Source organism: Perissodus microlepis, chromosome 6 (genome assembly GCF_051167445.1).
Source record: "Perissodus microlepis isolate ML-2025 ecotype Zambia chromosome 6, ASM5116744v1, whole genome shotgun sequence".
Classification (NCBI taxonomy): Eukaryota; Metazoa; Chordata; class Actinopteri; order Cichliformes; family Cichlidae; genus Perissodus; species Perissodus microlepis.
The window spans coordinates 40,934,246-41,006,334 of NC_140466.1; the positions used below are offsets into that span (position 1 = coordinate 40,934,246).

At 40.3% G+C, this 72,089-nt stretch overlaps 1 protein-coding gene across 1 annotated transcript; it reads left to right on the forward strand.

Annotated features, from left to right (window-relative positions):
• The first annotated feature begins 34,093 nt into the window (after positions 1-34,093).
• hand2 (heart and neural crest derivatives expressed 2) lies at positions 34,094-40,485 on the forward strand. Its single transcript, XM_084930069.1, has 2 exons — positions 34,094-35,211; positions 39,368-40,485. Exons 1-2 carry the CDS (start codon positions 34,597-34,599, stop codon positions 39,488-39,490), a joined length of 738 nt encoding a protein of 245 aa, XP_084786195.1. The 5' UTR covers positions 34,094-34,596; the 3' UTR covers positions 39,491-40,485.
• The last annotated feature ends 31,604 nt before the right edge of the window (positions 40,486-72,089 follow it).

Here is a 72,089-nt window from a genome sequence, read left to right on the forward strand (position 1 = left end):
CAAAGGAAGATACATGGGAAATGCAAGATGAAGCGTGAAGTCAACTAATATTCTGGCAGCAGCAGACAGATTTGATTTGATTGAATCTTTATTTTGAACATGTTGAAAAAGTACAACAACATAGAATTAAAAGAGACAAATGAACAAAGCAAAACAAAAGGAAAACGAGCAACCACAACTACAAATAACTTTCATGTTCAAAAAGGAGCAGGAAGAAGCATAAGCTTATTTAATCCCACCCCTTTTCCACTATCTAGTAATCAATAGACTACAGAAATACCTCCTTGCAATTACATTATATGTCATGTGTATTTTTTTTTATTATTCTTTTTTTTTTATATATATATATACATATATGTTTCTATCTATCCATACATACGTATATACACATACGCACATATACACATTTTCAATAACCCCAGTAACACCTCAAAGGATACACAACCTACAGATATATATATATACCCATACCAACATACCCGTGCACCCGCACACACATGAAAATATTGGACAAGAACACCCTATCAAATCTCTACCTCCTCCCTGTACCCTGTAAAAACCATATCCTTAAACTGCTGTTTAAACTGCGCCATGCTCGGACATTGCTTCATATCTTTACTTAGTCTGTTCCACAGCTTCACTCCACACACAGAGATGCAAAAACTTTTTAATGTTGTACGGATACGAGGATGTTTTAAATTTAATTCCCCCCTCAAATTGTATCCCCGTTCCCTTTTAGAAAACATTTTTGTCAGGAAGCAGGTTATTTATTGCTTTATACATAATTTGTGCAGTGAGAAAATGAACCAGATCTGTGAATTTTAGAATTTTTGATTTTAAGAATAGTGGATTTGTATGATCTCTGTAACCAGTTTCATGGATTATCCTTATGGCCCTTTTTTGTAATAGAAAGATTGATGATAGCGAACATTTGTAAGTATTGCCCCACACCTCTGCACAGTAATTCAAATACGGTGCAATCAGGGAACAATAGAGAACGTGGAGTGATTTGTGGTCCAGAATGTGTTTTACTTTACTCAAGATTGAGACACTTCTTGAAATTTTGTTATGTATATGATTTATATGAGACTTCCAGTTTAATTTATCATCTATAATCACACCAAGAAACTTGGTACTCTTTCAATTTCCACACCATCTATATGAATCTGCACTTGTGCCTTTCTAAGGGAATTCCCAAATAAGATTATTTTAGTTTTACTTAGATTTAGCGATAGTTTGTTCCTGTTAAACCATTTTTTAATTTTGCACATTTCTGAAGTAATTGTATCCAGCAGCTCCTTTAGATTCCCCCCAGAACAAAAAATATTTGTGTCATCTGCAAATAATACTAATTTTAATATATCAGATGCCTTACAAATATCATTTATATAAATAATAAATAATTTTGGACCCAGTACAGAGCCTTGTGGAACACCACAAGCAATGTCCAAGCATGATGAGGAATGGACACCCAGCTTCACAAATTGTTTCCTGTCACTTAAATAATTTTTCACCCAGTGCAGTACAACCCCCCTGATCCCGTACCGTTCCAGTTTATTAATTAATATGTCATGATTGATTGTGTCGAATGCTTTCTTGAGATCCAGAAATACTCCAGCTGCATACTGTTTCTGATCTATAGCATTCGTAATCTCCTCAATTGATTCGATTAATGCCAGAGATGTTGATCTTTTTGATCTGAATCCATATTGACTGTCAGAGAGTAATTTATATTTATCTAAGAATTTGTCTAATCGTTTATTAAACAGGTTTTCTACACAGCAAAATCTCCAGTGTTAAATTAACACTAGAGAGTGTCTATATGGGTCCACACCTCTGAGTGTTAAATACAACACTGTTGAGTGTTAAATTAACACTTTTGACAGTGTTATATGTTTAAAAGTAACCTAGTCAGTTTTGAAGATTAACAATGGCTAACACTGAGCAGTGCTGATTTTCTAACACTGGAATATTTCTAACATTTTGAGTTATTTTCCAGTGTTAGAAAATCAGCACTGCTCAGTGTTAGCCATTGTTAATCTTCAAAACTGACTAGGTTACTTTTAAACATATAACACTGTCAAAAGTGTTAATTTAACACTCAACAGTGTTGTATTTAACACTCAGAGGTGTGGACCCATATAGACACTCTCTAGTGTTAATTTAACACTGGAGATTTTGCTGTGTAGGATTTTGGAGAATTGTGGTAGTAAAGAAACAGGCCTGTAATTTGTGAAGTGGCGTCTATCCCCAGAAGCACAGAGCTCTGTATATATCTGTACTGGAAGATATTGTTTTCATTTCTATACACTTCCTGTTCCTGTTGCATGAATAACTGCCATGCACTATAAACCTCTCAGTTTTCTGTAAGCTCAGTAAGACAACACCTGCTCTATTAGTAGTTATTGTTATATGGAAATTGATCTTGGTAGGAGGAATGATTTGAAGACTGTCCATCTGCCAGATTTAATTGTGTAGAATTTACAGCCACAGGCAATAAATATTAATGTTGCCAATTCAACTTTATTAATATAGAGCCAAAAGACAACAACAGTTGCCTCAAGATGCTTTTTTAAAGGTAAAAAGACAATGGAATAATACAAAGAAAACAGAGAAAACTACAACAATCATATGACCTCATATGAGCAAGCGCTTTGGAGACAGTGGCAAGGAAAAATTCCCTTTTAACAGGAAGAAACCTTCCAGCAGACAAGGCTCAGGGAGAGGCGGCCATCTGCTGCGATTGGTTGGGGGACATTTAATTATTAGTTAAATTCATGGAGCTGTATAAACACATAGTGAGTAAAAAACTGACTGAAGAAGAAATACTCAGTGCATCATGGGAATTCCCCAACAGCCATCAGCATAGCAGTGAAAATGTATGCTACGTCTTCTAATGATACTTCTTAAGGGAAGCATGTATAATGTAAACAGAACTGGTCCTAGCACTGAACCCTGTGGAACTCCATAATTAACCTCAGTGTTCATTTACATGAACAAACTGGAGTCTATTAGATAGATATGATGGTTTGGAGGAAGTAATTATTGAAGAAGTCAGTTGAGTCCACCCTGAAATTCCCAAGACTGGCTGTAACTGAGAATTTTACATCCATATTGATACTGACTCTGACCTCTTTTGTTTGGAGTTTTATGAGTACCACATTTAATTTTATCCAGCATGTGTCTGGCCCAACTTACACCAAAGGGCACACTTTGCACCTTGTTCTTACTTTGTCTCTGAATGTTGATTCTATTTGTTCTAAGGACATTTTTATTATTGACCACAGCTGTGTTATTTTTTAATTTATCTGCAATTGTGACAAGGTTTTCAGCCTGCCATAAGGTCTGCTCTTGCTTCTTAAAATTCTCCACTGCCGGCATGTTTTCTAAGGCTTTTAATTCATTTTTATCCCCTTATAATGATGTTGGTGTCCCAACAGGTCCTTTTAAGATCATTTCCTTTCTATCTGTCCTTGTAAACGAGTCCCAATTTTACAGTCTTCACCATGTAAAACACCACTTATCGATTCTGTTTTGGTGTACCCCAAGGTTCTCTTATGGGGCCTCTGTTGTTCTTGTTATATTTGCTCCCCCTTGTGCTCATTCTATCCCCCTTAAAGGACATCTCTTATCACTGCTATGCAGATGATGTTCAGTTGTGACCTTGTTTCACCCAAATGAAATGTCTGAACTCCATAGTTAATTAAAGTGCCTAGACACTGTTAAACATTGGACGGCAGACAGTTTTCTTGAATTAAATCAAGATAAAACTGAAATAATTCACTTTGCACCAGAAAAATGCATGTCGAGGGCCTGTTGAGGGTGCTGCACCTGAAAACAAAAGGAGACAGCCTTCTGTTTAGTGCCCCTTAGACTCTAACTGTCTCTTGGTTTTGCGTTGTGGCTTCGAAAGGTTTTGTTGTATATCTTGAGAAATTACCAGACTCATAGAAATGTAGTGTGTGGACTTTTAAAAAAAATATTGTAGGCAGTGCTTTGGAGCCATTTTGCAGTGTTCAATGACCAGAGCAATAAAACATGAAAGCTCTCATCATGTCAAATTTCATGAATTTTAAAGCTTTCCAAACACGTTAAAAACTAGCCTGTGTTCCATGACTGCCATTCTACCAGGGTTTGCTGGTAAATGAAAAATTTTCCACTGAAGAATCATCAAGGTCTATTCTTTTTTTATTTATTTATTTTTTTTGCCTGTCCCATTTGGTTCTTTAGCCGTCAGAATTGTTGTCTGAAGACCAACAAGGATACCCAATGGATTTACTTTGCCATCACGGCCTTGCCATATTGGTCCATTTGATCGACCTTTGTTGTTATCGTTTACTTTATTTTATTTTCAGTTGTTACAGACGGGACAGACATGACTGAGGGATAGGAAAGGGAGAAAGAAAGATGAAGGAAAAGAAAAACAGAAGGGAAGAGGGACAGTGAGAAAGGGCACTTAAAAAGAGAGAGAAGAGAAAAAGAAATCTCCTGGATCACCTGTTGAGAGAAAAAGAAGAGAAAAAAAGCAAAAAACAAAACAAAACAGAGCAACATACTAAACACAACACCATCACGTTAATCTAGCTAAGTGTAAACAGCAGTAAATACTAAATATTGAATGTTGTTGTGTAGCAAGCAGGACCGACGGCGCACAATGTGCTTTGAAATAGCACCAATAAAGGTGTAGTTTATGTCTATGAACAGTGAACACCCGTGTGCACACCTGTGTGGATCAGCGCGCTTGTATTCAAAAGGTTTCCCCATGTAATGATCTGCTAGAGGGTGTAGAGAGCCATAGCCCTGTCCCCCAGGGCATGAAGCAGGCATGGAGGAGATCCAGGCTCCAGACATCCAGAGGCCCCAGAGTGCGAGAGCCCAAGGAGGACCACCGGAGGGGCATCCGTGCCACCCTCCTGGGAAGAGCTGAGGAGAGCCCCAGATGAGGGGTCACCCAGTAGCCACAGAGCAGAAGCCAGAGGGGGCTGCAGTGGCGTGCCCGCCGGCTCTGCCGGCAGCCAGCTGTGCCAGAGTGAACCGAGCCGCAGGCCCAGAGGCCGGAGGCTCGAGGGCCCCCTTTGCCCCGGGAGAGGCCTGACCGGGCAACAGGCACCAGGCCCCGCCAAGTAGTCACCGGGAGTGAGCTGGTACATACCTGAGCGCCTAGCTCCGGACACCAAGAACCACCAATGCACCGACCCCTGAGGGCATCAGTTACCGGCAGGGAGTGTGGTGAGGGGAGATAGGCCTTTGGAGGGCCTGGGAGTTCCCAGAGAGGTGGAGTGTAAGACCCAACCTGACGTGGGTGGCTGTATCTCAGGAGGTAGAGCAGGTCACCTACTGATCGGAAGGTTGGAGGTTTGATCCCAGGCTCCTCCAGTCTGCATGCCAAGTATCCTTCTGCAAGATACTAACCCCAAGTTGCTTTCCGATGCATCCATCGGAGTATGAATGTGTGTGAGTGTAGTTAGAAAGCACTCAGTATAGAGGTAGTGCTTGTGAGAATGGGTGTGACTGGGTGAATGTGGCGAGTACTCCGGGAGAGTAGAAAAGTGCTATATAAGAATCAGTCCATTTACCATTTACATATAAACACAGACAAACAGGCACACACAGACACAAACATGCATCCCCACCCTCATGCACACATATACAAATACTCAGCACTCACCCAACGTAGGGATAGACATACATGGACACTGTACACACAATCACACTCCCCAAACAAACTCTATACCCCAGGTCCAGGAACCCTCACCCCTGGAGGGGGAAACGGCACCTAGACCCAGGAGATGTTACCCTTTCCCCCGGGGTGGAGGCAAGCAGACCGGCCCAGGCTCCGCAGCAGCAGGGAGGCCCCGCATCCCAGATCCCAATCGGACGGCCAACACCTCCTCCCAGCCCCCCCACCCCGATGGCCAGCAGAGAACGGGGGTGTGTGAAGACCCCAAACCTCCCTCCTCTCGCTCATGTGTAGTGTTGCTGCGTGTTGTTCTAAGGTGCATTTAAAACATGGGAGAGCATGGTGCTGCTGCCAGAGAGCAGCAGGTGTTAGCACGGCAAGGTCTATTCAAACTAATTTAGACCTGGATGTGGTCAACCTGGGAGGAGCTGAACATCAAAGTACCTATAGCTAGCTAATAGCTAACTAACTGAAAATGTAGCTATTGCTACAATTCCTGTTTCTGTGAAGGTTCTCAGTCATCCAGGTCATCGTAGTCAAAGGAGCTTGCAAAGAAAAGGAAGCACTCAAAACGTGCGGTTATCCTAAATGGGCGTTCTTAAAGTCAGCAAAGAGGCACAGAAAAGAAGATCAGACACCAGCGAGGGAGGATAAGAAGGACAGACGCAACAACATTGTCATCCCCTATGTGTATCAGAAAAACTCAGGAGAGTTTTCTCCAAGCATGACATCCCGGTGCATTTCAGACCCAGCAACACACTCAGACACAAACTGGTTCACCTGAAAGACAAAACTCCAAAACACAGACTTAACAATGTGGTGTTTGCTGTACAGTGCAGCGAGGAATGCCCAGACCTCTACATTGGAGAAACCAAACAGCCACTTCACAAGCGCATGGCACAACACAGAAGAGCCACCTCCACAGGACAAGACTCAGCAGTCCATCTGCATCTTAAGGACAAAGGTCACTCTTTGAGGATGCCAATGTTCACATTTTGGACAGAGAGGACAGATGGTTTGAAAGAGGAGTGAAAGAAGCCATCTATGTCCACTGTGAGCGACCATCTTTGAACAGAGGCGGTGGTTTACGACACCAACTGTCTGCCACCTATAATCCAGTTTTGAGTTCCCTCCCCAGACGCCACTCACATCCTGGGCCATCTGACCTCAAGAATTCGCATGGTAAGGTGGGGCCAGGTTTCACAATGAGCTCACCCGAAACCCTGGCTGATTGGGACCCACACCCAGTTTCACACCTTGGCTCAGGCGATTAGAGGATCATCAGGGGGTCCTTTTGTCCCTCTGCAGGGGGATACTCCCACTAGGTTTAAATCTGGGACTCCCCACCATTTGACCTTAGAACTGAAGAAGATTCTCGGATGAGAGGTGAAACGTCTTCAAGCAACTTAAAGAAGTCCAGACGCTTTTCTTTGCAAGCTCCTTTGACTACAATTCCTGTTCTGTTTCCTGATCACAACTGGCATATCAATTTGTTCAGGGCCAGACACTTATTACACCTGAAATGTTTTGCGCAGGTTGGACAACAATTCATGGCCTTTGGTGAAAACTCAGTTTTCAATGCAAAGTAAAACCAACTCCTTGAGGCTTTCCTAACCAAATTTAGGTAGTTCTTTACCTCAAAGTAAAAAACATATAATTTCCTGTTCCCACTAGGTGGAGCTGTGATTACTGTTAAATGTTACAATTGAAATCTGTGACCCTTATCACACTGAATGACAGTAAAATTATTATTATTATTTTTTGTAAATTATCAAAATTTGGCAAAAAAAGAAAGAAAAAAGATTACACGCCTTTCAGCAAAAACTAAAAACCTCCACAATTTAATATGGCCCAGGAATGTAGTTTAGACTGACCAAATATGAAGCTGAGCTGATAAAATGCCTTGGAGTAGTTAGAAAGACTAGTCCAAGACCTGGGATATCTGCAAAAACTGAGCTAAAACCATCTTCAGTTCAAAATAGCAGACTTCCTGTTGAGGACATCTTGAGACCTTACATGAGACTGCCAAATTTTGTAGGTGGTGCTGTAGAGGAATTTTGCAATATATAATTACCTAATGACCTAATCTGAAAGTGTACATCATCACATTGGAGCTGATTTCATGGTTAAATTTCATAACTTTTCATACTTTCCAAACCCTTCGTTAAACAGATTTTGACTAAGTTTAAGTTTGAGTACATCATTTACAGTTTAGAAAAGTTTCAGTTTAAATCACTGTATATGTTAATAATCAGCGTAAAAATTATTATATCATATTGTGAGTGAAGTATTATATCGTGAGCTGTTGGTAGTTCTCACCTTTAATAAACAGGGTCTTATTATTTTATTATACAGTTGGTCTTGCTAGGCATTGAAGAGCTAATCCACTAGCATGGGAAAAGCGACACGGTAAGGTGTGGATGTGGATGTGCTTAACTTTTGAGTGTGATTTCAATGGTCAAAACTCTTCCCTGGTGCAACGTAGAAATGGAAGAACTGCTCAGCTGGAAACAAATAAAAGAAATTGCAGTTTCAGGAACATCTCCATCCATCCATCCGTCCATCCATCCTCTTCTGCTTATCATTACATGGGAAATCGTGGCTCAAGAGTTGGCAGTACATCTTGTAATCAGAAGGTTGCCGGTTCGAGCCCCAGCTTGGACAGTCTCGGTTGTTGTGTCCTTGGGCAAGACACTTCACCTACCGCCTACTGGTGATGGCCAGAGGAGCTGATGGTGCGATATGGCAGCCTTGCTTCTGTCAGTCTGTCCCAGGGCAGCTGTGGCTACAACTGTAGCTGCCTCCACCAGTGTGTGAATGTGAGAGTGAATGAATAGTGGAATTGTAAAGCGCTTTGAGAGTCTTGAAAAGCGCTTTATAAATGCAATACATTTTTATAATTATTATTATTATTATTACTAGGCAGTGTTGGGGAGTAACGGAATACATGTACCGCCGTTACGTATTTAAAATACAAAATATGAGTAACTGTATTCCGTTACAGTTGAAATAAATGGATTACACAGCGGTATTTTCCTGTTTCATATTGTAACGGGTCAGGATTGTTTGGGTTTTGTTTGACAGCTATGTTCTGTTGTTCCAGGCGGCAGCGTTACGGTTGCCATGGTTACAGGGCGACACTCTCTGCGACTGTGTGTTTCCTGGGTGACAGAGCGCCTTTTTGTTGTTGTTGTGCTAAGCTAATAGGCAGAATGCTACAGGCATAGCCCTAAAGAATGTAGCCTCATGGGCAGTGTAGTCCGTGTTGCAGGGAGAATGGACTGCCATACCTGTTATGTGTCTGTGAGCGCGAGGAGGGAGAAAAAAGAGAGTGGAAAACTACGAGTTGTCACCGAGCAGAAACGGGAGCTGGAAGCATGTAAATATAATAATAACCACTGCAGCCAAGAAGAGAGCCTGACGAGCCCAGCTGTAAGTAAGCTATTAAGACTCGACTGTACACCGTGTTCGTGTTTTCCTCCGAAACAATAAGTTCCGTTGGAGCAGCCTTTCAACGCCTCTCTCTGTCTCTCGCTAGCAAACTTAATCCAGACAACAAAGTAAACTTACGTATTAGCCAGAGGTCCCTTTACTACGGTTCGGAGCCGCGGACCTTCAGTAATAGTAATAAATCACATTCAAGTAGTTGTAAACAGCATGATAATATATTAAGTAATCCAAAGTATTCAGAATACGTTACTCTCATTGAGTAACGTAACGGAATACGTTACAAAATACATTTTGGGGCATGTATTCTGTAATCTGTAGTGGGATACATTTTAAAAGTAACCTTCCCAACACTGTTACTAGGTCAGCAGGGGGACTGGAGTCTATTCCAGCTACCATTGGTCAAGAGGCAGTGTGCACCGTGGACCGGTTGTCAGGCTCACACTGAGAACCAAACAACAATTCGTGCTCACATTTAAACCAATGGGCACTTTAAAATCCAGGAACATCTCATGAAACATAAAATGAGCTTTTTCTGTATCAGATTTCCAAACAAGAAAGTGCTATTCCAGTTTCATGGTCTCTGACATTCCAATACAATAACTGGTTGTATCACACGATGTAATCACCAGCTATGATGCCTACCATCTTGTTACAGTTTAGGACTACAAGCCAGTAATTCCTATATAACTACAAGAGCACACAAAAATTGTGGAACAAGTGAAACACCGTGAATGTCTTGCAGACACTACACAGTTTTGCACCTGTGTAACTGCGCACCAAAAAATATAAAGTTGGAATAAAATAAATATGGAATGTTATATAATCTATATAACATACAATGTTCCCTCGGTTATCGCGGGAGTTATGTTCTAAAAATAACCCGCCATGGGTGAAATCCACGTAGTCACCTTTATTTTTTACAATTATTATAGATGTTTTAAGGCTGTAAAACCCCTCACTACACACTTTATACACTTTTCTCAGACAGGCATGAACATTTTCACACTTTTCTCTCTTGTTTAAACACATTCAAAGTTCATACCTTCGTGGAAAATTAGGTCCAGAAATGGGAATAGAGCAGCTGCGAGAGAATTCAACATGAATGAATCAAAGGTACGGAAGTACAGGAAGCAAAAAGAATGAGTTGAGTAAAGTTTGACTTATCTGACTGTTTTGTTCTGCTTAATGTGCCTTATAATCCAGAAAATACAGTAACTTCTACCTTCCTTTAGCATGTCCAGAAGTCCAACTTTTTGTTTGATGGTTAGCATCTTCCTCTGCCTTTTGGGTGCTACCACAGGAGCCCCTGACAGTGCAGAACGTTTCATTGACATTGTTGTGTTTGTTGGGGAGAAAACTTACAAGCATACAGTACAGCACTTCAGAGTCACACTGCTAGGATCGAAGATTAAGTCTGACAAGCTGAACACACTCTGTACTGTACAGGAGACACGGCACAGAGGAGATTGATTGACAATGGTCTACAGCCAATCAGGACGCAGAACACAATGCGCTGTAAACAAACCAAAAAAAAATCTGCGAAATAGCGAGGCCGTGAAAGGTGAACTGCGTTATAGTGAGGGACCACTGTAATATTATAACAAATATAATATAAAGAGCGCTACACAGTTCATCCTTCAGTTCATCCTTAAGAACTTTAAAGTGCTTTACCTCTTTTTATGGTATGGTAAACAGGAAAAAGGTAAATTTAGTAAATTTCATCCATACGAATGAAGCACATTGCAGTTGTCTTAAATGCAATGCTATTTTAAAGAAACTGTATGTGATTACACTGTGATTCGGGTCACACATCAACAAGGTAACTCCTACTTAACCCATTTAATACTACTAGCTGACACTAGCTAGACAAGTCTGAATATTTCTGTGTATTAATCGACACACAGTTGTCCAGTTAGAGTTAGGGCTAGGAAGAGGATGATGCATAGACAATCTGGCAGTGCAATTACAATGATCACACTACTACTTTGCCATGTACAGTGGCTTGCAAAAGTATTGGGCCCCCTTGAACTTTCCCACATTTTGTCACATGAATCAATTTTATTGGAATTCCACATGAAAGATCAATACAAAGTGGTGAACACGTGAGAACGAAAATCAGACATGATTCCAAACATTTTTTACAAATAAATAACTGCAAAGTGGGGTGTGCGTAATTATTCAGCCCCCTGAGTCAATACTTTGTAGAACCACATTTTGCTGCAGTTCCAGCTGCCAGTCTTTTAGGGTCTGTCTCTACCAGCTTTGCACATCTACAGACTGAAATCTTTGCCCATTCTTCTTTGCAAAACAGCTCCAGCTCAGTCAGATTAGATGGACAGCGTTTGTGAACAGCAGTTTTCAGATCTTGCCGCAGATTCTGGATTGGATTTAGATCTGGACTTTGACTGGGCCATTCTAACACATGGATATGTTTTGTTTTAAACCATCCCATTGTTGCCCTGGCTTTATGTTTAGGGTCGTTGTCCTGCTGGAAGGTGAACCTCCGACCCAGTCTCAAGTCTTTTGCAGACTCCAAGAGGTTTTCTTCCAAGATTGCCCTGTATTTGGCTCCATCCATCTTCCCATCAACTCTGACCAGCTTCCCTGTCCCTGCTGAAGAGAAGCCCCCCCAGAACATGATGCTGCCACCACCATATCTGACAGTGGGGATGGTGTGTTCAGAGTGATGTGCAGTGTTAGTTTTCCACCACACATAGAGTTTTGCATTTTGGCTAAAAAGTTCCATTTTGGTCTCATCTGACCAGAGCAGCTTCTTCCACATGTTTGCTGTGTCCCCACGTGGCTTGTGGCAAACTGCAAATGGGACTTCTTATGGTTTTCTGTTAACAATGGCTTTCTTCTTGCCACTCTTCCATAAAGGCCAGCTTTGTGCAGTGCATGATTAATAGTTGTCCTATGGACAGATTCCCCCACCTGAGCTGTAGATCTCTGCAGCTCGTCCAGAGTCACCATGGGCCTCTTGGCTGCATTTCTGATCAGCGCTCTCCTTGTTCGGCCTGTGACTTTAGGTGGACGGCCTTGTCTTGGTAGGTTTACAGTTGTGCCATACCCCTTCCATTTCTGAATGATGGCTTGAACAGTGCTCCGTGGGATGTTCAAGGCTTGGGAAATCTTTTTGTAGCCTAAGCCTGCTTTAAATTTCTCAATAACTTTATCCCTGACCTGTCTGGTGTGTTCTTTGGACTTCATGGTGTTGTTGCTCCCAATATTCTCTTAGACAACCTCTGAGGCCGTCACAGAGCAGCTGTATTTGTACTGACATTAGATTACACACAGGTGCACTCTATTTAGTCATTAGCACTCATCAGGCAACGTCTATGTGCAACTGACTGCACTCAGACCAAAGGGGGCTGAATAATTACACACACCCCACTTTGCAGTTATTTGTAACAAATGTTTGAATCATGTATGATTTTCGTTCCACTTCTCACGTGTGCACCACTTTGTGTTGGTCTTTCACGTGGAATTCCAATAAAATTGATTCATGTTTGTGGCTGTAATGTGACAAAATGTGGGAAAGTTCAAGGGGGCCGAATACTTTTGCAAGCCACTGTATGTGTGTGTGTGTGTGTGTGTGTGTAGGTGTGTGTGTGTGTGCGTAAGAGAGAGAGGACGGAACAGCTTTTTTTGTACAAGTCCAGGATTGTTATAACATCACATGGCATGTAAAACAAAACTTTTAATCAGATTTATGTTTTTTTATGAAAAAAAATATGTGCAGAAAACTGCTGGTAATCAAAAGATGTCTGTGAACCCACAAGAAAAGGTTTAGCTTAGTTTGACAAGGCATGTTATACTGTAAGGTAAAGCCCTACAATAATACAGAGAAAACTGTGAAAATCCCAACAATCAGGTGACCCTCTATGAGCAAGCACTTTGGCGACAGTGGGAAGGAAAAACTCCCTTTCAACGGGAAGAGACCTCCAGCAGAACCAGGCTCAGTGAGGGGGGGCCATCTGCCTCAGTTGGTTTGGGGTGAGGGGAGGAAGACAGGACAAAGACATGCTGTGGAAGAGAGCCACAGAAAAATAATAACTAATGATTAAATGCAGAGAGTATTTAAACACGAGTAAGTGCGTGAGTGGGGGTGAGTAAAGGAGAAACTCTGTGCCATGGAAAGCCTGAAGCAGCCTAGGCCTATTGCAGCATAACTAAGGGTCACCCAACCCAGTCCTAACTATATGCTCTGTTAAAAAGGAAAGTTTTAAGCCCTTTATCTTAAAAGCAACAGTAGGGCATCTGTCACAGAAGAGTGGTCTGAAAGCTGAAGGCTCTGCCTCCCATTCTGCTTTTAAATATCTAGAAACCACAAGTAAGCCTGCAGTGAGAGCAAAGTACTCTATTGGGGTGATATGGTACTATGAGGTCTCTATAATGAGATGGAGCCTGATTATTCAAGACCTTGTATGCAATGAGAATATTTTTTAATTAGATCCTGGATTTAACAGGGAGCTAGTGAAGAGAAGCCAGTATGGGTGAAATATTTCTAAATATTGCTATTTCTTGATTAAGAGATGATTAACTTGGGAAGACCACGTGGCGCTAACTGCTTGCAGTAATATCTATTTGCACAAACTTATTTGCAGCAAGGATATGGATGCATTAAAAGGCATTGCAAGCAATTGTTCTTTCCCATTTTTAATTTCTAGGGTAAGGAGTAGTCTACAAGGATACATTCAAGATCTTGCTCCTGTCAGAAAGCAACAGAATCACATGCTGTGAATGTCTCTCTATTGGGCTACATAGAACTAGCTTGGCATATTATCCCATGCTACAGTGCCTTGTACAGCAAGTTCTTGTGTGTCTTATTTGTCTGCAGGCTACATGTTCATAACGAACACTAACGAAGAGAAATTACCCTTTTAGCTTTAAGTTCTCTGTGTGGGCTACACAAAGACACATACATCTGACATGTAACTTACCAGTGGAAATGGCTTCTCAGCTACATTTTAGGTCTTTCTTTGTCAAAAGCTTAACAGACATGGACACTAATGCTGCCACACAGCACAAAAGGCTGCAGTGTGCTTGTGTGTCTGTGTGTGATGGTGATCTGGCAAATCTTTAACGGCTTAATGAGGTAAGCAACAACATGCCTGGGGCCATGTTGGAGACAGAACACACACACACACAGTCACAAAAGCTTGTGAGCTAAAGATAGTTGCTATTTGAGTTGTCAAACATCAGTGAATCATAGGGTCACACAGAGTTGACCTTAGGGTGGCAAGACACTGATGAGTAAATTTCTTTATTACCTCTAGCATTTATTCTGCTGTATGACACAGTTGCAAAACAATAGCATGATATTCAGTTGTACATTATAAAGCAGAGCTCATGCAAATTGTCAGACTCGTTTTTTCAGGTTTTTAGGGAAGACAACTCTCACCCCATTGGAAACTACCATGTCTGTACAAAAAAGCAAGAAAAAACATGCACCTCTTTCTGCTCTAGCCAGCTGTCTGCAGAATCAGATGTTGTGATATCTTTATTGTAAAAAAAATGACAATAAGATCAAAACACACTCATGTTTTAGCTATTTTTTGTTCTTTACTGGCTATCATAGCTTCCATAAACTTGGTAATACTGACAGAAAACCATTTAAGGATGTGGAATATACTCACTGACTTTGAGCTATGAGGTCATTAGGGGTCATTAGCAGTGCTGGCGCTGTCCTGTACCATGAGGTCACTGCTAATTACGTTGGCCTTAAGATTAGACAGTACAACACACACACACACAGGCCCCATACAGTAGGCCCATACAGCAGGATAGAATGGATAATGTGATTGTACTAATGGCTGGACATCAAACATGAAACATGAGTTAATGGATGGGACCACCATGGCAGGCACACAAAGTCAAAAAAGAAGAAGAAAGGACACAGAGACAGGCATGTGCTTATACAGATACTGTACATTGCATGAATATTGCTTTTCACTCGTTTTTTTGAATGGAGTGACACTGAATTAAACTTTTTTTGGTGTAATTGATTCTAGATTTTTGTAGTTGACTGTAGATTTTAAGTTTGAACAGAAATTTGCAATTGCAGTATTTTAAAACATGCCATTGAGGCTTTTGAATTTTTTTAAATAATTTTTTTTATCCCTTTATATAAATTGTTAAGACTGTTAATTGCTAAGTCTTTGAGCCAGGGAAACAATTCCCATTTGGGCTTGTGTCAGGAAGGACATCCACCAAATCAAACATGTGGAGCTACTCACTGTGGCGGTCCCTGGTGACAAGGGAGCAGCTGAAAGTAGCATGTATAAATTAAGTTCTAGTCAAGTTAATGCAAATATTAAGGTTAATATTCATACATTCAGCTGTGCAAGTGCTTTTAAACTGATATGAGAGGAAAATGCATGTACAAGACGATAAAAAAAATTAATCAAACACTAATAATATAATGCCAAGAATGGAGAGCGTGACTTCACTCAGACTTGTGCAGGCGCAGTGAGAACACGTAAACTTTACATAGAAATATCCCAGGGAGATTCTGACCCAGACCCTGCTGTGAGCCAACATGTCACCTGTTTATGTTGGCAAAGTTACAGAAGTGCCAGCTGAATTGGAACGTTTCACCCAATAAAGCTGCAAAGAAGTTTGGTCTGACTGAATACGGGATATCAGTGTTGCTGAATATGGAGGACTAACTTTAACTGAGTATTGCCCGATCGACCTATCACTGTGAAGTATGCTTTTCAGTAGATATAGAATTATTTGTACTTTATGAGACAAGAAAATGTTAAACACTGATTTAAAGCATATACTAGCACTTCTGTCAGAACTCTGTTGTCCTGTCTATAATGCAACATAGTTATCAGAGCAGGAGGAAACCAGGCTTGACCCACCATCCTTTTGGATCACTTCAGTGCTGTCTTAACTCCAGTTCTTGCTGAACTGAAGCAAAATGCCAAATTCCTCCTTGCAGCAAAGTCAGTGTTATTGCTGGCTGTGACCCAGCTGCACTCTGACCATACAATTCATTTGTACTAGTAGACTAGAAGGTCCAGGATGGGACAGGTTAGTGTCCCAAACTGAGGAGGGCAAAATGAGTCATTGCTGCCCTGCCTATGGAAAACACTTTTAATTTGTTAAAATATCAGGTGCAGATCTTTCAGAGGCTCATTATTGTTACTCTTTAATGCTGAGCTTCCTTCTTGCTGGCCTGAAGGCAAGGGCTGCAGTACTGTGTAGGGTCTTCTCATCAGAGATCTTTCAGAGTCACAGCCTGGTAAAAGGAAAACCCAAAGAAGCAAGAGCAAAGATGTGCAAAAGAGGCCACTGGAGCATGGTGTAAACTAGAGCATTTACTGATTTAACCCTGATAAAGATTTTGTTAGGGCAGCAGGGTGGCAGGGTGGTTAGCACTGTTGCCGCACAGCAAGAAGGTCCTGCGTTCAATTCCACCATCAGGCTCCGGTGGGAGTGAATATAAGTGCGAATCGTTGTCTGTCTCTGCGTGTTAGCCCTGCGACAGACTGGCGACCAGTCCAGGGTGTACCCCGCCTCTTGCCCTATGACAGCTGGGGTAGGTTCCAGTGCCCCCACCCCTACGCGAGCCTGAAAAGGATAAGCAGATGGATGGAAGATTTTGTTTAAAAATAGGCATGCTTAAGAAAAAAAATTGAAATACTGTTAAGGCTGCAGCTTTTTTTGCTCTACAAGCATGTATGAGATGGAGAAGTAGTGCTAGCCAAAGATAGAGAGGGAGAGAAGAACAGTGTTAACAAACCGTGTTGGACTGCAGCAATTTATCAGAGTGTCAGACTGTTTATTGAAAAGACTGCTGCTGGAACGAGAATTATAAACATTGTCTGTACTGTGTCTAACCAAAAGGAAATAAATCTATTTTATTCTATTCTTGTCCATAGGTAGGCAATATAAGTGGCTTTTACAATAAACAAATATTTAACTGGAAAAGGTGAACCCTAGTTTTCTGTCAGTAAGCTCAAGAAAAGCATGACCTGATACGAGTAATTTTAGTAGTTTTACTGCAAAAAAAATCAATAAATAAAATAGTAATAATAATGAAATAATAGTCTCATTTGCATCAAGTGCTTTAAGGCAACTGAAAACTGAAGTAAATCTTTATTATTTGCCCTTTAGCAAAGAACCAGCTTTAAATGGCGGCTTTGGGAACTTTTCACTAGCAGCCTATTGCAAAAACTGATAACTTTTCCCAGTTTGACAGTCATAAAATCATATTTTTATACAAAGATAATCTCAGCATGGCATGCAGTACATGCTTAAAAGACTTTTTGAGGAAAGTAGATGAAAGTCATGTCCTTAAGATACAGATAACATTTTTGCTGGATAAAATCCTGCAAAATCCTGACACTGAGAGATGCATCCAGTCCTTAAATTGATGCATCTGCTGTTGGCCAAAACCCCCCAGACATGTTTACTTTTAACAGATTTAAATAAAATAAGACTTTTTATTGCTACTGTATGTGTATGAACTGAAATATCATTCCAAATGAAACCAGGAGCTGCTGGTTTCTTTTACACACAAATGTCCTCCGGTGATGTACGAGACTTTCATAATAATTTTTTAACATGAAGGCTTACTGTTATGAATGATCCCAAACCATACATTTTTCCTAAGCAAGTAGTTTTTAAGTGTTTAAACCAACCAGCAAGTAAAACCAAAAAGAAAAGGCAAAAAAGATATTATTCAAAACAACAACTAAAGAGTAGCAATTGATGCAGGGCATAACATTCCCAACTAGACTTTTGGCTGACAAACCTGCAACTGACTACTCAACCAGTGTGCAGACTTTGTAGAGCTTCACATGGATCTTCATCATTTTAGCTAACCAAAGAGTCTCATTGCCCCTTTGTTGGTGTACATCAGAACATAGTTGACTTAATAGTGATTTAAATCAACTTAATACTGAGTTGACTTAACACTTGCCAGTGATACCAAGAATCTTAAACAATGCTTAAAAATGCTCTTGGCAGAAATTCCGAAAATATACAGTCTACATTTACTACTACTACCTCTCTCTCTCTCCCTCTCCCTCTCTCTCTCTACCAGCAGACAAATGAGATTTCCATTTTTTTAGAGCTTTATTTATGGTCAATTGGCTCTGTGCCAGAAACTCCAACATCACTCACGCACTTATCCACACATCCATATGCACATGCTACTCTATCTGTAGCACTGCTTTAAGAATGGCTTCCTGTAGTCCAAACAAAATGTAAACACAGGGACAAGAAAAAAGAGGGCGAGGGAAAGAAAAAAAGGGAAGGAGACAAGGAATCCAAATTGTACTTTTCACTGGTTGACTCATTCAGTTTATAATCAGTTAACATGTCTTTGTATTGTTGATAGTTCACTTGTATTCCTGACATTTATCCTACATTAAAGTATAACAATTCTGAATGTATATATATTTAATATCATATAAAATGAAAGTCAGATTTAAATACAATCAACATGTACTGAGTCAGGCACATAATCCTAAATAATTATTTGAATAATAAATTGATGAACATGTACAGTGTATAGTGTGAGTGCTGTGAGCGTGGTTTTGTTCAGGCTGCAGAGAAATTAGGCTTGTTTCTGTTGATCTCCATGGAGACAAGTGTTTCCAAATAAAAATAATCAAAATAATTTCCATCAAAGTAAAATTGTAAAGACTTCCTCTAAAGGACATATCACTAAAAGATTAAGAGAATTTGGACAAGTATCTGTGTACAAGGGACAAGACACACACATTAACGCTCACACTAGACGGGATAACATTTCTCTCCAGAAGGCCAAAAACTGATCTCCTGAGTTCCCAGAATTGTACAGACAAAAAGGAGGGGATTCAACTTTGTGAGATGTGCTGCTGCTCGAAAATGGTACATTTTCTTGGTTTAAACCTTTGATATTTTCTCTGTTCTTCTGTTCTGTTGTATGTATTTTACAGAGCATACCAACTTTTTTGAATGTTGGGTTGTAAACCCACTATTCCCATATCAAGACTTACTTTGTCTTCAATGACAATACTTTTTTTGGTCATGGTTTTTGATGGTTTTTATACTGTCAGGTCCAACTAATATCACATAGCTCAAAGAAATGAAAAATGTTAAAAATGGCTCCCAAGTAAGAGACAAGGTCTCAAGGAGTTACAGATAGCTTGTGATAAATTCAAATAAGATGTTTTTTTGGAATTTGAGATTTTTAAAAAATGTGAATGTGAAGGAAACTAGTTTGTTTTTCCACATCTTTGTGACTTGTGCTGCTGCTCCTAGTACCAGATGCTTTGTTCTCCATGTAGTAACTTAACACACAAAATAGTGCATTTTTTGCAGAAAGTGTTGCCAGGCATAAATCATAAAGCAGACTATGGGATATGATCGACAGAGGCACTTAGCTGGGTGAACACACTGTGAGAGCAATAAAAGTGAATTTGAACCATACTATTTGCCTGGTAGTCACGCTTTGCAGAACACATCTGCATTGCACCAAAATCCACTCTCTGGACCAGTGTGAGACGGTCATCACAAAGGAGTGAGGATGAAATGGATGAATTTGGCACCTCAGGCCCTAACTGATGTCTATCCTTTACCAGGCTCACCAAAGAAGCAGAGTCTGCCTCTCTCCATGCTTTGATAAGGTTTAGGTAGTATATTTGTGTGGCTCCAGTTCTGCTCCATGGCACAAGTTCATAGTAAATGATAAATGGATGGTAAATGGACTGGTTATATAGCTTTTCTATTCTACCTGAGCACTCTAAGTGCTTTATAAAGTATAGTGTACGTCCCGGACTCACTGGGTGACCACAAAGGGTGAGTACAGACTACTTGGTGAGTAGTTTGGAGCTGGAAGAAAGACTGTCTCCTGGTGTCAATTGTCTCAGCCTAGCCCTTCTGTTGTATAGGTGCTGCTGGCATTCCTGGAGCAAATCCTCCCATAGTAGTCTCCCCAGCGTGTGTAGTGTTGCTTCAGGTCCAAGACGAACTGAATCTTGGATATTCTTCCCAGCTTTCCTTAAATAATACAATGATCGACAGTGCGTCCTGCCAAACAATAATGGTACAAAGGGAGAAAAGATCAGTCTGAGGAGGTAGACGCTCATTCAGACTTATTTAAAGCCTAGTAATTTGCACGGTTGTTTTACCAAGCGACATGAACAATGTGCCCTGACAGTCAGTACCTCTTTCACGATGCTGATTTAGGAGATGACCTGAAACAGCCCCTGACTACACTCTTTGCAGAGACTCTGGGCAGTGGTACTGTTTTGGGATACTGTGTTGCATAAATAATACAAAGTGATATCCCAACACACTCTGGTGAAATGGCATGATCGAGTCCATGCTCAAACTGGACCTCCATTAAAGGTAGTGTGTTGCCAGCTGACATTCCAGGCAACATGTGCACCACCAGCACACATCCCCCCAGTTGCAGGAACAATAAAATTCACTACAATTTTTGCTGTATCTCATGTGACCAGCCATAATTATAACCCCTCCTCTCTGGAGCAATTGGCAGACTGCATGCAGCACAAGAATCACATTTGCCTATCTGTCGTCAGTACACCCTTACACATTGTCCCACCAAGTTTTTAACCCACTGGACCAATCGGTATCGAGAAGTAAAGAGAGCTAACCAAAGCCTTAACTCTATACTTTTTGCCCTTGTATTTAATTTCTACTGACACTATGGGATATTTATACCTGCATCTCCAGCACTCCTGCCCTGACATCTGCATGACTCCCTGTGACCTGGATGCAGTCCCTGAGTTGCCAGGACCTGAGGAGATGAGGCAGAGAGAAAATGCTTAGTATGGTGTGTCTCTGATGGACGTTCTAAGGAGCCCAACAGACATCCTTGAGCTTGTCTCACGACGCATGGCCTCTCTGGAAAGCAGGGGCGTTATCCACTGTGAACACTCTTCCGTGGCCACTGGCATGCCTACACCGAGAACTAAGGGAGAGAGAGCTTTTGTCTCTGTGGCCCACAGACTCTGGGACTGTCTTTATCTGAGCTTGAGGTCTGTGGACTCAATAGTCTCTTTTAAAAAAAACAATTAAAAACTCATGTTTTTGGAATTGTGTTTGTTAACTTTTTTTGTTTTTATTTGTTTTAAATGCTCTGGTATTTTTTTATGATGCACTTTGTGATTTCTATCTTGAAAGGTGCTATATAAATAAGATTTTGCTTACTTACTTACCTCCGTGGCCTCGAACATATCCAGAAAGGATTCAGGATCATCCCACTCCACATCTTGTGCAACGTGATCACTGGTAGCGGCAGCGCTTGATGAAATGACTCAGACAGAGTTAAAGTCTCCAACAACTGCACTGTCACTCCGTTTGGGTCCGTAGCATCTCAGGCTGTTGCTGGTGCACCACCACCTACTTGCGATGAGTGGTGGCTAGCTCTGTCACATCTGTGCCACAGCCTGGCTGCAGGTCCTATGGGTCTGACATGTGTGTCAGGAGGGTGGATGCCACTGTAGCAGGAGTTATGTTACTGGGATACCCAACATGACCCTGGAGGTGCTTGGTTCATATTCAGTTTTATTGCACTTACACTGGGTTTGCTCAGCTATTTCCATTGCTGGTCTTCCTCCATCTGCACTGTTCTCTGCACACTAGCTCAGTCCTTATCTTCTGGTTCTAGCCTGCTTCCCTGTAGAAAGGGAAGGCATCATGACTCATCATTTGCCACTATGGAGATAATTTTCAGAATAGATACTTTAACTCAGTGAGAATCAGGCCAGGTGCAAATTATATGCAGTACAATTGGGCATCTCACTGCTGCCAATATAAGTTACAATATTCTTGAGTCTATTTGAGTCTGGCATATTTATGGGCAAATTTTCTACCAGTCTCTAAAAGAACTGGGCCAAGTGTATGGCTCAAAGCTGTGCAGTGCCAAAACAACATATTTCTCTTCTCCATTACTTCTTGCAGTCTGATGAACAACATCCAGAGCCTTCAGGAACTCAGGGCGGACCTCATCCAAACCAGGGGGTCTACCACCAAGGAGTTGTTTAACTGCCTCAGCGACCTCATCCCCGGAAATTGGTGGGTCATGCCCCTCATCCCCAGACTCTGCTTCCTCCTCAGAAGACGTGTCAGTATGATTAAGGAGGTCCTTGAAATATACCTTCCACCCGCCCGACAATTTTCTCAGTCGACGTCAGCAGCGCTCCGCCAGCACTATACACAGTGCAGGTAGAGCACCGCTTTCCCCTCCTGAGACGCCTGATGGTTTGCCAGAATCTCTTCGAGGCAGTCCGAAAGTCTTTTTCCATGGCCTCTCCGAACTCCTCCCACACCCAAGTTTTTGCTTCAGCCACTGGCCGAGCCGCATTCCGCTTGGCCTGTCGGTACCTGTCGGCTCCCTCCGGAGTCCCACAGGCTAACCAAGCCCGATAGGACTCCTTCTTCAGCCTGGTGGCTCCCTTCACCTCTGGTGTCCACCATTTGGTTCGGGGATTACCACCAAGACAGGCACCAACCACCTTGCGGCCACAGCTCAATGCAGCAGCTTCGGCAATGGAGACGCTGAACATGGTCCATTCGGACTCAATGTCCCCAGTCTCCCTCGGAATGCTGTTGAAGCTCTGCCGGAGGTGTGCATTGAAGATCTCACGGACTGGGGCCTCTGCTAGGCGTTCCCAGCACACCCTTACTACGCGTTTAGGTGCACCAGGTCTGTCCAGCATCCTTCCCCGTCACCTGATCCAACTCACCACCAGGTGGTGATCAGTTGACAGCTCAGCCCCTCTCTTTACCCGAGTGTCCAGAACATATGGTCGCAGGTCTGGTGATACGATTACAAAATCGATCATCGATCTGCGGCCTAGAGCGTCCTGGTGCCACGTGCACTTATGGACACTCTTATGTTCGAACAAGGTGTTCGTTATGGCCAAACTGTGATTTGCACAGAAGTCCAATAACAAAACACCACTCGGGTTCAGATCAGGGAGGCCGTTCCTCCCAATCACGCCCCTCCAGGTCTCGCTGTCGTTACCCACGTGAGCACTGAAGTCTCCCAGCAGGACAACAGAGTCTCCAGGTGGAGCACCTTCCAGCACCCCCACCAGGGACTCTAAGAAGGCTGGGTACTCTGAACTGCCACTCGGCGCATAAGCGCAGATGACAGTCAGGACCCATCCCCCGACCCTAAGGCGCAGGGAACAAACCCTCTCATCCACCGGGAAGAACCCGAACGTGCAGGCAGCAAGCCGAGGGGATTTTAGAATACCCACCCCAGCCCGCTGCCTCTCACCAGGGGCAACTCCAGACTGAGACAGAGTCCAGCCCCTCTCCAGGGGACTGGTTCCAGAGCCCAAGCCATGCGTAGAGGTCAGCCCGACTATATCTAGCCGGTACCTCTCAACCTCACGCACTAACTCAGGCTCCTTCCCCGCCAGAGAGGTGACATTCCATGTCCCAATTGCCAGTCTTGGTAGCCGGGGATCAGTCCGCCAGGGCCTCCACTCCTGGCCGCCGCCCGGTACACAATGCACCCGACCCCTACAGTGCCTCCTGCGGGTGGTGGGCCTGCGGGAGGATGGGCCAATGTCCCCTTTTCGGGCTGTGCCCGGCCGGGACTCATGGACTAAGGCCCGGCCACCAGACGCTCGCCCTCCGGCACCCTCCACGGGCCTGGCTCCAGGGCGGGGACCCGGTAACCCTATTCTGGGCAGGGTGAACTGTTCCCTCGATGTTTTCATCATAAGGGTCTTCTGAATCGCTCTTTGTCTGGTCCCTCACACAGGACCAATTTGCCATGGGAAACCCTACCAGGGGTCAAAAGCCCCCGGACAACATAGCCCATGGGATCCCTGGGACACACAAACCCCTCCACTGCGATAAGGTAGTGATTCACAGAGAGGGGGTTTGATCTGTTTCAAACCTCACCTCAAACCCCCGGACACAGAAAGGATTGACAGATTGATAGCTAAAAACTTGGGTTTGATCTGTTTCAAGTTTTTAGTTAGATTTCTACACAGAGATCAGTATAGAGTGAAAACACCTGTGTACACAGAGCAACATCATATGTCTTTGTTTCTTTTCTTTGTTTTATTTTCTTTATATATGTGTACTGAGCCCCATTAATACCTGCAATCAGGCAGACATTTTAGCATAAATAATGGGACTCTGAAGGGAAAATATGTAACTTTAATAAATGAGACCTAAAGGCTCACGTTAAAAAAAGGGGGAAAAAAGAAACAAGTGTAACCACACATTTATGCATGTAGCACAGCAGGAGTAACCTCATTAACACACAGATGAGTCAGGTGTGATGGTTAATTAAATCTTCTAATGCAAAGATGTCTGGTTTATATGCTTCAAAGGGTAATGCTATAGTTTGGCAGGTGCTTTTCACTTCAGATAACCCAGAGTCACTAATAATAATATTATCATCTGTTGTAGAAAGATGGTGGTAATAAAAAGCATTAAACACGCAGAGCAGAGCATCAGGAGTTTTCATATATTAGAACTATGTTCTTATACTATTAAGATATCAATAAATAAAATGTTAGTTTTTATATAGTTTAGTAGCACCAGCAACTCACTTTGCTTTCTGTAGTTACTTTATCTGTCATCTTCACCTTTGGAGCATAATGCAACTGCATGGTGCAATGTAAATATAAAGTGTTTAAACATTTACTTTTTTTCTTCTTTATGAGGTGTTTTGCACCAACAATTTGTGATCAGATGCTGGCAAATAGAGAGTGGAATATTAGGCCTGTTACTGTGTACAAATTTATGTGGGAGCTGGAAACGAGCATGTGTACAATCTGATTCTGTTTTTTCTGTTGCTTTGGGTTTTTTTTTTGACACATACACTTTCAGTTATTACCGTGTACACAATTATTATTCTTGCTACACCTCTCTGAGTTGGCACCCTCATTTGATACAGGCCATTCACTGCTTTCAGATGAGAAAGACTGCTGGGTCTTTATGCGCAGTGTTGTCTGTCTGAATGCAGCCTCACTCTCTTCACAAGTGTTTGCAGAGTACTCCTGGCTTTGGAAAATCTGCTGTGAAACATAAACATGTTGAAGAGTTTTAGATAGGCTTGTAGGTCAGACACCAGTACAGTTACAAAGAAAATGCAAAACAGAGTTTATTTAATTCTGTGGTGGATTACAGACAATTTCCAAAGCACAGAAATGATTAGCGGTGCTGTATGACCGATCAAGAATATTATTCACTGCATTTCCCTTCACTAACTGAATTAGTAGTCAGTATATAGTACATAGAGTATATAAACCACTGCAGATTAGTAGATTAGTGTTTAAATTATGATACGATGCCCAACTTTGCCTGGATGTAGGATTCATGTTACTTTCAGATATCTCTGATATCCCCCCATGAGAATTATACATCCCATTTAATATTAATATTGTAGACTTGTTTGTCTTTTACATCAACTATCAGTGCACATGAAAATCCCATACATTCTATATGCATTTAAATTCAAAGTACAGGGGTCTCTCTGTGGATTCTGGGTGAAAAAGGAAACTTCTCAGTGGGTGACATGGAAAACCTTCATGGGCTAACCCACTAAAGGGTCATAATTCTCTGGTCTAGGGGGAAGACCAGTTTTATTTAGCATATATTTCCTTAGAACATTTTCCTACTGCACTTATCCTACTTGTCCTCTGTTGGAACTCATTATAAGACCTAAGGATAAGTTGACACTGGAGATTTTAAGATCTAGCACTCTGGTTGCTTTGTAGGTTCTTGCAACAGTCAATTAATCAGAATCAGAATCATCTTTATTGGGCTCTGGTTATTTCTTTGCTCTCAGCGTACATAGCAGAGTAGACAAGAGACAATTCTGACAAGATGACACAGAACCAAATAACATATAATCCATATTTATGTTGCAAACATGCCAGAATAAATAAGGAATGAATGAGTTGTTAGTCCCCTTCGTGAATCGCTACCTTATCGTGGTGGAGGACTTTTTGTGTCTCAGGGATCCAAGGAACTATGTTGCCTGAAGGTCTCCCATTGCAAATTGGTGGATCGACCTCTGGCTACAAAGGTAAGCAATTGGGTGATGGAATGTCACCCTTCAGCTGGGGAAGGAGCCTGGTGGTAACCCCCGAACCAAATGGTGGACAGCTGAGTTGAAGGGAGTCACTAGGCTGAAGAAGGAGTCCTATCAGGCTTGGTTAGCCTATGGGACTTCGGAGGCAGCTGATAGTCACCGACAGGCCAAGCGGAAAAACTCCAGAGTGGGAGAAGTTCAGAAAGTCCCCGGAAAAAGACTTTTGGACTGCCTCGAAGAGATTCTTGCAAACCATCAGGCGACTTAGGAGGGGAAAGCAGTGCTCTACCTGCACTGTGTATAGAGCGGGTGGAGCGCTGCTGACTTCGACTGAGAACATTGTTGTGCGGTGGAAGGAATACTTCGAGGACCTTCTTAATGCCACTAGCTCATCTTCCGTGGAGGAAGGAGAGTCTGGGGAGGAGGGGGACGACTCACCTATCTCTGGGTGCGAGGTCACTTAAACAACTCCTTGCTGGCAGAGCACCTGGGGTGGCTCCTGAAGGCTCTGAATGTTATAGGGCTGTCTTGGTTGACACGCCTCTACAATGTTGCATGGAGATCAGGGGTGGTACCTCTGGACTGCCAGACCAGGGTGGTGGTACCCATCTTTTAGAAGGGTAGACCGGAGGGTGTGTTTCAACTACAGGGGGATCACACTCCTCAGCCTCCCTGGGAAAGTCTATACCAGGGTGCTGGAAAGGAGAGTTCATCCGCTACTCAAACCTCCGATCTATCTATCTATCTATCTATCTATCTATCTATCTATCTATCTATCTATCTATTGTCTATGTATGTTTGTTTGTTTGTATGTACAAGACTGTATACACAGCTTGCCTCGATTCAGCAGCAGATGTTTTAACTGACTGTGACTGTCCTAAGTGGGCTTTGGAGAGAAGCTGTACAGATCTCTGCTTGTTTTGGTGTGCCCTGTAGCGCCTACCAGGGGGAAGGTGTTGGAAAAGGTTTTATTTGAGTTTTTCTACAATATTAAATAGGTCTTTCATTGCCTACAATATTACACCCTACAATATCAGAAAGACACATCCAAGAATTCCCTTTTGACAGGAATAGAACCTTGCTGGCTGTCTCTTCTTACATCTCCTTCACATTAGAGTGGAAACTATGTTACAGTTTTGCCATTAAGACAGATGACCACAGAGGGCGTTTGGGAACACACCATCAACTATAGACTATGTAATCTCCCTGTCCTAATTTAAAGACCGGTGACCACTTCACCCTGTAAAACAAACAGATCAGAGAAAAGAGTGAACTGGTTTTTACAAAAAAAAATGAAGTGCAGAATGTATCACTGAAGTGTATGAACCGATTTATAAACTTGGTTAATTAATTAAAAAAGCCCTACTAATAATATATGAGAACCTGGGGACAAAGGACAGTGGATAGACTTTAATAACTCATAAAAACACAAAATCAGTGTTAAAGACGTTTTTGGTGCCTAATCCAATGAAATTTTCCAATAAATCTTGTTCTTATATCTTATAGTTAGTTCTGTTAATCAATCCATCCATTGCACCTGGTTTATCTCATGTTATGGTTTCCACCTGCATGAATGCAGTACTCTGACAGCTATAACAGTAAATGTTTACATGTACTTGCATGATTGGATTAGCCTATGTTTAATAAGGATATTGTATCAAATCAAGAAAAATCTGGCTTACAGAGCTCCTTTGTAATTTTAAATAAAAACACTTAAATGTGTATTTGGATTAGTGTTGACCCAGAACTGAAAGATAGGATTACCAACACACTGAGGCCCCTGTTTGTCAACAATAAAAAACCTCACACACACACACACACACACACACACACACGGGTGTACAAACTACGTGACTGATTATTTGAGTTTAGGAAAATATGATAAAACATACAGTGTGTGTGTTTGAGTGTGTGCCTGCGCGCGCGCGCGCGTGTGCGTGTGTGTGTGTGTGTGTGTGTGTGTGTGCTCAGTAAAATGTGGGAACAGATCAACTTATGAAAACTGAAAGCGTAGTTTGGACTACTTCTTAATGACCACCTAATTACCTGCACACAGACAGCTGATGTGATCCATTAATCATGGCACTGTTTGCATTTTTCTCTTAATTGTAGCTGTTTTCTAGCGGTGGTGATTTCAGACTTTCTAACTGTTGGAACAGCTATACTCTCTATAGCAAGAGTAATAAATGAAGCACATGGGATTACTTGAAGCTTGTGATTAAAATGCAGCATTAGTGCATGCAGTCTTCAATAGCAAGTAGCTGGTATTTAAAATAATTTATTCTAAAACAGTATAAGATAATATTTAGTAACACTTTGTAATAACTGGTTTGAAATGGTAAGTAGACTTTGGTACTTAATAATGTTAATTCATTGGTTTATAGAACATTAGATAGATCTTTCCAAGTTTCTACTAACATTTATGCAACTTTGTAACAGGTAAATAAATATTGCGCATATGTTAATTTATACTTTACTTACTTACTTTTATATTTGGATGTCTACCATAAAGTTGATACTGATGTTTAAAATAGCTGTTTTAGTATATCAGTAGCTTACCAGTAGGCAGGTAGGGTAGTAGGGTGGTAAATGTGTATTCACCAGCAGTTTGGTTTGTTTGAAGAGCTGACCGAAGATATTACTAGTAAGGGTTAAAATACTTTCATTCACAATATTACTATGCAAGCTGAAAAAAATGCTTCAGTTTACCAAGCAGGTGGGTGTTCTGCCAAAGTATCTATATGTAATATAATATATACAATTTTATTTGTGCTAATGTTAATATTAATGCTACTATTTGTAAGTCTAAATTTTGAGCCAGCTAGTGTAAAAGAACTAGTAGTGACAGTAAGCATGACAGTAAAAAAATGAATATTTGATAAAGTGTCTACAACAACACATTTTTAAATGTGGTTTTAAATACTTTCTAAAAAAAAAATTAAAGGTAATAATTTGTATTTATTGCTTAATAGTTTGTATAAAAGCAATACATGGCTTCAACACAGTCTGGTGGTAGGTTGTGAAATTATATAGCAAAGTCCTAGTTATGAGGCAGGGGCTACTAGTCCCTGTCACCTAAATCCCACACCAGACCAATTCTTTTACACTTCCTTTGTAACTTTTTGTATTGTTTTCAAATTACTTTCTGATTATGTTTCAGCAACAAATCTACAAAAAGATGATGCTTGGATCTAAAGTATGCTCATCACAAGGTCAATGGCTCGGTGTCTTTTGGATTTTAAGTCTAAGATGAGGTAGTCGATGCTAGTCCCAGAGCTGGGACATTGAGGATGATATTTATCACCACAGCTGATCCACAGGAGAACTGTAAAAGCAGTTCTTTAAAAACAAAGTAGGATATGAAGCAGGTGCCTCAAAGACTAACTACCTTTTTATTTTTAAAGATACAGGGAGACAAAGGTTACACATATGTTAGTGATTATTATCAATCTATTGATGTGGTGATTTGCATCTCTGCCTACCTATCAAACAAGATCCTGTTATTTATTTATTTATTTATCTATTTTTTGAACATGTGAGTGTACGTAAAAAGTGTATCATGATGTTTTTTGCTGTTTCTCACATGACTGAGAATGCCCCTGCTCTGTTTTCATATCACGTCCTTTTCACAGTTTCAACCTGTGCAGTTTTACAAAACCTGTAATCCTTTAGATTAACCATCTCTTTGTTCTCTATGGCACTGACAATATGGGGATGATTTTCTGTGTGAAGTCTTCTCTTTATGGTCCACTTCAACAGTGTGCCTACCTCTTAAAAAGCATAATCCATGTTTGGTTGAATGTTCTCTCGTGGACTTGTTTATTTGTTGCACCTTAAGGATGGTCTGTTTCGCTGGCACTGAGAGTGAATTTGGATGTTTTGGGTTTCAAATGTAAATACTTTAAATCATCAGACCACTGAAGAATTAAGAAATAGTCTCCATGTCTCCAAAAAAGACATTTGCTTGATTGTCTAAGAGATGCTGAAAAGTTAACTGTGGCTAAAAAATAAAAAAATAATAGAATATACAATATTTTTGGTCAGTCTGTCAAGTTAAAGCTTTAAGCCAGTTTTAATCATATTAACAATAATTTGAAAATGTATTGTTACACAGCTAAGATTTTAGAAAATCACGTCTAAAATATGCATCTAAATATATCTTGATTAAATAAAGATGTCTTTATTTTCATTTGCAGCTGTGTGAGTCTGTCTTGTTATGAAATTTGCATTTTTGTCCTATTAATTTTAAATGAGAATTCATGTTGTTGTACCACAACATTATATTCATCTGTGCAAAGCTCAGCACACAGTTACCTACAGAACTGCATGTAGGTGTGAGCCCAGGTAACAACAACACTTTACTCTGAAAAGAAACTTCCGCTGCTCTGGAATGTACCTGCACATCATCACGCAGCCTGACACACACACACAGCTTTACTCTCTCTCCGTCTTCCTCTCTCTCTCTGCCCCTTCCCCCCCTCCCTGCCTCCACCTCGCTCTCTTTCTTTCACACACAGACACATAACCCTGCTACTCTGTCAGATTTATTTATACAAAGGAGGAATGACTAAGATCAGAGAAGAGGGCATATAGGGGGATAGATGTGTGCATGTGTGCATGGTTGCATGTGTCTGTGTGTGAAAGAGAGAGAGAGAGAAGGATGTATAGAGAGGGAGAGATCAGGAGTCTGACCGACTGACCTACAGTCTAATTATGTATCATTATCAGGAGACAAACTGATCTAAATTACTGCAACAGCTCCCATTCACATAGATGGATTACACAGAGCAGGACGATGCACATGCACACACTCACGCACACACGCACACACATAGAATCAGCTCCATTCAGCACTTAAACAAATATAAATCATATGCCTTCCTCACAGAGAATTCCTCTGCACATTCTGCAACCCCCATTTTCTCCTTAACTCTGTCTTCTGCACAGTCTAGCAGAGATACAACCATTGGCAAAGATCTTTTACTCTGAAGCAGACAGTAGTTTGAAGTATCTTTTCATAAAATTACACTTTTGTTACCATTAATAATAGTTTCATATAATCAGAATCAAACGATCAAATCCTTCATACAACATTTGCACTTTCAACTCATTTGCACAGTAAGACTGGAAACATTGTAACACTCCATTTCACATACCAAATGGCACACCTGTTGCTACGCTGCTGACAGGAAAGACTACAGCAAACATATTACAGTCTTTCCCAAGTTGTCCAGTCTTATAGCCCCATCGCCAACACTGATTCCTGTTTAGCCTCTAAAACCTCGTCTCTGCCACCAGAACACATCATTTTTATCCTGTATGGCTTTCTCGCCAACGCTGTTGTAAAGAGTTGGGGAAATGAAAAGTTATGCTAGACTGTAAATGACTGGCCTTACAAAGAAACTAATAAAAACTATAAAACGCTAAACTGATAAGCAAAACTTACTGAACGTTGAAATAAACTACAAACTTGCCCTTAAAGTGTCATAAAGATGGAATTACCTCCATGAAAGTCATATCAATGGAGCAATAGCTATGTTTTTAGAAATTCTGTTTTTAAAAACTCTTTAAATGTGTCATCGTTTTTATGTTATTCTCAAATGGAATTTAGTTTTCTCAGGCTCATTGGTTAAACTGATTGGTTACATTCATGAAAGGTCATAGTTTGGATTAAATAAGGAAAGTTATTGTCACAACTCAGCGTTTTCCATTTTATGAGGTTGCCAGGAAGCAAGCATGGGCAACTCCTAATTTCACAGCCATTGTTCACACTCATGAAATGAACCTGAGCAACAGTATCGAATCGCGACTGTCAAAAAAAAGAGTTCTCTTGCATTATGTGTGCTAGTGTGTTATATGCATATTAGACATACACAGTTCTTTTCCTTCTTGTGTCTGTTTACTTTATGGTCACAAAGAAGGAAAAGACCTTCACTGCAACATGTTGCTGCCCAGTGCTGCTGCTATTTTCTTACTGTGTTGCTGGGACCCCAAAACATTTCATTTTACAGCGCCAGAAATCATTAACAACGACCTTACTTCAACTAAGTAAGTAGTGGTCTAGTGGAGGTTAACGTTTAAGCATTCAGACACACACGCATGAAGTCAATGGATTTCAATGATGTGTATGTGTCTGCATCACAGTCCTTGAGTGAGATGCTGCAGGTCTTGAAAATGTTGTTAGAGATCTTACAGTTACAATCTTACAATTATCTGAAGTTGCTTACAAATTTATATTGCCAGCAAGATTTTCCAAGTATTTTAAGTTAATCATTTGACAGTAGCCCCACCCAGTTAACCAGTTCATTTTATTTCAGGTGTTTATTTCACGCATTTCCACAGCCTTAAGTACTGAACACACACACAAAGCCCCCACCCCCACTGTCTCTCTTCAGCTAAAGTAAATAAATAAATAACTATTTAAAAAATAGCGGTAAATTGCGTGTACATATTCAGATGTTGTATATAGCGTTTTCTTTAAATGATTGATGAACGGCAGCGAAGTTCAGAGTCATTGATGACTCTGAACTTCGCTGGCATAATAAAGCGAATTAATAAAGATGTGGACCTCTTAGACCCCAACTCACAACCAAAAAAGAGGGACTTTGTTTTTTTATTGATCTTTCCACTTGTATTCTTTGGAAAAGGCCGCGTCTTTGGGTCCAGTCACAGTCACCTCGCCCTGATATTTTACCGGCTGTTTATTTACAATGAGAGATACATTAAGAGATTACTGTTAATTAATTAATTACTTAATTAATTAATAATAATAATATTGAGTCCTTCAGTGGTTCAGTAAACGAAATGAATTTCTTTAATTATAGATCTGAAAAAATAAACTTAAATGCATTTCAGTGTGTTTAGATTTAACTATATCGCTTTAACGTTTTATTAATATACGATAAAAAAAAAACGGTTATTTGCGTAATAAAGAAATAAATATATAAATAAATAAATACATTTTCAGTAAGCAGTGAGGACTGAAATTTTTAAACACTTGCAACCAAAATGTGGGTGCAATGTTTCCTGCTTTAATAAATATAGACCTGAATAAAACCTACATAAAACTATAATGTTGAGATTTATATGCATATGTGGATATGCGGACCGCTGCTTCGTTAGCCGAATCATGCGCTACGTCGTATTATAAAACTACGAATACACAACTCAAATGAGATCTGTCAGAAATATAGGCTATAAGCAGGTACTCCCGAACGCTTGCTGAGTGTTGGAATAAATTTGAATTCAAAGAGGGTGAAAGATACTTTAACTCGTCTAGAATCACTATAATATGCTGCGTAATTGAATTAAAACTAGTATGAACATGAACACCAATCATGTTCAAAATTATTATTATTATTTTTATAAACAGGACCTATGAAGCTAGTCTCGTACACCCCCAAAACATATTAAAGAATAGTAGAGGCCTCTTAATCTAATGTCAGCAGCAGAGAATTTTAGCGTGCTGTCACTGCTGACATGTTTCCTTAAATACGTTTGAAAATACATTAACAGTCTAAATAGTGAATTAAAATGCATATATGGTCCATAGAGTTTGGGCTATCTCGTCTGCATATTGCAGCCTTACTCTTGATAACAGAAACAAGAACTGGATCAGCATCGCTGTATTCTTGACTTTGGAGTGGTTTCTGCATGCGTGAACGTAAACCGCGCGCGCGCATCTGTGTATGCCAGCATACGTACTTAGCAGACCCACTGACATAAAAGTGAAGTAAACAGAGCCTGCAGACGGGGCCAGAGCAAGGGGCGGAGGCTCGCCATTGGTTGACTGAGGCAGTGAAATCAGTTTCTCCTCCCCGGTAGTGAAGATGACGTGGTGAATGAACCCCTCTCTCCCTCTCTCTCACCGACAAGCTGGCTTTAGAATAGTTCAGTATCAACTAGCCACTTGTGACCCTGTGCCTGAACAGACCAGTCTTGCATTGCCAAACTGCCCTGAGCCTGACAGCTGACAACTGTCTCGAGAAAGATTAAATGGCGTGCAGGGTGGGGTGGGGGGTGAAGAAGAGGAATACGCACTGAGTGGCCAGTAAAAGAAGAGACCTAAAAAGTTCTGCTGTGACTTTTTAAAGAGAAGATAAATGAGGAAAATGTCTTAGGAGGAGTCGTTTCAACACAACTGAGAGGCCTCACGACAGGTCGCTAGGACGGGTCCAGTGTACTGTCGCACGGAATACCGACCCTTATGGTCGGAAGCGATTGGCTTCGACCGCGGGGAATCAACTGAGGATGCAGACATCTACTCTGAGCGCTGCTGACTAACGAAGGTGCGATTGCTGCTGCAGCATCTGACAAGGACTTGTTCGCGCGCGCGCTGTGTGTGTGTGTGTGTGCGTGTGTGTGTGTGTGCGCGCGCGTTGGGGGTGGGGGGCGCTCACGCGTGCCCGAGTGCGTATTTTTGTGTGTCACTATGAGTCTTGTCTCGGGCTTCCCTCACCACCCGGTCATGCACCATCACGACAGCCACCACTATTCGCTGCATGCGGCGGCGGCCGGTCGGTGTCACGAAGACACCGGTGCTCCACCATACTTCACAAGCTGGTTGATAAGTCACGCGGATATGTCACCTACAGAGTATAGCCTTGCGCCCGGCTACAGCCCGGAGTACCATGGCAACAGCGGCAGTGGGTCAACCGTCGGACTGGACCCACACCATCACCACTACTATGGGCCTGGAGGGTTAGTTCCAGGACCCGGCACCATCTCGATGAACGGAACCACGGTCGGTATGCACCATCATCACCACACTCATCCTCGGACCGTGAAGCGAAGACCAACGGCCAATCGCAAGGAAAGGCGGCGGACCCAGAGCATTAACTCAGCTTTCGCGGAGCTGAGGGAATGTATCCCTAACGTCCCGGCCGACACCAAGCTGTCCAAGATCAAGACGCTGCGCTTGGCCACCAGCTACATCTCTTACTTAATGGACATCCTAGACAAGGACGAACAACACGGAGACACTCAGGCTTTCAAGGCCGAGCTAAAAAAGACGGAGGCTCGGGAAGAACGGCGGAAAAGAGAGGCGGTAAGATGTGCTCTACGGCCACTATTTGTTGTGAAAATGAGGTTAAAAGGTATTCATTATAATAATCACTTAACGCAAACAGTACACATATAGTATTGTCTCTGGTTAGCTGGTTCATTAGTAAAGTAATTATTAAAGGAAGGTTCTAATGCTGGAGTGGGCAGGATGAATTTAGAGTTATTTTCGAAGAAAAGTAACAACAGTTTAAAATCGCCAAGGATTATAATTACAGGCAATTACAGATTTAGAATTCTGTACTATATATCTGGCAAAGCAAGACACTCTTTTTTACAAACCAAATGGATAAATCATTTCCAATGGTGACCTTATATTTAAGACGAATTAAATGAGTTTATTTTTACTCGACTCAACAAATTACCTAAGTTCACAAATTTGATTCACTCTTAACACTGAATTATTTCATATCGATTTATTTGACAAAGATGAATCATTGAAGGAGACATTTAAACACGTTGTTGGTAGGCAGCGTCTGACAGGAGACAATAAACATTCATTTTGTGCATCGTGGGATTTACTGAAGGTTCATAGTTCTTTTAAAACACTGAGTCACGCCGTTTACTTTCCACAGAAATAAAAAATTGTGTAAAATTAACTTCCGAATAGTCTGGAATTTATAGAATACGGGACATATTTTCGTATCTAACTCCGGGTTGTTTTACATGATGTGAAGTAAAATCGACACATTTAAAATTGTACTTTTTGCTTTTGCACGAGTGCCCATATGTTTTTTCCACAGCAGCCTATTCATATAGCGGCATCAGCACATAGTTACTATATTTTACGGCTATTAAATTTAATGTTCTCTACAATAATAGTGATAAATTCAGTTAACAACAACAGTAGTGGCACCGTAAATAAAGTTTTAAGCAATTGTCTGCTGCAATTTGACCGAGATTCACCAACAAGCCGCGAATATTTTGCATATTGAATGAAAACTAATGGACTGGCGGGCAAGCAGGGGATAGATAGAGCTGTTATCAGCTCGGTGTATATTAATTTGCACTGAATTTAAATTCCAGCATTAAGACGCATCCCTTATCCACGCAGACGTGATACTTATACTACTGTATAAGTGTGTAGACATTTAGACATCCAAAACAGTCTCTACAGTCCTGTGATGAGTGAGTGGGGTGGGGAACAGGCAGAGACCAAGCCAAAATCTACTGTGGTAGGGGAAAGGGGAAACAGCAGCACAGGCTTATGGTGTGCTAGAATTACACAGTACACAAATGGGGGTAATCAGAGAGCAACATTTATTTGGAGATGGGCTGCTGAAATAGCCAATAAACTGAGAGCAAATAGTAAAATTGAAGAGTGTTTGCATATTTTTGTAATAGCCACATGACTTCTTTTGCACTGTTCACTCAAGCAAAAACATATATCATCATAAACATACAAAAAGATTGTACACAACACTGTGATAGAGTACAAATACATGAAATAAGTCTACAGAAAGCTGGTTGCCATTCTCTGACGGTTTGGAGCCAGGAGGGCCAGGTGCTGCCATACAGACCAACCACTATTATGCCTGGAACACTATCATCCTTACAGCCAGTAACGTTATGTACTTTTGGTCACTTTTGGTACTTTTAGCTCTGGCTGCACTGCCCAGATGTAAGCCATGGCTCCAGCTTTAGAGGGCTGTGTAGTTGTTTGCTATTTATTTGTTTGGCCAATCCAACAGTTTTAATCCCATTTCAACGGATTTTTACCTGCCTTTTGCATTCAGCTGACCCCCACACACACTAGCATTTATCTGGCCATTTAAAACATAGTAATATCAAACGGAGGCCATCGTATTTATATTTATATGGTCATAGCTTATGTCACTGATTCATGCTTCTGCATTTTGTTTATAATGCTTATTTATGTCAGAATAAATATTATCAGCACAACAAGTTGCCTTTCTTAGAGTGACCACTGAGCTTTGTCCTGCAGAGAAGATGAGTGTGGATGATGGCCATGTGTGGTATTGTTTGTTCAGCAGACAAACAATACCACAGAAGAGACTGGAGGAGAATAATAATTTCCTGTCTATTGTCTATAGGAAGTGTGGTGCATAATTGAAGCCAGAGAGCTTTCTTTTCCCCCTCATATTTCAAAAAGAGAATGTAGTCCACTTCATAACTCATGTCAGCTCTCTCATGAGACTCCTGGCTTGGGCTGAATGCACATTTTCACAGCCCAACAGAGACACTACAGCTGAATAAAATTATATCCTACGTGTCAACAGAATCCATTAATTAGTTTTAAAAAGTCCGCAAAATAATTAATAAGAAGAAGCATCACTATGTTACATCGGTGAACTAACATAATGGTGCTTCTGTTCCTCAGCCTGGTCTTCCATTAATAATAAAGTGGGAAACCCAGAGGACAATTTAAAGCGTCCTTAAGAGGACAGACATCTAAGCTTGCAAATAAGGGGGAGGGGTGAGTGGCCGGTCTTGAGGAAATAAACTCAGTTTTATTGTTGTTGTTTTGTAAGTTTACATTGCAGTGCGTAAAATAGGGAATTAAGATCTGGATATAATGCAATTCACAGAAGGATTTTTTTTCAGTTCAGTTTGTGTTTCGCTAGTTTCAAGGATATAGTCTGTTAACAATAAAATTCCTGGATGCTGGATTAACTTTTTTCAGGCCTTTGCTTTCACGTATTAGGTCATTGTATGATTGTTTATTTTACCTTTGGTACACACACACACACACACAGAGAGAGAGAGAGAGAGACAGAGAGAGAGAGAGAGAGAGAGAGCATAAACAAAATATTTCGTAAACAAAACGCAATATTTGCCAATAAGTACTTCTTTGTCTAACCAGAGTACACCCAAACTCAGAGTTGGAGACAAATTCTGATGTTTTGTTAGCGTAATTTTTGCTGTTTGGAAATACGAATTCTCTTTTTCTTTACTTATTTAATATAAAAATTCATAGTCATAGTTGCATATTAAAATTTGTCACTTTGCCTGAAGAATAAAATCACTTCCTCTATTTCAGCTCGGGGGTTTGCAGGTGGCCTGTCCTCTTTGACTTGTATTTTATATTCTCTGCGTGGCGTTTTAAAGCCGTTCAAAAAGGTCTGAACGCCACGGCTTCACGTAATCACTCGAGTTCAGAACTAGTTACTTTGTTTCTTTTCCCCTCTTGTGTAGGATGGATCGAGGTTGGTGGATTATGTGTGTACTAAAGCTGCAGAGTGGTTTACCGCTGCAGAATTAGAGCAGGCTGTCTTCGCTCAAAGCGTAGTGTCGCGTTTTTATGGAGTTTGATGTAAGAGGGAAAACATTAAGCCGGACTGAGGAGTCGTCAGCGCTCATTGCTACAGATAGAGTCAATTTATGATTCGCACTGGATTCTTTCCCCTGAGATGTACAGTATCCCAATTACATAGACGTCGTTCATTCATTAAAAAATGATTATCTCATTTGGCCTGTTAAGGAGGTCTATTATTATTATTATTATTATTATTATTATTATTATTATTATTATTATTATTATTGTCGTCGTTGTTAAAGAAAAACAGACAACAAAGACCCTAAGGCCTGGGTAAGGGATGAACGAAACCTCGAAACGAAAGTTTCTCTCTGTTGTTCCCCACTTTGTGCCTGCATTTGCGCGAACGTGGTTATTTATTTATTTATTTATTTTTACCAACATATCAAAGTCTATTCTTCTAACTGCTCTTCTGTTTACTATATTGCTGTTGTACTCTGAATATATATATTCTAACTTATTTTGATCAGGCCTAATACGTCATAACGGGCAGCGTTTGGGGCTTTTGAAAACGCAAGCTTAGTTGGAAAAAACAAAAATAAAAAATAAATATGAATTCCTATTTAAATGTATTTTATTTTATTTTATTTTATTTTATTTTTATTATTTTTATTCATGTTAACAGTGGCTATTCCACCCATTCGTTAATACACTGTCCCGGCGTGGTACACAGTAGCTGGGTTATTTCTCATCGTTGTCATTACTTTACAGTGACATAGGCTACCTACAATTTAAGACATTCAAGACATCAATAAAATGTTGGTGCGTTCGGTATTGTTGTAGTAGTCTGAAGTATTGCGCATCGAAAGAAAGAGTAGATGTATCAATAAATAAAATAATAAGGATAAATTTCATGTTTTTACAGGTGGAGATCTCGAAGACTTCGTCCTCCAACTCCTCGTCGTCCTCCTCGTCAGCGGGCGATAAGAAAAGTAAGGGCCGGACGGGATGGCCTCAGCATGTCTGGGCTCTGGAACTGAAACAGTAGTCCGTCTCTGCCTCAATGTCTCCTGTCGCAGGTTGACAGCACTCCTTCCTTTCTCAAGCTCGGTCGTCGAAGAGAACTGCGAATAGGAGAGAGCGTTCAGGCGAACTGAAACGGGAGTCGTCCTGCCTTCCTAAGGTTGTCGCGACTTCCCACACAAACAGTAGCTATACAGAGACGCTGCGTGAGGCTCTGTTCAGGTGTGACGCGAAGGCAATGACAGTTTGCTGTAATTTAGGATTAACACACACACACACACACACACACACACACACACACACACACACACACACACACACACACACACACACACACACATATACACACACACATACAAACACATACACACCATCAATCAGCAAAATCCCACTTTATATTCTAACTTAAGGTCCACAAACGAACCACAGGCTGCTTTGTCAGTGGTCATGTTTGATATCCGTGAAAGGTCATCTGTTGGACTCGGTGTGGTGGAGTGAACGAGTGGTCCATCTGCGCAGACCGCTGAGTTATGTTCTACCAGATCATACCAGGACGTGTGCGACTCCCACACACAGAATTACACAAAATTACAAACACATACACAGATTCACACACAGGGTCTTGAGGTGTTTGCTTTATTTAAGGAAAAATATTTATGTGCAATGTGACCTCTGGAAGGATACAAACAGCCATTGTGTCTGATATTACAGAGTATCTGTGGTTACAGGACAAGGTGTATGTGAAGATCTCTTCTGTTTCTCCGTCTTTCTCTTACAGTTTATTGTTGTAAATGTAATGTCGTCACGGCAGATGACGACGTGTCCACGTTGTGGTGTCAAAATGTCTGGGGAGCTAAGTAATGCTTTATGTGTCATGAAAACAGTGTCACGATTTGAATAAACCACCACCTGGTAACTGGGTTGATTGTTGACTCTCAGTTGGTCAGACTGCACAAAGGTTTTAAGGAAAGTAACACTAAAAGCAAAATTGGAAATTCAGTGTTGCTAATTTAATAATATGTCAACAGGTTTATTCAAAGGCAAAAACAAGAAATGTTCTCTCATATAATAAATGATATTATTACATTTCAAATCTAGCTTTGTCAATGGTTTAAAGGTGACATGACTATGAAAACTTGTGTTTTGCCTTTTCTCACTCTGAGCTTAGTAGCATTGCTATTGTGTTCATTTTCTTAGTTTAAAAGCAAGACATTTGGGTAAATGCCCTTTTTATTTACAAAATACATTTACACTGCAGTTGGCTTCCAGTTTTAGTGCTCTTCATCAGGCCAGAAGGTTAAATCCTGTGAGGGCTAAGTAATCATAACCCTTGACCCCATGCTGTTAAGAGTACTCATGTTTTGACATTTGAAAAATGTTCTTGGAGCAAATAATAAAAAACAACTTATGTCTGGGTTAGGTGCTGATTGGGTAGTGAAAACAATAATTGCATCCTCACATTTTTACTTTTTACATTAAAGGAACAAACACAGAAAAGAAAAAGATAGGAAGAAAAATATCCTCTGATAGTTGAACAAGTACTATTTCGAATTTCTGCATAAATAACTGCTCTATAATAAGGATCATTATGAGCCAACAAACTTGTTGCGCTGAGAAATGGAGAAGCAATTAAAGCTAAGAGCATGTTCATGGCCAGGAGTGAACATTGTTTAATCCCACTACCAAGACTGTGTTTGGTAAAGTTATGTCAAAATTAGCCTCCAAAGAGAGCTAAAATTGTTCTCTTTGGAGGCTACGTTGTTTTAATTGCATGACTGTCATATTTCACTGGACAGCTGATTAATTTGTTGCTGTGTTTTCAGCCTGCTGTGACAAACTATGATTTTTTGATCAGGCAGTAGCGGGAAGTTGTGAAGAACAGAACACATTCATTTTTTAAAATGCAACATTTCATTTAAAGCTAAGGCGGGGCTTTAATCCGTTTTTTAGCTTCTTGCGCTCTGCATAATAAAATGCTGCTGCTAGAAATGCTTTAACAAACAACAGGCTGAAATGCTTGTTAATCATTAAAGCCAGAAAAACGTTTTCCTTTTGCTGCTGAACAATCGCAGTATTACGGAGGTTGATGAACTTCCTGAAAGGCGGAGAGTCATGTGAAACTGAGCATCATTCTTCATCATTCTGGCATTTATTGTTGTTCCAATCATCAAGAAATCATTCAGATCTCATACAAGACAGTTTGATTTATATTTTGGAATTTTTCAACTTAGCCTTGCTCTGCTAATGGAAGGAGACTGCATCTACCACACGCTGACCTTTAATGAACAAGAAGTAACATAAAGCCCCAGGTGGAGTATTACAAGAAGTACTATGGAAGCTGTTTGGAAAAAGACACTTTCAAGAAAACTTGGTCCATTTATCAACTTGAATGGTAAATGGACTGATTCCTATATAGCGCTTTTCTACTCTCCAGGAGCACTACAGGAGTATCATGCCGGAGGATATTTGGCACGTCCACTTACAGATAACTACCACGTTAGCAGGTAAAAAACATGATGCCATAAGACACGGTTCCTAATCTTCACATTTTGATCTGATAGAGCTGTCAGTTAGCCATCTACTGACAAGACTTTATCTGGTATGCTGGTTAGTATGTGTATCGGGATAGCCATAAAAAAAGAGGATTTTTCTGGTCCTGATGAAAACTAATACAAACTCTAATGGCTTGAGTCTGGCGTTGGGTGAAAACAGGAGAATGCAAAGAGCGTAATTAGTGAGCATCAGACAGAGATGACCCTGCAGTGACCTGGGCACAAACAAACACACACTCCATCCCATGAAAACCGTACAACTTTTGATATTCCTTCTGTGCTGATGCTATTATATATGAAACAAGTATTGTAAGGACTTTATGATGAAGCACTGAAGTTTTCATAATGATTTTTACACCAGCTATAAGAGATAAAACACAATAAGTTTGGGTTTGGCACATTTTCACCTCCAGCTTGATGTGTTTTTTGTTTGTTTTTCAGTTTAAGTGCACAAGTATTTGAAAAACAACAAAGGAATCACATTTCTGCCACCATGACAGCATGCATTGGTACAGTGCTGTGACAAAGTCTTTGTCACCTTCCTAATTTCTTATTTTGTTGCATATTTGTCACAAATACATGTTCATTTGAACAAATGTTTATATTTGACAAACATAACCAGATTAAATACAAGGTGCATTTTTAAATGATGAGTTCATTTATTAAGGGACCTGTCCAGACCTTCCAAAACATGTGGTCAATCATCATTGCTGGGCAGATACTTCTTAACATATGCCAAGGCCCTTGAAAATATTTCTGATAAATAATCACAGCAATGAAAAAAATGCAATGAAGGATGGATGGGAAATGAAACATTTTTGGCACCGATCATGACGTGGTGTGGTTTTGAAATTTTCATTTTTATTATGTCCACTTCCTCAGTGTGTCTTATTCTACAGTGCATCTGTCCTCAGCAGTAGACATCACACCCTTCTGTAAGATCTGCTATTCTGAGATGGTCACATCAGCCTGGACCAACAATTCTAATTTTCCTGTCTGGCCATTTACTGTCATTTCATTGCAAGTGAATAATACTTTAAAAACAAAAACGTGAACAGGTGCCATGTGTCCTCCTCCCTGAAAGCAGTTTCTCACCCAAACCAAATGAAATATTTTGAGTATAAAATTCAGTTTATTCACCAAGCATGAGCTACAGCTACCTGTTAGGAGCTTTTTAGGTTATGTATTCTGACTTTAGTGACTTTGGATGTATATTTTCAGCTTGAAATAAGTTGGGCTCTAGCTCTGACATTTAGCCTTCATAGTTTAATGTCATTCTCATTTCTGCTTCTGAGTTTTGTTATTTATATTCTTAGTCATTGGTTTTGTAACAGTTTTAGTCCCCTCTCATGTCACTCACTCTCCATGTTTGTCTTACCTCTGGTCTGATAGCTTACAGTCCCATATTAGGTTCATAGTCTGTGGTCTTTTAGTTTTTTCTGTGTTCTCAGTTAGTGATATCTAATTACCTTCATCTTTGGTTCCTGTCATGTCTCCATGTCTCTCTTTCTTTGTGCTCTGTCTCCTAGTTAGTTGTTTAAGGTTTTGTGTCCTCTTTTAGTCATGTCTTTGTGTTCTGTTACTTTGTTCCTGTTTCCAGTTTGTGTCTCGAGCCTGAGTCTCTGAGTTTGTTATGTTTCCTGTCTTAGTTTGATAGTCTCTTGTCCCGTGTGCATTATGTTCAGTTTTGCTTCCCGTCTCTTGTCAGTTAGATTCCGTTCAGCCATGTTCCCCAGGTGTTTCTTCTCTGCCCCGATTCCTTCCTGTGTGGTTACTGCCTGCATCTCCCTCTGGTCTTTGTCAAATCGTCGTCATACTTTCCCCGTGTGTTCCCTGTTCAGCAGCTTTTTAACCAGTAAGTGCTTAATTACTGTTTAGTCTCCGTTTTGGTATTTTTTTGTTTTGCTCCTCGAGCTGCAGCAATAAAGCCGTTCTGAGTTCAGTCCTGCCTGGGTGTCTGCAAGTGGGTGCAGCCACACATTGACACATGACACAAAGCTTTCTGATTGCTGTTCCCACAAGACCTGGTGTGATCCAAGATGCCACTGTTGCTAGACATAAACAGTTACTGAGTACAACAGAATAAATTCATTTAACAAAATAACTGTTAAAGAAGATCATTATTTTCTCCTGCTACTTCTTCAAACTGGACAAACTGGAACAATATATTGTTGGGTGTGATGACCAACTCCCCACAACGGGCAAGAAAAAAAGACATAGAGTTACAACAAGCTCCACTCTCTCTTCAAAACACCTGGTTCATCAGACTCATCTACCAGTTCACCCACTCAGACAGAACCATCAAACTTTTCTTCAGAGGTCAGTGATATTCTTTTATCCATCGACAAGAACCTGAAAACTCTAAATGCAAGAATCCCCGTTTTCAAGTTGCTACTCAAAGAATTCCAAGAAATAAAACATTTGTCATAAGCAAATACTGACTGTAACTGAAGACAACAAACAGTTAAAAGCTTTGGTCAAAACTCCCACAGACAAAATAACTACAGCATCCAAAGACACAATTTAAACAAATGGTTCTTGATCTACAAATTTGCTCAGCGAGAGACAATCTCGTCTTCTCTGATATTGTGGAATCCTCCCATCACTCTTCTATCGAGCATGAGAGCATTTTCGGGCGATCGTGGCTCAAGAGTTGGGAGTTTGCCTTGTAATCGGAAGGTTGCCGGTTCGAGCCCCGGCTCGGACAGTCTCGGTTGTTGTGTCCTTGGGCAAGACACTTCACCTACCGCCCCAGAAGGGCCGATGGCGCGATATGGCAGCCTCGCTTCTGTCAGTGCGGCCCAGGGCAGCTGTGGCTACAACTGTAGCTTTCCTCCACCAGTGTGTGACTGGGTGTGTAAAGTGCTTTGGGGTCCCTAGGGGGGGACTAGTAAAAGCACTATACAAATACAGGCCATTTACTGTTTTAAATGACTTGATCTGAAGATCAAGTGAAGATCAGCCTCCAAGGTTACATTTGACTGAATCCACTGCAAACCCAAAAAAGACTGAAAGATCCCAAGCCCAATTATTGCAAAAGTCTAACATTTTAAACACCAGGAGTTGGTGAAAAAACAAGGAAAAGAAAAAAGGAACACAATGTTGGATAAATGATCAATTCCCATTCTGAAATTCTGGAACATTCTGGAACAGTGCAAATGCCTTTTCCCTGTACCTTGATAAGAAAATGAAAGCTGTCATTTCATTTGATAAACTTTATATTAATGGGTACTTTGACCCCTCGGTTGGTTTGATGTACAATCTAAACCATAGTCTCCATTTGTCTGCTACATTGTAAAAGTCTTTCTTTTTGATCATGCTCAATGTTTATGTGTTGTTATGTATTTCTGTTACCTTTTTTATGTTCACTTTTATTTCTTACTACATATTATGTGTTTTCTCTACCCTCCATTCAGCCACTTTTAAATCTGTCCAACTAACTTTCAATCATGTAATACTGTCTCTCACTTGGACAAGCATACCCACGCTACATATTCTCTTCCCTATAAGGAATGCTGTCACTTAAGCTGGTCAGCCGGAACGTTTGTGGTATCGGAAATCAGGCAAAAAGCATTCAAGTGATAAACTACCTTAGCAAACTTCAAGCAGATATATGTGTATTAAAAAAAAAACCATTTAACTGATGCAAAAGGCACAGTATTGAAAGTGTCCTCTGTTTCTCTGAGTATTTTCTGCCAAGTATAACGCCAGGAAAAAAGGAGTTGATGTCTTCATTAATAACAGAATTAAATTCACCGCTCGTAATAGCACAATCACAGACCCAGAAAGATGTTTCGTAATTATCAGCATCTTTATTGAAATCTTCCCCTGACGACAGCGAATTTATATGGTCCCAATAAAGATGCCCCCCCCCCCCTAAATTCTTCTTAATAATTGGAGTTAATTAATAACCTACCTAGCTTAGCAATACCAGAACATCGCAGTCAACATTCATTTTAAAACAACATATGTCTGATTTTGGACTTGGTGATAGTTGGGAGCTTCATTATCCACATAAACAACAATATTCATACATTTCTCAGCACATCAGTCATTCACTAGAACAGATTTATTGTTAGCAACACACTCCCTTTCAGAAAGGTGAATTCGCTCAAAGATGATCAGCAATCATTCCCTAGTTTTTGGTCATTTTAAGAAAAACTACCAACCGCAATTACCGGATGAATTTTCAAGAAGTCTGTGCTTAGCAACCAAGTTTTTATTGATGCTTTAGAAACGGATTGGGAATCTGGAAATAACTGATTCTCCAAACATCTTTCCAGCACTTCCTTGAGAAATCGGCAAGGGGTCTGATCATTTCATATTGTGCATATGAAAAAATGACTGACATTGAACAGGAAGTGAAATTAAAAACCAGAATTAGAAAACTCATTCTCACTAATCAATCTAAAAATGGTACTTTGTGAATTAAGAAAATCTAAAATGAAATTTAATGATCTAATAAATCAAAAGACATGACAAGTTCCAGAACAAAAATAAATCAAGCAAATAGCTTGATCATTTAAGAGAATAAAGAAAAAACAACAGTAAAAGTTGTCAGTTATATTGATAATAAGCAAAGTTCTATCATCTAGACTAATTAAAGTCATACCTATTCTTATTCACCCTGACCAGTCTGGCTTTATTACAATTAGACATTCATCCAGCAATACTCACAAGCTTTTTAATTGAATTCAGGTGTCACTTATCAATCAATCTAACACCTTAATCTTACCATTAGATGCAGAAAAAGCATTTGACAGACTTAACTGGAAATTTCTCTTTGAATCATTTATTAACTGGATTAAGGCACTCTACATTACACCCACAGTAATGGGTTGGTTTCATCAAGCTTCACTCTCCACAATGACACTAGACTATATCTCTTTCCATTATTCATTGAACCACTAGGACAGGGGTCACTAACAGGCGGACCGGGGTCTGAGTCCGGACCCAGTCGCCATCCTATATGGACCCGGACCTATAGTTAACAAAATATTAAATTATATTTAATGTTGACGGGGCGATTCAATTTTAAGCGGTAACGTTACATTGTATTAGACCAGGGAACATACAAACCAATTGTGTGCGAGTTAAGCCACCCACGTGACACTACTTAGCCAATCACATCTGCGCATTCAAGGCGATCGCAACGCTGAGTGCAGACACAGACAGACAGAGGAAAGAGACGGTGAGAGGCGAATGACAAGCGAGACGATTAACGATACAGTGAGACAAGACGTGAGTGGGAGTCACAAGAGGTAAAACAACTATGGCGCTTTCAAAAAAGAGAAAAGTAGACACCGAAAATAGAACTTTCAAGACTGAGTGGACCGACGCATATATGTTCATTCTTCCGGCCGCAAGCAGCAAACCAGTGTGTCTCATATGTTCAGAAACCGTGGCACTGATTAAAAGTGTCAAACGCCACTATGAGACAAAGCACAAAGCCTTTGAACAATCATACCCACCCAAGTCTGAACTCAGGTCCCAGAAAATTAGCAGTCTCAGAGCCCAATATGATCAATCCACAAGGATCTTAACCAGTTCTTTCACCGCCCAACAACGTGCTCATGAATGTTCCCTCAGAGTTGCTTGGATTTTAGGTCAACACAAAAAGCCCTTTGCAGATGCAGGTGTTGTCAAAGAGTGCATGAGTGCAGTAGCAGAAACATTACTTGAGGGTAAACAAAAAGAAGAGCTTTGTGACAAAATAAAGCAAATACCTATGTCAGCATCAACAGCCACAAAGAGAAGTGAAATATTAGCTCAGGATGTGCTATCCCAGCTGGAAGAAGATATTCATAAGACACCATGTGTAGGCTTGGCTGTAGATGAGTCCACTGATGTGTCTGACAATGCTCAGCTGTTAGTTTATGTAAGGTTCTTCAACAATGACAAGAAAGAGTTCTGTGAAGACCTGCTAGGTGTAACTTCCCTTCACAGCACTACAAGAGGAGAGGATGTTTATCTGGCCATTAAGGAAATGTTAACAAAGCGAGGAATAGAGCCAAACCAAGTGGTTTCAATAACCACAGATGGAGCCCCTGCTATGATGGGGAGAGAGAAAGGAGCTGTAGCAAGAATGAAAGAGGACAATCCCGAGCTAATCTCTTACCATTGCATTATTCATCAGTCAGTGTTATGCTCCACCCTGTCAGATGAGTATGCTGAGGTGATGAAAACAATGATGAAAATGATAAATTTTCTCAGGGCATCTTCTTCTTGTCAGTATCGCATGCTCAGGGAATTTCTCAGAGAAGTTGATGCACACGCTGATGATCTTCTGCTTCACAACAATGTGAGATGGCTCAGCAAAGGCAGGGCATTGGAGCGATTTTGGTCCATCAGAAGTGAAGTAGCAGCTTTCTTAGAAGAGCTGGAAAGTCAAAAAGCAACAAACTTTTCTTTCTTTTTAAATGATGGGAAAAACATGGATATTGTGGCCTTTTTGGTTGATATCACTTCACACCTGAATGAACTGAATTTGAAGCTGCAGGGGAAGGGCAATTCAATTTGTGAACTGATGACAGCTGTCCGCTGCTTTCAGAGGAAACTTGAAGTGTTCAAAGAAGACCTGCAAGGAGACTATGCACACTTCCCAACAGTGAAGGAACAGGTTCAGGGACAGAGAGATGTGTCCTCTTTTGTTGACTTTGTTGATAAGCTGATTGAAAGCTTCAGCAAACGTTTTGATAGCTTCAGCTTTGGACAGCAGCTCACCATGTTCATAAGAAACCCATTTGCCATCACTGATGTCAGAGGGTTCTCAAAGGAAGTCACACAGCACTTCAAGTGGGCAAATGCTGGGCCTCTTCAAATGCTACTGATTGATCTCCAAGCAGATGTGGCCCTGAAAGAGCAGTTTGGAAGAACTGAACCTGCAACTTTCTGGCCCCAAATGGTCTCTGAGACAGCTTTCCCAAATCTGAGGAAAGTAGCCCTGCACATCTTGACCATGTTTGGCTCCACATACAGCTGTGAGGCAGCTTTCTCCACAATGAACATAATAAAAACTAAATATCGTTCCAGGCTCACCAATGAGCACCTACACATGTGTATGAGAATGGCCCTGACACCATTCCAGCCCAGATTTAAAATCCTAGTAGAGCAAACTAAAGCTCAATTCTCTCACTGAACAACAGAAAGTGGGGAAGTGGAATATAAGGGGGTGAAAGAAAGAGAAACTGTAAAATTGTTAAAATGTTTTGATGTTATCTGTTGAAAATGTATTGAGACTGTTAAGTCGAGATGTAAAATGTAAAGAAAAAGGGAAACTTTTGTTTTAAGATGCACAATTTAGCCATTTTATTTATTTTCTCTAATTCATTTTAAACAGCAGCCCTATATCTAATGTAGGCCTACTGTGTGTTTCAGTGTTAACAATAAATTTTGTTGAAATGTTTTTAACTTGTATTTTCATTGATTTGACAGTACGTACGTTCAGATATAAATTAAAAAAAAAAGGTTGCTTCTCTATCACAATCATAACGTAAGTTAGACATTATGATGTCCCGGACCTCTGCCTGAGAAGATTTTCTCCAACTGGACCTCCTCAAATTTTAGTTTAATACCCCTGCACTAGGAGCTGCAGTAGCAAAATATCAGAGGCATAAACCATTCTTTATGTAGATGATGTGTTATTATTAATGCAAGACCCACACTCTTTCATTCCAGAATCTTTTACAGTCATTGATGCTTTTTCAAAGGTTTCCAACTACTACATGACTTGTTCAAACTTAGCCTTGCCAGTCTGTATAGACGAGCAGGATGTGGGACCTCTGGTATCAGCACTCCTGCAATATTAAATATCTTGGAATCAATATTTCTCCCAAGCTGTCAAAAAGCCTCATTTTGTTCCACTTATTAAAAAAGGTCTGAGACAATCTAAATCAATGGTCTAACCTCCCTGTTTCACTCTATGAGTGAATAGCAATAATCAAAATGTCAGTTCTACTAAAAATGAATTGTCTATTTTCCATCATTCCCATTTCTCCAAATAATACTTGGTTTCAGTCTCTCAACTCCACTTCATCAAAATTCTGTTGGAAAAATAAAACGTCTCATATAAAGCTTATATGAGCAATGCAAAAATCTAAATCCCAAAGGGAATTAGAAGCTCCGAACTCCGAACTATATTATTTAGCTGGCTTAAGTTCTCCCAATCTGAAACCGCCTGCGTAGATACAGAACAAGAAGTTGTTAAAGATATATATTTATCAGATCTACTGTTTATCACATAAATGTTTCCAAAGCATATCAAAAGCTTCAACCCTGGCAGCTTGGTGGAAGGCACTTCAAATGACACACTCCATAGTTACTCCATCCCTTCAGTCACCAATCTCGAATAACTTTATAACCAATAACAGCAGCTGCAATTTAACTACTTGGAAAGAAAAAGGAATTACTCATTGGTGTCATTTATTTCATTAACTCATTTATCAATTTTCAATATTTACTGCAGAAGTTCAGTATCAGAATCACAATTTGTTTTTAATCGTAATACTTGCTATTAAAATCAGCTATGCTATCCAAACCTAAAATAACTCCTATTAAATGTAATTAATCAGTACTTGTAGGACTTGCGAATTGCAACTGGGATCATCTTATAAAAAACAGATGATTTGGAGTTGTGTTGCAATTCCATGACTAGCTCTTTGACTGAAGTAATATCTAAATATACCAAAAGTATCAAATCTAAGCAAAGGAAGCGAAATCTACCACGGTTAAATAGTGAAATACATAAACTTGTGAAAAAACGAGATTTGGCTTTAAAAACAGCCTTAACTACTAAAGGTAATGCGGATTATATGATCTATAAAGGCTTAAGAAATAAAGTAGTCATGGAATTGCGTAAAGCTAAGGCTTTATATTACACTCACATTATAGAAAAAGCTAAAGGTCATAATGTCTCCCTTTGGAAGCATTTAAACGATTTAATTAACAGATCATCTAGCAGGAAGGAAATTGAGCAAGTCAATATAAAGGGCACAATTATTATAGACAAGGGTTCCATGGCATACGACTTTAACAAATATTTTATACAATCTGTAGAAGAACTAATGCAAAATTTCAGCTCTCCAGTTGTAACTATTAAAAATAGACCTATCGATTCATCAGACTCATTTTTTATTCAAGAGGTAAATGAAGCAGAGATCACAGAGGTTATTAAGAAATTATCAGATTCTAGGGCAAAGGATATTTATGGCTTGGATACTTGTTTTATTAAAAAATATAGAGATTTCTTGACAAAACCATTAACACATCTTATAAATTTATCGATAAGAAACAGGACGTTCCCAAATGACTGGAAAAGGGCTGTAGTTACTCCGGTCTTTAAAGGAGGCGAGCGTGATTTGATATGTAATTATCGTCCAATTTCCATACTCCCTGTTCTTTCGAAGGTGCTTGAGAAGGTTGTGGCAGCACAGTTAATTGATTATTTAGAGACTAATCTACTGCTTCATCCAATGCAGTTTGGTTTTAGACCAAAATTTTCCACAGAAATGGCAAATTGCTAATTTGTTGAAAATATTAAGTGTAATTTGGATAATGGTAATGTTGTGGGTGCAGTGTTCCTTGACCTAAAGAAGGCTTTTGACACTGTCAGCCATGACATACTTCTTTCCAAGTTGATAAAATTTGACTTTTCAAAGCAAGCAGTTGATTGGTTTGAGTCCTATCTCCACAAAAGAGAGCAGTGTTTGAGGGTTGATAAAGAAAAGTCGTCCATGATGGAAAACAGAATGGGTATTCCCCAAGGATCTGTTCTTGGCCCATTGCTATTTAGTTTGTTTATAAATGATTTGCCTGCCAGTTGTCCAAAAGCTAACTGCCAGCTTTGTGCAGATGATGCAGTTATACACGTACCAGCTAAGTCACCTGGCGAGGCAGCAGACACCTTAACGGTACATCTAAATGATGTCCAACAATGGCTGGAACAAAATCATCTTGTATTGAACTTAAAGAAAACAGTTTCTATGTGTTTTTCGATTAGGAAACGAAGTTCATCTGATGATTTTAAAATCAACCCAGGGAACGAAGAAATAAAGGTCAAAGATTTTAAGTTTTTAGGAATAATCTTAGATTCACATCTTAAATTTGACAAGCATGTAAAGAAGATCTCTAAGATGGTCAAGGCTAATCTGAATTGTTTTAAGTTAATTCGGCCCTATATACCCACTTCAGCAGCTCAGATATTTATGCATTCCATGATATTCTCTCATTTTTCATATTGTATGACAGTTTGGACCCAAGCAGCACCATCTACACTTCAGCCTGTGGTGTCCTTATATAACCAGTCTTTAAAAATAATGGATCTGTTCAGTGGCATCATTGTCACATTTTAAAGAAATATAATCTACTTAGCTTTAAGAGTTTTAATCATTTGTGTTTTCTTAAATTAGTTTTTAAATGTATAAATAGGATGGCCCCAGAGTGTCTCAATAGAAACATCCAGAGACAAGATAGTAATCGTATTACTAGGAGTAAGGTGAACGGCAACTGCAAGATATCATATCGCAGATCTACATTCAGTCAGTCAGCTTTTTCCATAAAGGCCTGACGTCTGTGGAGCACACTTCCAGCCGATATCAAATTGATTACAGACATTAGACCCTTTACATGAAAGTTAAAGTTTGGTTAAAGGGAAATCAAAGATGTAGTAATTTTAACTAATGATTTTAATTTTATTTTAAATTATTGTCTATTAATTATAATTGTATTTATGATGTAATTTGGTTTTATGAAAATGTATGTTTTATTGTAAAATGTATCTATTTAGATTGTAAGCCCAACAAGGGACAATTGTTGAAAATTAGCAGTAGCTATGAACCTGTGTGCGGCACATCAGTTTCATGTCTTGCACTTGAACTATGTTAAACTGCACTGTCCCTTTAAATAAATAAATTCAAATATCTGAGTTGTGAACAATGCTGAAATATCATCCCTGTATTAAAATGGGATAAAGATCTGTACTGACACAGACTTCTGGATTCAAGTTTCTTATATATGTACAATGAAAATAAGGGGCTATTCTATTTTAATCTATTCTAAGTCTGTAATAATATTGTCAGAAAATAATGACAATACACTATATGAAGGAACAATTATACAAAATGGGATTTAGTGAAACAGATACCTGCACACCATGCTCTTAGAACATCACAGGCACCTACTTACATGCTCTCTGGCGCTGCACCTCTCAGTCAAGCACTTTTGAACTTAGATCACTGAACAACTATATTATTCTTTGGGCTGCCGCATCTCCACAACTCTGCATCCCAGGTGACTTGTTGTCCTTTCATCTACAAGAGTCCAATGCCAGTATTCTCCCTATAGCCTGAACTATCAGCAAGAAGGCTATATTTTTAAACTGGAAATGAAAAAATTGTATAAACACTGTGCAATGGAAAAATCTTCTAGCAGATCATATATCCCTGGAAAAAAACCAGCCTCCCTTTATAGGAAAACCTCTGAATTTAATTAGATCCGCCCTTAAAAATCCATGAACTAAACTAGCGAAATATGACACAGCACTTTTAAACAATCTATCATATTGATTGAACTACAGAAGTTGGAGGTACTTATTAGCTGGTTGAGTCACAAAAATAACTGCCTGAGGCCTTTGAGTGTCTAAGCTTAAAAATAATATTTTAAGGCTTTGTCTAATGTCATTACAATCGATGATGCAAAACCCATTTGTGTAGAGTCTTGGAAACCACCCATATTCTGCATAATCTGTAAAAAACAAAAAGAAAAGGAAAAACGCTGTACAGGATGCTGTACACACTTTATGTATAGCATCCACACAGGCAATAGTGCAGATTCTTCCTTCTTTACTTTTTTCTGTTTGTTTTTTGTTTCTTTTGCAGTTTAAACCAATTTTAGTAGATTAAAGTGAAACTAAATAGTTTTAAAGGGAGCTCCTAAAACATTTATTAGACCTCCAAGAGAAAATTGGACCCCTGCTAGAAAAAAAAAATTTTTTTTTCATGTGTGAATCATTTCATGTCTGCTTTCAAAGTTGATTTTCCTTTTATTATATTTTTGCTATACTAGTAAAGCAGTGCTCTGAGGGCTTTTCAGTGTTTTAGACTCCTCACTACCATACAAGCTAAAAGTTACTCATTTAAAATACAGGGAGGCATTACATTCAACAGCACATGTGAGTTTTAACAACCCTTCACACACACACACACACAGACACACACACACACACACACACACACACACACACACACAAACACACACACACACACAGACACACACACACACACACATACACAGACACACACACACACACACACACACACATACAGACACACACACACAAACACACACAGACACACAGGATTGTCAGTCTCGCCTCCTGTCTGTCTATTTGCCAGTCTCAAAGTGCGGTGGACTGGTTAACATGATAGATGACTGGGGCTAAAATAGAGTTTTTCCCTGCGATAATACCAAAACATCTGGCAGCCATTACTTCATAAAGACCCAACCCCCTTTCCCTCAGTCCTTCTTCCTCCTTTTCCACCTCCCCACCATTATGTACTGTGTTTCCTCTCCACTAGAGGGCCCTATTTATATGAGGTCAGCTGCACTTCTGTTTTTCATTTCACTTTCACCATTGAAAAATAAATAAGATTCTTCAGCACCTACTAACCCCTAACTGAAGACAATAGCTGTGCATGAGCACTGACGACTGGCACGCTGCAGAGAAAGACTGTAGTCTGAGTATTTGATGGTTACAGTAACATTGCTATTGAGAATTTAATTTACTTGTTATACTGAGTTCTGAACACAAAAAAATTTAGAAAACTGTGTGATTTGAGTTTGGATTGTGACAAGCTGCATGATGAGGGTGGAATGGAAAAGGAGGAAGAGGTAGAAAATCGCACATGTAGAGAGGCAGAGGGAAACGTGAGCAGAGTCTTGGCAGCCGTTGAAAACAAACTGTTTCATCACCCATTCACCCTAAAACTGTTGAGTTGCTATGACACAACTCTTTTATATACACACAGAAATGTTTACCTGCTATATACAGACAGACACATGGCTTTCCATCAGAAACACTGGGACAAATTTTCTTTTCTCCTTTTGAACAGGCCTTGTCATGAGGAAGAAATGCTGGATTTATCACAGCCAACACAAAGACAGCTTGTTCATGTTTTTAATTAATAGTCCAAAAAGTACATTAGTTAAAATTTTCTTTTGTTAAAGTCAGGTGTGTGTGTGTGTGTGTGTGTGTGTGTGTGTGTGTGTGTGTGTGTGTGTGTGTGTGTGTGTGTAACCCTGTGGGCCTGCACATAAAATGCAAAGGAGCTTTCAGCTTCAGCTGTATTGGTGATGAACAATTTAACTTTACCAACCAGCACTTTCAGTAAAGAGGCTGCCTGTTACTGTATGGACTAAAATGGATAATGGGTAAATATTGTCAGTGTCACTGACTGATTGTTTTTAAGGTTGTTTTTCCTTTCAAATTTAGTTTTGATTAGATGGAAATTACATTTTCAGTATTTACTTGGGTTTTTCTAATATCCCACTCTGTAAAGCTGACAAGGAAAAAGTGATTAAAGTAGACAGAAAATGTATTCCTTTATTTGACAAACTTCAGTGTGCTTTTTCTTCAGCAATGGAGTCTTGTGTGGTGAGCCCCCACCAGGTAACGAATAGGCACACAACTGCTCCTTGGCTCTTGGACAACTTTTCTGATCTTTTTGTTGCTTCTCTGTCTCTTGTGGGGAGCACCTGCTTGTGGCCAGGTAATGGTGATATTATGATCTTTCCACTTCTGGATTATGGCTCCAACAGTGCTTAAGATTCACTGATCTACTGATCCACTACTGAGTTACTGATCCACTCCACTAGAACCTACAGAACCTACAGCAACATCAGAATGCCGTTCAGACTGGAGAAATATAGTCAGATGGTAACAAAGAGAGGGAAGGTAGTCAGAACTAAGGAGACTGAACCACTCGAAGACAACATTGCAGCGAGGACAAGTACCTTGCAATCTCAGAGTCACATGGGAACCATGAAGAGGCCACTAGGAAAGCTGCAACCACCAAATACCTGCAGAGAGTAAGGAAAGTCCCAAGGAGTCAGCTGAATGGGAAGAACAAGATCCGGGCAATCAGATCCTAAGCATTGTCAGATGCCTTGCTAGGATAATAAGCTGCCCAAAGAAGGTGACAGAAGCCACTGACATCAAGAAACAAAGGCCACTTACCATGTAGGGAGTCCAGCACCCAGAGACTGTATGCTAAAATGAAGGAAGCCGACTACAAGTGAGTGTCAGATCCACTAGGATGAAACAACAAAGATCAACGAGTACATCAGGAAGATGGAACTGATTGTGTGCTGAGTGAATACCTCAGGCAGCAGAAACCCAAGAAAGAAGAGGAGCAAGGAGAGGATTCATCATGGAAGCACAGGCCCCCGAATGACACGTACCAGATAGAAAAAGTGGCTGAAATTAAAAAATCCTGCCAGTGGCTGGACAAAGCTGGATTAAAAGATAGCAGAGAGCCACTAATCATTGCAGCTCAGGGACAAGCTTTAACACATGGTCATTAGAGGCCGGGGTCTACAAAACAATCCAAGACCTGAGGTGCTGGTTGTAGAAAAAAATGCCCTTGACACAATCCACCACGTAATAGCAGTGCAGGATGCTAGCAGGCAGGGCATACATGGAACACCATAACCAACTGGCTGGCAAAATATACAGGGACATCAGAAGTTAGTATGGCCTGGAAGGTGACTGAGAATGACCACGCTAGGATCCTGTCAGACTTCGAGATAGAGATGCTAGCTATACTAAGAGATACAAGAGCAACATAGGGACAATAGACAATCTCTGTCCAGTCCTAGGAACAGCAAAGATGCTGCACAGCACCCTTAACCTCACAGTCCTTTGGTACAGGACCTGTTTTTATTTACATTTTACACAGTGACCAAACTCTTTGGAACTGTGAAGTCTGTTTATGTAGTCACTTTGTGGAAACTTGCATTCTTTCTGGAGAAAACATATTGTAAATTCCTGAGTTACAATGCCACAAAAAAGTATTCAAGTATCATCAAGCAAATTTTAATATCAAACAAAAATAACCCCTGTAAATACAGAATACACATTTTAAACAATGATTTCATTTATTAATGGAAAAATGCCACCAAACCTACCTGACCTACAGGTAGGAAAGGTAACCCCCCTCAGCCTAATAACTGCTTCTGCTATCACTGGCACCAAGAACTGCATCAAGCATTGGTGATTGCATCATAAAACCTTGTTTTAAAGTTAGAGTAAAGTTAAATTTATGTTAGAGTGAGTCTCCTAGAAATATACTGATGTCAGTGTTTTAAAAGCAACAGACACACAGATGTGGCCACCAAAATCAATTTTAAATTGCAAAAAGGGGCATTAGATTATACTCTCTGAGTGTGTGTCTAGTTATTCAATACTTTTTAAATGTATTTTGTTCTACACCAAAAAACTACAATAACACGTCCTTCTAATGGAGCTTCTGTATGCTACTATTGTGCACTCCTCTGCCCTGCCATCTGTCTCTGTTTTAATCTCCTTTAATTTACGGCAGGGAGTAGGTCTGTTCTACTAACAATTTATTGGTTGACAGATCTTACACCTTTATACCTTGGGTGGCCCACTTACTACCTCTGCCTCCCTCACGGTCAAACTAAGGGTTTGTCTGGGTGGCAACTGGCCAGTAGTTTCCAAAGCACTACATTCATATGAACAATAATAAAACAGTAGAGTTGATAATAGTTGTTTTAATGCTATTATCAAATTTAGTTTTGATTTCTTTGCTTTCTTTATAGTGATTGAAAATACATATTTTTCAATGTATGTATGACTACCACAACCTACTTGCTTAGAAATATTATGAATATATTTCAATTTGTTTGATTATTGATATTGAAGCAATTTTCCTTTTTAATCACGTTGGTACAGTTGTTTTGGGGTTATAAATTTTTTCACTGCAGTGCACCATGTGACAATTTAAAGCTACACTTTAGCTATCTATTAGGAGTGGCTCGGGATCAAAATAACCATTCATTTTACTTAAATCTCCCCCTTTCTAATTATGTCCCGCCATGTATTATCTAATATCTTATTACATTCATTACAAATGACCCTCTCTGTTGTTGGGACTGCTGTCCCTCCTCCTGCACATCTTCATGGCTAATGCTACAAACAGTAACTTCCTATGACTGTGAGCGCTGCAGCAGCCAGCTAAATTGTTTGTTAATTTGAAACAATACTTTTTTTGCTCAACCTTTTTGCTAGGTTCATGAGTGTGCAGGTATTGCAGGGGAGGGGCCAGTTGCATTAAGAAATTTGATTGTTCAATCCAGTGCCAGTAATGAAAATGAACAAATAGGCTGCTGTCAGTGCCTGTAGGGCTGTTGCACAGTGGTCCTTCAAGCACGACTGTAGCCTGTATAAATACATTGACAAAGAAAAAACAACTGGCCCAGCAGACAAATGCCCCGATGCCACATTAGCAGTCCAGCACTGCTTTCCATAGAGTGAAACTTTCATCCACTCACTGAGGGAGTATGAACACACAGCTGACGTCTGTCAATATAAAACAGTCATCTAGTGACATATATAAAATATTGTGAAATATTATTATAGTAATATTGTAAATAAAAATAAGATTTTGTTATAAGCATTTTTTAAACGGGTACTGGTTGTTTTTTAGAGCCTGGACAGCAGAGAGTTTCTGTGAACTTCATATGACATAAATCCAGGGATCAATCTCTGCACCAATGAGCAATTTGTTAGAGGCAAACATGTTGGATTTATTGTCACTCCATGGAAACAACAGGACTCTTAATAATACCCAAATTGTTTTGCCATACATGTAATGAAAAGAGACACTTAATCTGGGGATTTGAATTATCCGACACCAGTGAGGTCCACCCTGAAAAAAGCAAGCCTGACTTGTGCTAAATTCTGAGACCACCCTGGTCTGGGCAGGCCACCAGGCCGACCAGTCTGCTGTTGCATGTTTTTAATCAGCAGGTCTGAGAACACACATAAAATCTAGTAAAAGGTGAACGCACACGGATACACACTCACATGGCCATAAGACTGTCACACACAGAGGTACACACATGCACACACATGGACAATAATAGGGCCTTGGGTTTTATAGTTTTAGTTATATCCGGCTGTGAGTTTGTGTGTGTATGCAACACTATGTGTGTATGCAACACGTGTCTGTGACACGATGAAAACTAATAGGCTGAAAGATAGAGGTACTCACAGTGGGGGAGAGAGTACATCAATAGGGATTAACAAGTGGGACAGCAGAAAGTCCAGGGCTCACTCATTACAATTCAGCTGGAACTGACTGCAGGCCTACAGAATTATTTTGTACTGAAATATTGACAAACATTTTCATTGATGTGGCAACATAAACAAATTGTCTTCTTCTTCTTGGACATTTGTGTCAGCGTTTGCCCCTCATTTTTACACCCAAAACTACTGCACATACATTTGTGAATTTGTCAGCACAGGAAGCCTGCCCACAATTAAAGCAACTGTAACACAGAAAAGTTTGGTTTAGTACAAAAGATGCACATTGTGCAGAATCGATTAATGATACAGAATGCTTTACTATGCTAAAGGCAAAGTGTAACAAGATCAGTGATATTGACAGAACCATTATGACACACCAGGCATCACTTGTGCTCGAGGTGCAAGTTTATTTTTTTTTAAATATACTAATTATATCTATATACAGTTTATCTCTATAATCTATTATGTATCTATATCTATAATCCTTATACTGTATCAACCACATCTGCTTGGCTGCTCCTTCGCAGTTGCAAAAAGCTCAGTTCTTCTCTCCCACCCAGTCCCAGTGGAATACTGAAATAGGGAAGGCATGATAAGACAATTGATAGCAGCTGCCCCGCCAGCTTCTCCTGGCCCTGCCCCTAAACCTATTGCATGACCCTTCCTCTGCAGCTGAGCCACAGACCAGACACCACCACATACCTCCACTGCCCAACTAAGGTTGAGGACCACTCCAGCCTGTCACAATTACTTATTGTTAGCAGATTAGCCATGCAACCAAGCCAGCTAAACAATATTAACAGCTGGGTATAAGCTAATATTATGTCAGCTATTATTGAGTTACCTACAAATCACTCTTCCCCCCTGACAAACAATTTGTCTACATTCTCTCATTCTGTGAGATTTTATTCATTAAGTGTCTGAGCCCAGTAATGTTTTTTTCACTTAAAAGAAAGTTTCACTAACAGAGGCTAACAGCAGCTAACAGGAGCTACAATAGCAAAGACAGCAGCGTTTGCCAACAGAAAAGTTCAGGACATCCTCAGTTACTCACCTCACTTTGGCTGTCATTGGACAGAAGCTTCACTGACTCACAAACGTTTATCAGACTCCTTTCACAAAGTTTTACAATCTCCTTCAGAGTAAATTCACATGGACAGATACTGATAGCAGAGGCAAACTTTACATAGTTTACATTAACTATAAATGTGTTCAGAAGTGTTTGAAGTCAGTGAAGATGAAGAGTTGTTTGTCCTACAGCGGCCACTGTAATTATAATGATGCACTTAAATTGGGAGGTGTAAAAAAGCAAAACTGACTGCAATCTCCTGACACTTAGTAGTGAGAGTTCATATTTTAACTCCTGGCTGTTCATTTCAGTATGGTTGCTGGCTTGCTCCCTTGGGGGTTGTGGTCTGTGGTGGCTTGGGCCTATTTGTTACATGGTGGGGACTCCACCAGGTGTCGACCGGTTCTCAGTGCCTGGTGTTCTGGTGCCACGGCTCATGTTGAGGTGGCCAGCCTGTGCTGGGGTCTGCTGCAACACAAGATGAGTAGAGAACAAGTGGAAAGCCAGACATTTTGATCAGAATGGTAGATAGGTGCTGAGATTCTACTGCAGTTGACCAGACACTTATTTTTTTCTATTGTCCTTAGCAGGGCAGCATGGGTAGTTTTCAAAAAGAAGCAGCACCTACAAAAATGGCGTTGGTCTGAGGGAACAGAAATCTTCCCTTTAACAGATGGAAAGAGTGGAAGTTGGTATCCGAAAGACTACTTGAAGGGAGATGGTCTGGTTCCTGATGAAGTCATGGTATTGTGGGCATACTCTGTCCAGGCCAGCTGGGAGCTAAAGTGAACTGATTAGTTGAAGCAATGTAGCACACAGGGACCTCCAGTTCCTCCAGTCTGAGGATGAAAACCAGAAGACAGACTCACGCCAATTGGTGACGTGCAGAGCAGAATTTGCAAGACTTGTGAAGTGAACTGGGTTTGGCGGTCAGACACAATGTCCAGGGGGATGCCATAAAGCCAGAAAACATGGTTGGTGAAGAGTTGTTCAGTCTCTAATGCAGGGGAAAGTTTGGAAAGAGTAAACAGTGAGCAGCTTTGGAGAAGTGATCAATAACAGTAAGTAATGCAGACATATATTAATGAACATCCTTGAATAGGGAGGGCCTCTGGAACAGACGCTTGAGGAAGGTTATTGTGTGAATTTTTTGCGGGATAATGTTAATTTAGCAGTGTTTGCTAAATGAATTACCTTTCACTGGACAGAGTAGGCAATGTAGAGATGACCCCAAGTACATTTACCAGGATCAGGTTTGGTTTGCTGGGCTTCATGGTTTTCCCAGGTGTGCAAACCAATGACACAGAAGGGGAGAAGGATGGTTAATTCGAGGTTAGATGGCCCAGGATGTGAGTGGGCGTTAAGGCGTCTGGGGAGGGAACTCAAAACTGGACCCCAGACGCCTTAACGCCCACTCACATCCTGGGCCATCTGACCTCAGGAATTCGCAAGATAAGGTGGGGCCAGGTTTCACAACGAGCTCACCCGAAACCCTGGCTGATTGGGACCCACACCCGCTTTCACACCTTGGCTCAGGCGATTAGAGGATCATCAGGGGGTCGTTTTGTCCCTCTGTGGGGGGAAACTCCCACTAGGTTTAAATCTGGGACTCTCCACCATTTGACCTTAGAACTGAAGAAGCTTCTCGGATGAGAGGTGAAACGTCTTCAAGTAACTTAAAGAAGTCCAGACGCTTTTCTTTGCAAGCTCCTTTGACTATGATGACCTGGATGACTGAGAACCTTCACAGACATTTCTGCTCCTTAATTCAGATCAAACTGAGGTTATTGTACTCGGCCCTGAAAATCTTAGAAATATGGTATCTAAGCAGATTCTTACTCTGGATGGCATTACCTTGGCCTCCAGTAACACTGTGAGGAACTTTGGAGTCATTTTTGACCAGGACATGACCTTCAACGCACATATTAAACAAATATGTAAGACTGCGTTCTTCCATTTGTGCAACATCTCTAAAATTAGAAATATCCTGTCTCAGAGTGACGCTGAAAAACTAGTTCTTGCATTTATTACTTCCAGGCTGGACGACTGTAATTCATCATTATCAGGAAGTCCTAAAAACTCGCTAAAAAGCCTTCAGCTAATCCAAAATGCTGCAGCAAGAGTCCTGACAGGGACTCAGAGAGCAGATTTCTCCTGTTTTGGCTTCCCTTCATTGGCTTCCTGTTAAATCCAGAATTCATAATCCTGCTCCTCACATACAAGGTCTTAAATAATCAGGCCCCATTTGACCATTTATCTTAATGACCTTGTAGTACCATATCACCCTATTAGAGCACTTTGCTCTCACACTGCAGGCCTACTTGTTGTTCCTAGAGTATTTAAAAGTAGAATGGGAGGCAGAGCCTTCAGTTTTCAGGCCCCTCTTCTGTGGAACCAGCTTCCAGTTTGGATTCAGGAGACAGACACTATCTCTACTTTTAAGATTAGGCTTCAAACTTTCCTTTTTGCTAAAGCATATAGTTAGGGCTGGACCAGGTGACCCTGGATCCTCCCTTAGTTATGCTGCAATAGACGTAGGCTGCTGGGGATTCCCATGATGCATTGAGTTTTTCCTTTCCAGTCACCTTTCTCACTCACTATGTATTAATAGACCTCTCTGCATTGAATCATACCTGTTATTAACCTCTGTCTCTCTTCCACAGCATGTCTTTATCCTGTCTTCCTTCTCTCACCCCAACCAATCACAGCAGATGGCCCCGCCCCTCCCTGAGCCTGGTTCTGCCGGAGGTTTCTTCCTGTTAAAAGGGAGTTTTTCCTTCCCACTGTCGCCAAAGTGCTTGCTCATAGGGGGTCATATGATTGTTGGGTTTTTCTCTGTATCTATGAAGCGCCTTGAGGCGACTTTTGTTGTGATTTGGCGCTGTATAAATAAAATTGAATTGAATTGAACAAATGTTTTTCAATCAGGAACCAGAGGACTTGCATTACATGTGACTCATGCTCATGTGAAGGGACTGTGAGAAGATCAGGATCTTGTCTAGACTGACAAAAATAAAAATGGTTAATGAAGTCCAGGAGGACATCATTCACCAGGGCCTGAAACATGGCAGGTGCGAACTTCTGTGTCCTGCTCAGCGATCGAGGTTAGTTCTCCAGATCCTCATGCCCGATTAAACTGGGCCTCCCGCAAAGGTCCATTTTTTGGGTTGGATTGTTCTGTTATTGCCAGTAGGCAGATTGGACTTAGGTGAAGGACTCACAAGGTCAAAGTTCAGTGTGCTTATTTACAGTGACTATATGTACACAACAATACAGTGCAAAAGGGGAACAGTGCTCCAAGGGGTCCAAGGAATCCACAAAAAAATCTCTCTCGAAGTAGGTTTTGGCACACCACACACCAGGCAAGTGTGTGTGTGTGTGTGTGTGTGTGCGTCGAACAAACACCCAGTAAATTTCCAGGGGCATCAAAGGCAGGGCAAACACAGAACAAAAAGAGCCAGGGTTTAACTTACTGTGTAGTTCAACGATCCAGCAGGGAATAGCAGCCAGATCATCTGTAATAGGTGGATAGTGAGACAGAGACCAAGACAGAACACAAATCCAGAGGAATCAGCCCGGGAGGACTGAGGGTCCATGACACTTCCCTGCTTTAGAGTAGAATAGCCCTTTATTGTCACTGTACATTTACAACGGACCTGTAGGTGCTCTGTACCAACTGTGCATGGAATAAAATGCACAGTTGGACTCCATGTGTGAGTTGCCCTGAGTTATGAGGGTTAGAAATTGGTGGGTGGGTAGGGGTGGGGGGGTAGTGTTAGTTAACACCATCCCAGGGAAGAAGCTGTTTGTTAGCTGTTTTTAATGAACATCTTGTTTCTTCTGAGTCACACAGCTTAATTCAATTCAATTCAATTCAATTCAATTTTATTTATATAGCGCCAAATCACAACAAAAGTCGCCTCAAGGCGCTTCATAATGAAGTATAATGGTCTCTCTTTACATTACATCTGTTAACCTTTCTCCTCCTAATGTAATGGAGGTCTTCAGGTCTTTAAAACGGTTACTTCCAAATAAATCTGCAGATCCTGATCAGCTTAAAACTTATATCCTTAAGTCGGATAAAATTTATAGCAGGACCTTTAACTTGTGATATTCTAGAAATTGTCCCATGTCGACCCTTTGTTGAAAGGAGATACTTTAGTTGTTACTAACAGGCTACAGGCTAAATTTAATTCAATTTTATTTATAAACAGTTAGCTCGAGATGCTTTTTCTAAGGTAACGACACTAGAATTGTCTTAAATGGTGATATCTAACATGTTTGTTTTTGTTTTAGCAAAAGTTCTTGAAAAAGTTTATCAGTGGACAACTAAAAAAGTTTTAAGAAAAAACAATCAGCATTTACGAAACAACACAAAATAATAATTGCTGCTATTAAGGTAGTGAATACCAATATTCAATTCATTTCAGTTTTATTTTGACTACTGATCAAAAGTTTTAGAACACCCCAATTTTTCCAATTTTTTTTGTTGAAAATCATGAAAAAAAAAGAAGTTTAATTTCTCATTGCACTCTGAAATGAAAGCATAGTACAAATAAGCAATTGGAGTTTAAAAAAGAAATAATGGAATTGTTTTGTAGACCAAAATGTATTCTAAATGTTTCAATGCATCAGGGTAGCCCCATCTGGCAGATATAACAGCTGAACTACTCGTGGCATTCTTTCTACAATAGAAATCAAATATTCTTCAGGGAGTTGTTCCCATATCTGTTGCAGACGTTCCCATAATTGTGGAGCTTGTAGGCTGCTTTGCTTTCACTCTTCTGTCCAGTTCATCCCAAACCAGCTCGATGGGTTTAAGTCTGGAGACTGTGCTGCACACTTGATGTTTTCAAGCTCACCATCTTGTTCTTTTTTCCTGAGGTAGTTCTGGCATAGCTTCGACTTATGTTATTGGTCATTAGCTTGCTGTAGGATAAAAATAAATGAATAAACACGTTTTACTCTAAGACAGGATATTTCTAATTTTAGACATATTGCACAAATGGATATATCCTAGTCAAAAACAACTCCAAGGTAATGCCATCCAGAGTAAGAATCTGCTTAGATACCATATTTCTAAGATTTTCAGGGCCGAGTACAATAACCTCAGTTTGATCTGAATTAAGAAGCAGAAAGTTAGCGGCCATCCAGGTCTTTATGTCTTTAAGACATTCCTGCAGTTTAACTAATTGGTGTGTGTTATCTGGCTTCATGGACAGATAGAGCTGGGTGTCATCTGCATAGCAGTGTAAATGTATGCTATGTCTTCTGATGATGCTGCTTAAGAGAAGCATGTATAATGTAAACAGAATTGGTCCTAGCACTGAACCCTGTGGAACTCCATAATTAACCTCAGTGTGTGAAGAGGACTCTCCATTTACATGCACAAACTGGAGTCTATTAGATAGATATGATACAAACCACTGCAGTGCAGTACCTGTAATACCTACAGCATGTTCTAATCGCTCTAATAGGATATTATGGTCGACAGTATCGAACGCTGCACTGAGGTGTAGCAGGACAAGCACAGAGATGAGTCCACTGTCAGAGGCCATAAGAAGATCATTTGTAACCTTCACTAAAGCTGTTTCTGTGCTGTGATGAGCTCTGAAACCTGACTGAAACTCTTCAAATAAACCATTCCTCTGCAGATGATCTGTTAGCTGTTTGACAACTACTCTTTCAAGGATGTTTGATATGAAAGGAAGGTTGGAGATTGGCCTATAATTAGCTAAGACAGCTGGGTCTAGAGATGCTTTTTGAGTAAAGGTTTAACTACAGCCACTTGAAGGCCTGTGGTACATAGCTGATTATTAGAGATAGGTTGATCATATTTAAGATTGAAGCATTAATTAATGGCAGGACTTCTTTGAGCAGTTTTGTAGGAATGGGGTTCACTCAGAAAGATCAATTGGAGAAAAAGAGTCTAACTTAACATCAATGGTACTAAGAGTAGCTGTAGATAATATTACATCTGTGGGATGATTATTGGTAATTTTTTCTCTAATGATTAAAATTTTATTTGTGAAGAAGTTCATGAAGTCATTACTAGTTAACGTTCAAGGGATGGTTGGCTCAACAGAGCTCTGACTGTTTGTCAGCCTGGCTACAGAGCTGAAGAGAAACCTGGGGTTGTTCTTATTTTCTTCAATCAGTGATGAATAGTAAGATGTTCTGGCCATAGGGACGGGATTTTTTTTTTTATAAAGCAGCAAACTTTTTTTTCAGTCTAAATGATGATTTCCTGGCTGAATGATCTTGTAAATGAAGGAGATGCCGTTTCATCTCCAGCTTACGAGTTATCAGCTTTAAGGAGTGCATTTAGTTATACCCAGAAGTCAAGTACTTTGGATTTGAGGCTTTCTTTTTCATAGGAGCTACAGTATCTACTGTTGTTCCCAGTGAAGAAGTAGAAATATAAACAAGATTATTGACCTCTAGGGGAGTAGCATTCAGGTAGCTGTGATGAAATGAATAGATTTCATCACAGTAGATGTCTTTCTGAAAGCGCTGTAATTCACTTTAAAGATATAATTCATCCACTGTTATCATCTTCAATGCCCTGTACCAAAATTATATTCTTAAACTTAGTTACAGCACTTTCAGAAAGGCATCTACTGTAATGAAATGTATTCCCTACTGCTGTGTAATCCATCATTTTAAATATAAATGTAAATGTTATTAGGAAATAATCAGACAAAAGAGGGTTTTCAAGCAGTGTACGTAAATGTTTCTATGCCATATGCCAGATCAAGATCTAGAGTGTGATTAAAGTGGTGGGTTCTTTTACATTTTGAAAGAAGCCAGTTGAGTCTAATAATACGTTAAATGGTGTGTTAATGCTTTCATTGGATGTTAAACTCACCCACAATAGTTGTTTAATCTTAGCTGAGCACTAAATGAGATAATAAAATCTGAGAAATCAGACAGAAACTGTGAGTAAGGCCCAGGTTGATAACAGGATAGATCAGTGGTTCTCAAACTGTGGCACGTGTACAGTGGTACTTGGGCTCTCTCTGGTGGTATGTGGGAAATCTCCCTTTTTTCCACTGGTAGCCAGGAGAATGTGATCCACTTCTTCTACAAGTGAGCGGTAATCCTTTGCGGCCAGTAGCGGCGAGTTGGCGAGGCCAGTGAAGAGGAATCCGCCATCATCCGTTCCTAGCAAAGACGTCGTTCTTTCCATGAGCTTGAGAGCAGTACCATCACCCAGGCCCGAGAGAGAGAGGAGTTTCTCTGCCCACTCTGCATTGACTATGTGCACGTTAGCACATTTCTCTAGATGTCTTGGGCATTTACCCAATATATCTGTAAATGATGTTCATCGACTTGTCGATATTTTTCCCCGCACCTCAGAGCAAAAGAGAAAATGGATTCAAATGTTATATTTCTCAGCTGTCCCTCGTTTATCGCGGGTGTTATGTTCTAAAAATAACCAGCGATAGGTGAAATCAAGTAGCCAATTTTATTTTTTGACGGTGCAAAACGTTTGGTGGACATCGTGGACATACAGTACTGCACTTCAGAGTCACACTGCTAGCATCGATGCAGCGATTCTGTACTGTACAGGAGAGACGTCACGGAGGAGATCGTCTGCAGCGATCAGGACGCAGGACACAATGTTACGTAAAAAAAAAAGCATGCAAACTTGCACTAAAAAATCTGCGAAACAGCAAGGTGAAAGGTGAACCGCGTTATAGCGAGGGACCGCTGTAATTTTGAAGGTAAGTCACAACATACCCTTCGTAAATACTAATGTATAGGAACCGTTACCAGCAATCATTCATTTTTGTGTGGCTTTTTTCACGGTTTGTTAACATGCTGTGTAGGTGTGTACTTGACTAGCTGATATCGACATAATGGGGGAAACATCTGGTTTGACTATTCTTCACCTGTAGTTTGAATGCTGAACATTTGCCTGTTAAATCATGAGACCAGTCACTATACAGAGATGTGCTTCTGAATGTGGACGATGTGTCTTCTGCTGCAGTGATGCAGTTCTGCTTGTGTTGAGTGATGTAAACAACTGATCGATCTAAACTCTTTAAACGTCAAAATTGATCATTAGATTTTTTTTATGACACAACAGCGGTGAGTGTTCCCACCTTCTGCTCTTTGTAACTTAACGCGATCTTTCCGTTTTCGAGTTTTGGACATGATTTTGGAGGATATCTTTGCAGTAGCGATTGACCGCAAAGTAAAGCTACCGGAAATGTACAACCCCACATCCGGTCTCAAACCAGGAAGTTAGCATTTTCTCGTGCACAGGGTCAATTGGAGAGGGAGCAGCGGTTGGCAAGCCTGGTTCTGCCGGTAGTTTCTTCCTGTTAAAAGGGAGTTTTTCCTTTCCATTGTTTAAAAGTGCTTGCTCATAGGGGGTCATATGATTGGTGGGGTTTTCTCTGTATATATCATTGTAGGGTCTACCTTACAATATAAAGGCGACTAATGTTGTGATTTTGTGCTGTATAAATAAAACTGAATTGAATTGAAATTGAATTGAAATCATGAGGGTGCAGTTTTCCAATTAACCAAGATATCATGGCCACTGATTGTTTTCTTTTGTTTTCTTTATTATTATACTATATAAAGACACCAGCCTTTGCTATTAAATCACAGGCATCCTTTAAGCTTTTAATGTTCTGGCAAAGTATTTTATTCACTTTGTTATTTTGACATTTTCTAGTTATTTCACTGCAACATTAACATTTAACTACCTATAACATTTTAACTTCACACATTTTCAATACTGTTATAACTAGACCATGTTCACTGTGAAAAGTAACTGTGTTTAATCGTGTCTTAAAAGTTGAATGCGGCGCATGAGAGGAATATGTGGAGCAACACTGACACCTAGAGGCATTAAAGTCTTACAGCAGACTGAAAACTGTCATTTTAGATCTTTATCTGTAATGGCTCTTCACTACACCCAACAAATTATGAGTCACTGTTGCATGACAGAAAACACTAAACCATCTGAGAGACTATGCATCATTCCATGGGTCTAAAAAAATAAACATTGTGAAATATTTAATCGAATTATGTAATATTTTCTAAAATGTCCTTTGAAGTGTCTTTAAAAAATACTTACAATACAGACACTTAGTGCAAACCGTTGTATTTTAGCTTTTATTCTTTTCATAAGTTGACATTGACAAAGTTTTTTTGTTGAGGTTGCAGTCTAACTAAATTCATCATGTTTCACAGTTTTTCTCACATTTGTGTTTGTTGGTGGTTAAAATATATGAGACTTTTATAACCAATGACTTGGTAATGTCCTGAGATTAGATTTTCACCTGAGTGAAAATCTAATCTCAGGACGTACCACAGTTCACTGATCACATCAACTTGCTGAACCGGCACATCAAGTTCACCAGGGAGGATATGAAAAATGACAGGTTAGCCTTGACTATGAAATTTCCATCAGTGTTGGGGACATTTAAAGTTGACATTTTAAGTTGATGTGTACCATAAACCAACACATACTGACCAGTACTTAAGGTTTGACTCTCAACATCCACTGGAGTACAAACTAGAAGTCATCAGGACGCTACAACACAGAGCGAACACCATCCCCACAGACACAGCAGCCAGGGAAGCTGAAGAACATCAAGAAGGCCCTGAGTAAATGTGGTTATCCCAGCTGGACTTTTGTCAAAGCTGGGAAGGCTCCCAAAGAAAGCTCCAGCCAATCAAGGAGAGAAGGACAACCGCTGCCTACGTGAAAACCTGTAGTGATCCTGTATGTGTCAGGAGTATCTTAACAGTTGAGACACATTTTTTCTACACACCGCATCTTCATGGCTTTTAAACTCCAAAACACCCTCTGCCAAAAATTGGTCTACTCTAAGGAATGGGTCCCTCGGCACAAACAGAATAATATAGTGTACACAGTTAAGCACCAGAAGGATTGCCCTGATTTATACATAAGGGAAACCAAAGAATCTCTAGGTAAGCGGATGGCACAACACAGAAGAGCTAACTTGTCAGGCCAGGACTCTGCAGTCTCTGCACACCTACGAGCCAGTGGCTCCTCTTTCAATGATGACGATGTCCAAAGGATGTCAGCAGAGCTGAGTCAAAAGTTACACCAAGGTTCCTGATAGGAGGTAAGTGTCAAAGGCAGAGGTCAGGTCCAGCATCAGCAAAACAGAGCATTCTCCTGCATCACGTCTCATCAAAATGTCACTGGAGAGTCTCAGAAGTGCAGTTTCAGTAGAGTGAGCTCTACAGAAGCCGGATTGGAATTTATCCAGTAGGCAGAAATAGGCAGCCCTCGCATCTCGAACTGAAGTGTCGAAAGAAACTAAAAGGTCCTTTAAATGAAGGAGATGGACATGTAGATGAGTTTTCCTTCATGATCGCTCAAATCTATGACAACAACGCTTTAAACAGCAAATGCTGTCATTTATCCAGGGGGATGACTTTGAAACAGGAACTAGTCTGGTTTTGACAGGACATACAGTGTTTTAAAAATAGAAAGACAAGAATTATTAAAAATTATTTAGAAACCTCGGGCAAAAAGATCAGAGTCATCAGACTATAACCAGTCTGGACAGCTTCAAGGTGGAGGATAAAAAAACTGAACTCCTTTAAAGGAGCTATTTAGGCCAGGTGGACAATACACTACAGCACAGTAAAAAGGATCTTTATTTCCAACTCTAACCAGCTGTATTTCAGACGATGAAAAATGTCCTTCCACTACAGAATGACAGTGAAACCGGCTGTAGGGAGGCAGGAATTGTGCAATTTGGCAACTCTGGCCCTAAATCATCTCTTTCCTTCACCAGGCTCTCCAGAGAAGCAGTTTCAGCCTCTCTCGATGCTTTAAGGTTGATGTGATATGTTTGTGTCCGACTGTCTGACTGTACCACTTCATAGCCAACACCTGCCGCTTGCCGTGTGACCACAAAGGGTCCTTGACATTTGGTGAGTAGCTTTCAGCTAGAAGAAGGGAGTAATTCAAGCACTTTGTCTCCCGATGAAAATTGTCTGAGTCTAGCCCTTCTGTTGTACAGGCACTACGGCCGTTCCTGGGCCTGGAGCAAATTCTTACATAGTGATGTTTTGGCTTGTTTGTTTCATATTGGGAATCTGGTCATTTATATATTCTGTCTTTTATTTATATGAAAGAAACTATAGTGTGATGGGTTTTTTTTTGTTTGCTTTGCTTTTGTTTTATTTGTTTGTTTGTTTTATGTAAGATTATAAGAAAACTAAATGAGTGAGATGTGAAATTTGAGGTATGGTCAAGTATATACTTCTGCCTAGTCCTTTTCAAACAAAAGAGTGGAATGATATTATGTAATGATGGTGATTGTACATGTTTGAAATAAAAATGAACTGAACTGAACATTTTGCATGTGAAAATATTTATTTTCATCTTCTCCCACAAAGTTATGCAACATATGTAAAAACATAATTTAAGAATATTTGCATTTAACAAGAAACTCTTTACAGTATTTTCTGTCTATGTGATTAAAGTGAGGACAAATTAGTAACCTGAATTAATCGGGATAGGACAAGTCATCTTGCTTTTGACAGACAAGCGTTCACACTTGTCTCCACACAAAAGGCTAAACTAAACATGAACATTAGGTGCCAAACAAAAAGACAGTAAAATGCAGAACTGTAAAACAACCACCTATGAAAGATTTGTGGTCACTGAATTATGGAT

Excerpts from the sequence above, each read along its gene's own strand:
- hand2 (XM_084930069.1), top strand. The coding sequence starts at position 34,597 with ATGAGTCTTGTCTCGGGCTTCCCTCACCACCCGGTCATGCACCATCAC. Across the intron at positions 35,212-39,367 it reads AACGGCGGAAAAGAGAGGCG|GTGGAGATCTCGAAGACTTC; the intron begins GTAAGATGTGCT and ends ATGTTTTTACAG.